The following is a 72089-nucleotide window of genomic DNA, read 5'->3' as shown; positions in this document are numbered from 1 at the left end:
TCAATTATCTAAATACTTCACAATAATTTTTTATCATTAAATAATAGTCGAATTTTCTGATTGTTGAAAGATTTGGGGTTATTCGTAAATATTCAATTTTTTTAAATATTCTTAAATACTTCTTAATAACTTAATAATAATTGAATTACTTATATAGAGGTTTAGAAGAATTTTAAAATATTATAATTTTCAAATACTTTCAAATTTTTTGTAATCACTAAATAATCGTGAAATTTCGATTCATGGAGTGATTTAGAATGATTCGAGAGTACTCTAATTTCTTGAATGCTTCCAAATACTTTTCAATCATTGAAAAATTTTTTAGTCGCTTTGAATAGTTTTTAATTTTTATTAAGAATTTAGAAAGATTAAAAAACATTAAAATTTTTTCAAAATCTTTTCTAATCTCTTCTCTTAATCACGGATAGTGGCCATATTTTTTGAAACTGAAATTCCCAAACTTTTCCAAGTATTGCAGTGAAATAATTAAAAAATTCCCTGACCATATGCAGTAATATTAAATCATTGAAAATATTTATTTCATTCAAAATGAAATGGTAGAAGGCACTTTAATAAATAATTAATCATTGCACGGAAAAAAATAATATGTGAAAATGGCAGAAATAGGAATTTAAAAATGACATGGATAGATTTTGTTAGATTTACAAAGAAAAACTGTTAAATTTACAGATATAATATGTGAAATTAACATAACTATACTATCTCAGATTTACAGATAAAAACTGTCAAATTTATAAAAATAATCTGTAATAAGTTGATTATCAAGTTATATAAAATTTACAAACCAAATTTCTATAGTTTGCAGATTTGAAAAATTAATTTACGTGAATATACCTAATTTTTTTAGTTAAAACTTCAATTTTTAGAATATTTTTTTGTGTATTGTTTACATTTTACGAAATGCAAAATTCTTACTCATAAATAATAATTTTAATTGTTATTCTAATATAAATTTCACATTTTTTTTTTAAGTGAATTTTGCATTTTTTAAATGTAATTTTTACATAGAAAAACTGTCGAATTAACAGTTTCAGATTTACAGTTTTCACAATGTGAAATTAACATTTTTAACTTTGTAAAATTGACATTTTTGGGTTGACAGCAGTAAATCTGTAAATTTGACCGTTATTCCTGTAATTTTGACAGAGTCGTTTTTTCCGTGTGTCGTTAAACAAACTTATTATTTTATTGTTTGTCAATGTTCATACGTTCTTTTATTTATTAAATCAATAATTTTGTATTTTTGACTTTAAATCTGTTTTTATATAACTTACTCTATAATAAAATATAAATAAATTTTTCATTTTCACTAGAATAAATTTCATAAATAAGAATGTATTATAGAATATTAATAAAAAATTAATGAAATACGCGAATAATGAATATAGTGAAAACTTATCAGTTCGATACTTATGTATACTTTTAATGTTTTTGGTTTTTTAACTTGTCAATATGTATGTTAATAGCTCGAAGATCCGGACGATTCGTTTCTACTAAGACTTTTTTTTTAACAGTTTTTTTAAATCTAACTGTTTTATTTTTTCGCTATTGGAATCAATTTCTACTAATTTTTTTTCAAGATGGTATTACAATCACATTCGCGCCGTGCCACTTTTTGAACAGTTTTGACAGAAAAAAAATTTGTCGGATTTTTTCAGTCAAAAAAAAAAAAGAAAGTAAAAATTTTTCCAGTTTTGTGACGAAATTCTCTGACTTTTCCCTGATTTTTCCAGTATATTTATAGTTCCCTGACATTTCCAGGTTTTCCAAAAATGTGACCACCATGATTACAGATTATCCAAGCGAAATTTAAATATTTTTTTTTCAATATATACTATGAACGAGCTTAATTTCGTCTCAAAATTTTGACATTAGAAAAATAATTTTTTTCAATAAAGAAAAATGAACCACGATTAAAAATAAAAGTACCTTTCTTCGTGAAAAACTGCATGCTCACCACAACATCTGTTTACTCTGGGTCTTATTATGGAAGTGGCTCTGTCAGCCTCGACCTTCCTTGGTGTGCAAACAAGAAGAGCCTTTGAGTCCGCGCAGTATTCACTAGGCGTAAAGTTTGTGTTGCTTCCGGCGTTAAGAATCGCATGACCTATGTCGAATATGATGCAATGCGAAATACTACTGCAAGAAACTAATGTTAAAATACGGTCTTTGGCACATACAGGTTTTTGTGCTTCTTGAACTATCCACTCAGGTGGCAATGTTGATAAAATTTTTTGTTTCGATGGTGAATATATAGTTGGAATCCACGCTGTGGCACTTTTTACACAAGTAAATTCTGAATCAGAATCATTCAGTATTGTCAACTCTTCGCCATGCTTACAGCACTTAAGCACAACTATCGACGATGTAGACGTAAAACCAGACAAACCGAGGATAATAAGGATTAACAAAAACATCAACAATGCTAACGCCATTTTTTTTACTGACAACACAAAATCGTATTCTTTACCCCGTTTCAATGCAATGTTCCTATATTTAGAAAACTAAAGTTTAAACTCTGGTTATTCATTTAGTAAACTATGAAATAATATAACATTATTTAATTTTACAAATTGCTATTATTATTATCACATATACATTATTAGGTATTTATTTTAAACGTATAAAATTAGTTCTTCTATTACAAAGACAGAATAATTAAAAAAAGGCGAGATTACACACACTTTACGACAGTTAGAGAGTTACTGAACTGTACTGAACTAACGGTAGTAACGATCATAAGATAGAAAGCCACGAGGATCAAAGCAGCGTGGTTGAAGTAACTGCGTGCGCACATCCACTCTACATCTCAACAGCCCCTCTTCTTAATCCATCCAGCTTCTTCGTTACTTTTATATTTTGTTCAACTAAACTATCTTTAACATTGTACGTTACTATTACCCCTACTCAAAAATTCCTGAACGGAATATTCTACTATAGTACATATAGAATTTCAGGCATATATTAATATTATCAATTTTTTTAGCAGTACGAAATATTATTTAGTAATTTTTTTTCTAAACTCTTCCGAGCTTAAATATAAAATTGAGAAAAATGTAATTAATAAAATACATGGAAAAAATTCAAATAGAAATGAATTAATATTACTGTCGTAAATGAAAAAAAAAAGCAATTCAGCATCGAAATGGAAGTCGATTTCTTATTATTTATTTATTTATTTTCAAGTCTTAAAATAAGATTGAATTGAAAAGATATTTTTTTTGACATTTTTTTTTATATATTTTGAGGTCAAAAACTTTTAAAGACATAAAAAATGAAACGAAATTAGTTATAAGTTCTTGAATTGAAATTTTAAGGTTTAAAAAATGCAATCAAGTGCAAACACGTCAATAAACTTCATTAAAGTAGTCCTACAAATTTAGGAAAATTTAGGAGAACAAATGCAACAACTAATTTAAATAAATAAATAGCTAGATAATTTTTGTATGAGAAAAGGCTCTTATAAAAGTATAGTCGTAAAAATACACAATCGTTTGATAAGCTACAACATAAAATTAACAAGACTATTATGTATTACTCGAAAGTTATTGAACGCTAAAGAAAAAAAAAATCTGTAAATCGGTTGACCCTGTGGGCCAGCCCAGGTACTTTCCGCTAATTTCGAGCTCAAAAAGCTCGAAAACGTTGTTTTCAATATTTTTAACTTGACAATGATTACCTTGAAGTTTCCAAACTTGAAAACGATACGTTTCATATTGAACTTGAAAAATTCAAGACATCGAAAATACTTAATAAACAAGCGTTCTTAAAATTTTTACTCACGATTATATTAAAAAAATCAATGTAATCAGGCAAAAATCAATGTCAGTGAACATAAGGATTTCTATGAGTTTCGACTAATATTAAAGCATCAACCCAAGCCGGAGCTACCAGAGTTGAACAAAGAAGCCATCCTTGTCTCAGCACGGGGGAACCTACACAGAAAAAAAGGATATCTTGGCGCAAGAAGTTTTTTCTTGCCACAAGAATATTTTTTGCAATTTTGAATGAAAACGAAAATTTTCTTGGTTCAAGAACAAAATTTTCTTAAATTTAGTCATCTTGGCATAAGATTTTTTTTTATTCAACCGATATAAAATATATTTCTTGAAGTAAGAAATATTTTCTTAAAGTGAGAAAAATAAATATTTTGCCCCGATATATAATCAATTGTCCGAAAAGTAAAATATTCTTTCTTGAAGAATAATTTATTTTTAATCGAGATGATTTGTGACTTGAGTCAAGAATTAAAAGTACTCGACTCAATGGTAAGAAATATCTTGGCTTAAGCATTTGTTGTGTTGCGGCAAGTAAGCGTAGACGTTTGAACCAATAGCAACTGCGCTCACGGCTCAACGCAAAAATTCTCGTGGGAAAGCTAACTGTACTATACCAAAGTGACGGTAGTGTAGATATACTCTACATTGTACAGTGTGCTTACTGGATATCGGTAAAGTGAACGATTGTTCAGGAAATGGTCGGGTAGCATAACTGGTAAAGCTCTCGCGTGATGCCGAATCAGTCTGGGTTTGATTCCTACCATAAGCAAACAATTTATTTTTCTCAATTTGTTCATAAGCCATTTAATCGAGAGAGTTTATTCCTTATGCTCTCTACTGCTGTATTGTAATATTCTGAATATACGCATACACTTTCCTGCTTGACAACACTTAATATTTATATCAGGTTAAATTCACTGAAAAATATAGGTCAATTTATTTTTTTAAGTAGAGTTATTTATTTTCTTGAATCGAGACTACGTTTTTTTAAGTCAAGAAAAAAAATCATTAATGGGAGAATTTTATGTTTTCCGTTAAGTAAGTATTTGCATGATTCAAGAAAAGTTATTTTATTAAGTTAAGATTATAATTTATTTAAATCAAAATTAAAATTTTCTCATTCCAGTAAACCGTTGTCTTGAGTCGATAATGTAGTTTTCTCAAACTGAGAGTAAAAGTTCTTCTGTCACGCAAAAAAAGTTCTTGGTTTGAGATGTTGATATATATTGTGACAATTTACTATACTCACCAACCAAGATAGAAAAGTATCTTGTTTTGAGAGTTTTTTTTACTTGATTGAAATCAAAATAAATTGGACTTAAAATAAATATTCTTAAACCAAGATTATTTAACTTGAATTAAAATTTAATTATTCTTGATACAATATTTTTATAATATTAGTCGAAGAAAATGTTCTCGGATTCAAAAAACCCAATTACTCAGCCCAAAAATAAAAAAATGAAGGCAAAAATTATCTTGGGCCAAGTCAACCATTTTTCTGCCCTCGCAACTTTGAGCTCACCGTGGAAATACCGTGGAAACACTGTGTTTGTGGAAACACCTCGCAACCTATGCAGTTTCCACGGTTGATTTGTTCCATTTTTCCACGGTAGTTTTTCGCTGGGTCCACGGTGTTTCCACACCAAATCTACGGTAAAAACACAATGAATAATCACCGTGATTTCTCGCTAGATCCACGTTCGTTACACTTTGAACCCATAGTTAATCCACAATGGTTTCATTGTGCTTATGTCATTGATTCACAGTGGAAACACGATGTATTTACGATCGGTATGCAATTAGTTTTCTCAATGATTAAACGAAGAATCCACGGTGAATTCGCGGTGATTATGTAATAGCTATACGGTAATAACATCGAGAATTCACGATGAAAACTCGATAATCTAACAGTAACAACATTTTGTCTACGAGAAATTAACTTATAAAAAATCAATTGTGTGGCATCTACTTAACTGGGAAACTCTTATCAATATTATCTAATTGAATAATTAAAAAAAAAGCGCTTATGAGAGCTTACCTATAACAGTTAAATGAACAGCTTATTTATATTTATGTTCAACAATTTCTATTAAAATAAATAAAAATGTCTTTAAATATTTTTCCAATAATTTGATTTTTTTCCACTCAATATCAAAATTATTAGGATTTTTTTATTTTTTAACTGGTTATAATTTTAAATTATATTTCAAAATTATAAAACGATTAAGTATAAACTATTAATAATTAAATAATTCTATATAGTTACAATTGAGTGATGTATATATAAGGGTTGGCCAAAAAAAAAATAATTTTTTGAAGTTGACTTCTTTTGGCGCGTTTAGTAGAGAGTAAAATTGAGAGCTGCACGCGCAAGCGAAACGACATGATGAAGTTGGCCACCAAATATAATTAAAAGTGTATATTTATTTTACTGACTGTTAGGTTAACTCGTATACAGAATAATCGCAAGGTATCCAACAAAACATGTGGTTATATTTGGAATCGATAGAAAAGCCAATGTACGAAAAACATTTCATGTACATTAATTATAAATTGTGAATTATTTATATAAATATAAATATATTATCTATAAATGTTTCCTAAATTATGGTGTAAAAAACGTATCAGTGATAAAAAATTTGTTAGAACTTTGAGTGTTTTAAAAGTTTGAAGTTTATTTTTTCAAATTGTGTAAAACCTTTGAAAGTTTTGAGTATTTGAAGTTGATTTTATGTAAGTATTATTTTTAATAAATAATTAAAAACAATTTTCATTATTCTTAATGAGTAATTTAAAAAAATTTCAACACATTGTAACAAAAAATAATCTATGCATATATATATTGAAAAAAAGTAATAATAAATAAATGAATTTTATTGTTTTGAGAAGAAAAAAACATATGACAACAAATTTTATTTAAAAAAAAAAAGAAATAATTAATTTTTTTGCGAAAATAAAGAATTTCATTCAATATTAAAAGATTTTAGTAAATACATTAATTTTAGAGTTACGTTACAATTATTTACAATTAAAAACTGTAAATAAATAAATTACACTCAATAATTTTATAATATTGAACCCATTTTGTAATGAAAGAAAAAAAAATATAAATTAAAAACAAAAAGTAAATAAATGAATTTTATTTTAAAAGAAAGGGAAATAATTTATTTTTGCAAAAAAATTAATTATTTCTCTTTCTTGTCAAATTAAATTTGTTATTATATATTTTTTTTTGTTAAAATTTGTTAAAATTGTCTTAAATTTCCGTAAAAAATGAATCATGCATGGCCATGCATAGCCGTATATGGCTCATACATGGAGCATGTATGGCCATACATGAAGAATATATGGCCATACATGAAGCATGTATAGCCATACATAGACATACAAACTTTTTTAATCCAGTCATGCATGGCTATATAGTCATACAAAACCATGTATGACCATACATGGCCTTGTATGGTTCATATATGGCCATGTATGGCTGTATTAAAAAGTTGTCTATGTATGGTCATATATGTTCCATGTATGACCATATATGCTCTATGTATGGCCATATATGCTTCATATATGAGCCATATACGGCCATGAATGATTCATTTTTCACCGAAATGCACGCCTCGAACGCTCGTCCTGTGATGAATGAATCACACTTGACCATGCATAGCCGTATATGGTTCATATATGTCCATACGTGGGCATACAAACTTTTTCAATACAGCCATACATGGCCTTCTATGGTTCATATATGTCCATGTATGGCCATATATGCTCCACGTATGGTCATGCATGGCCATGTATGATTAATCTTTCGACTATTACAATTACTTATAAACAGGATGTTGCAGTGTTAAAAAAATAGGAAATTTTTTTGATATCACTAACAGCACATTGATGATTATATTTGCTTTTTCGAAAGTGATTATATTCTTTGAACCTTACGTAGCACAACTAAACGTTGTTGTAACTGTCGGTCGCATAGGCTAGTCGTCAAAGCGTCGGTCTCTCGTACGGAAGATCCCGGGTTCGAATCCTACTAAAGCGGGTGCGGTTATTAATAAGTCTAGCGTTTTTTCTCTGAATTAAAAATTTCCATTTCGATTATGAATTCAATTATTCGCATATCTGATAATCTCTGCGTCACCAAAATAATTAAAAAATTGCTAATTTTCTTTTCTAATTTAGTTAAAATTTCTATACATAGTCATATATGGCCGTATTAAGCCATGTATAGCCATACATGGCAATGTATGGTCATATATGGCCATGCCTGGCCAATTTCCATACATGGTCATGCATGGAGCATTCATACATGGCCATATATGATTCATTTTTCACGGGTTACTCATTAAAAATAATAAAAATTGTTTTTAATTATTTATTAAAAAAAAATATGTCTTATGAAATATTCAATGACTTATTACTTAAATTAGTAATTATTTTATTAACTTATTAAGAATAATACTTACATAAAATAAACTTCAAATACTTAAAACATTTAAGTTTTAACACAATTTTTAAAATTAACTTCAAATTTTTAAAAGATTTTTAAAGTTTTGACACAATTTTTACCACTGATAAATTTTTCACACCATAATCTAGGAAAAATTCATAAATAATATTTTTATATTTATATATAAAATTTACAATTTATAATTAATATACATGAAATGTTTTTCATAAACTGGCTTTTCAGTCGATTTCAAAAATAACCACGTGTTTTGTAATAAATATGATAGTTTATAGTGATAAGTATGACAGTTTCGCCGGACAAGTAAAAAGATTTTGGAATTTACTACAACTTGACTTCAAGCTCCAATAACTTTTGAACAGATGGATTTATCAAAAAATGATAAGAAACTTTTTGTAGAACGTTTAATTTTCTACGAAATAATATCTCATAGTTCTAAATGAAAATTATGAAAATCTAACTTATTATAGACGTTACTCAGACGTAAATAATGAAAAAAAAAATATGTGGTGTTAAATCTAATAAAATATGTTTTAATTATAGAATGTAATAATAAGAATAACGATTACTGATATTAGTATGTTGACTACTGCTTAAGTTATTTAATGAGTTAAATTTAATCTAAATATTGTAATCTTTAGCATTATCAATATAATTAATATTATTATAAAGGCTGTTTTGTAATGTTTTTAGGTTTTGAAAAAAAAAATTATTCTTTGAATGAAAGCGTATTTGTAATTAAATAATGATATTAGCGTGGATATCGTAAAAAAATTGGAATTTAGCTACACAGCGGTGTATGGCTGCCTGAATTTAATTGAATGTTTCTACGGTGATTTATCGCATAATAATTGCGAAACTGTTGAATTATCATTGACAAACTTCTACTAAACCGTGGTACATTTAGCGTATTTTCAGCATTACTACACCATGTGTTTGTCGTAGAATGACTGTGGGAACACCGCGGAAACACATCAGGAATATTGGGGGAACCTAGTCAAATTGTTATGGAACTACTGTGGTTTCATCGTGGAAAAATGGAACAAATCCACGGTGTTCCCACTGAGCATTTACGGTGACTCTGTAGAGTTTCCACGGTGTTTCCACGGTGAGCTCAAGGTTGCGAGGGTGTGTAGCTTTGGCACATCCATATTGACCCATGCTTGGGTCAAGAATGGTTGCTCAATCCTGACCACTCCAATCCTTACCCGAGTCTGGAAACTGGGTTCCCCTTTCTTGGCCATTCAATAGCGATCCAGGCTTGGGCTAGGACTGAGTAACCTAGCCGTGGCCGACCCAATGATTACACGAGCTTAGGCCAAAACTAGGCTCCCCTGCCTTGGCCATACAATGGCAACCCAGATTTGGGCCAAGGTAGGATTATCCAAGTTGGTGTATACCAGGTTTTTTTTATTAACTATTCAATTAACTTATTATTATAGTTTTTTTTTTTAATTAATTATTTATTATTGAATTAAAATAAATTTTAATTAATAAATATTTTAGCATTCCGATTAAAATTATTTACAACTAATGATTAAAAAATTTTTTAGTTCGTTAGTATTGGCAATCAACAACCGTAATTTTATAATTTTACTTACAAAGATTAATTTAAGTAAGCAATAACTCATGAATTTTAATAATAAATGTTATTTTTAATAATAGTGGTAGAGCAAGATAATTGAACTGAGTTCTTGATAAATAATCAATTAAACTTAGTAAATTTTATTTTTTAAAACTATGTAATTATAATAAAAGTAATACGAAATTACTTTTTTTTTTTTTAATCGAAAATATTATTTAAATTGCTCTGTATATTTTATAAAACCGAGGGGCTGTAGTAAAATGAATGAGTAAAACATATAAAAGTTTCAGTTTAACCCAGGTGAAAATATTTGGCCGAAAAAAGGCTGAAACAGCTTAATTTAGCCGAAATCACGCCGAAACTATAAAGTTGTATTGAAAGAGGCCGAAAAATTTTTATTCTTTTTCGGTCAGTTTTCGACCAGAGTATATTTTTTTTTTTTTCAATGAAATCATCGCAAGTAATGATCTTTGGCCAAAAACAGGCTGAAATTTGGCCGACAGTTGAATCGGCCTGTTTTCGGCTAGAGTATTTTTTATTAAATAAAATTATGGTACTTAAAAAAATTTCATGCAACTCAAAATAGAACCTAAAAAATTTTCAAGTTGTGGTACTTAAAAATGTATTTCAAAATTTTGAGAAAAATTACGTTTTCAATTTATACAATATTTTAGTAACTCACTAAGTTATAATTTTATACAAGACATGGTGAAAACATTTAATTATTTAATAGTTAGAGTGGCATAATTTTTATGGTAATAGTTTATATTTTGGTTCAATATAAAATTTTCTTTCGTGGTATGATTGATGTAAGTTATATGACAGTTTGTGGCTGACTGAAAATATATTAATGAGCAAAAATGAAAAATCGATTTCTTTGACTTTATACGAGCAAAATTTTTCATTATTGACAGATTATAATTTTAAACAGTTATTTCTTATGAATATATGTAAAAAGAGCTCGTAATTATTCCGTAGTCAATATAAATGTCAAAATATCCTCCATGAAAAAAATTTATAAAAAAATACATAAAAAATATATAAATATACATAAAATTTCTCTATTTTTTAAATAGAGAATTTAATAAGGATTAATTTTATTACTCATAAAAACCAATTTGATACATTAAATAACTAACAAAACATCAAAATGTAAAAAAAAGATTTCCCGTCAAGCAATAGAAAATGTATCCGTAACCCCTAAACACAAAAACTCGAGAAATAAGCCATTATTTGGATCCCTTTTTTTTTTAAAAAGATTATTTTAGGATCGAAGAAGAAGTGTGTCATAAATAGCCATCAAATTTGGCTCCGTTTATTTATAATTAATCAAAAGAATTTAATTAATTTTGTATATCTATATAAATTTTTTACACATACTTTCGGCATACCAGTCGCGCCTGCGCGAAAAAATACATCTAACTATTTTTCGGAGCGAAATTTAAATTTCTAGTGTAATAGAAATAAAAAAAAACTGTCCGTAAAACTTTGATCGTACATTTTTCCTTTTTTTTGCAAATGAGTATAAAAAGGCGTGCACTATTGGATTTATTAAACTATTTCTGCTTTCATAATGCTCAAAAAAAATTTTTTAGGTGTAATAACTCAGATAGCAAAATGACGTCTTGATGAGTTCTGAATTAGTTCCTATTTATGATTTGGACGTCTCATCAACATCTTAAAGAAGTCTTTAAGAAGTTCTCAAGATGTCGAAAGAGCCACCTAGCGAGCTTAGTAGGACGTCTTTAAAAAGAGTTCTCAAAGAATTCTTTTTTCTGACTTCGCAAAAAAGACTTCAGTATGAATTTACCATGACGTCTTTAAGGAGCTCCTAATTTTGACTTCATAGAGAAGTTTAAAAATAATACATTTAGACGTCACAAAACTGACGTCTTATTTATGGAGTCTTCAAGAACTCTTAATTAAGAGTTCTTAAAAATGACACCTTAAGAAGTCGTTATAAGACTTCTTGAGGACGTTTTCAAGAAGACGTCGTAAGCAGTCATTCCGACTTGAATGGAAAATCTGTCTGAGAAGTCGTTCGCCCTAGATGGACTTAATTACTAATTGTTATTTAACAAAAAAAAAAAAAAAACAATTCTATATTTCTTGTTTGTCATTATTTTAGATAAAAAAAACGTGTTTTTTGATTTTTCAGATTACAAATTATTTTGCATTATTTAAAAAATTTTATCAATTAAAATATAAAATATTATTTTAGAATATTTTTAGTGGCCAACTTTGTCCCAGTTATAGAAAATCAGCCAAAAAATGGATTGATTTATCAAATTTTTTTTTAATTTGACGATAAAAATATAAAAGAATCATTGTTTCAGAATTCTCGGCTGGTTCATTTTGCCCCAGGTGTCATGAATAGAGCTAAAGATGCGCAGATATTTCGAATTTATAGTAATTAGACAAAAAAAATTTTTTTTTATAAAATTTTAGGGGTACCCCATTTTGCCCCCCCCCCCACCCCGCCATATTGAACATAATATATATATGTATAAATATTATATATGCATATATATATATATATATATATATATATATATATATATATATATATATATATATATATATATATATATAAATATATATTAGACTGTTCCGAATGAAATGGATTTTTTTTTCGGTCCCATACGAAAATTAGGTCGTGTCATACAAAAAAAAATCGTGTTGAAATTTCAGCTCAATATGTCCATTTTTCAGTTAGCGCTCGCGTAACTAAGAATTTTCTGAAAAAAAAATTTTTTTGTCTCAACTTAATGTTCTATAACTTATTACATATAACTGTTTAAAAAATGTCCAAGGTGCCATTTTGTAGGGAATGAAATTCTCTACAAAAGTATCTTTTAATCGAATGAAAAAAATCAACCACTTTTTTACTGCAGTCATTTGAACCTTATTTTTTTTGAAGAATTTACATATATATTCATTATAAAACGATGTTACTATGAATGAAACCCATTGAATTAAATTTTTCTAGGAACCTTTATGATCTAAAAAAAAAGTTTTCATACTTGATGTGATAAAACTAACATTAAACTATTGGTATTAACGATTTTTCTAATAATACTTTTCTTTCGTTTCGACGTATTTTGCATTTAATCTTTCTATTAATTTTGATCTGCATTAGAATATCGTTCATAATTGTGATTTTGAGATTTTCACACCGTTTATCAAAAATTATTACTTTATTGATAAAAATATACATTGTTTATGATAATACAATACCCATAAAAATTCAATTAAAGGAAAAAGTAATCTTCGAGTGTGCAAAAAATTTTCTTCCAGTTCTGTTACTAGTATTTAAGAGCTAATGATTTGCCAGAAAAACCTATTGCAAAGATCAACTGTACCTGCTACAAGCTAATTAATTAATTTATTAATAAACAAATAAATTAATTAAATAATTCCTTCTACAAGTTGTTGCTGCTCATTGTAAGCAAGTTCCAGATTGTTTGCAATAGGTTCTCCCGACAAATCATAAGCTCTTATCACGACTCGAAGTTTTTTCTTATTTGCCTGAAGCGACATAAGGACCTTGTCAGGTTAATATAAGGTTTGTCTTATTAGGGCAAACCTGACAAGTTCCTTGTCAGGACCTCATCAGGATATCTTTATTCAAAAAAAATTATCCAATCCCTTTAAATATTTTCTTTACAGGCTAAAAAGTAATTAAAGTACGAATGAATATTATATAAAAATCACGTCAACTATTGTAGCACGGATTTTTTACTTCTTCATCAGTTATTCTTCGACATCATAGTCAATATAATATCTATCCTTCCAAGATCACATATGTACATCAGCGCAGTGGATAGCATCAAGGACTTCGAATCGGAAGGACGCAGGTTCGAGCCCAGCAGTCATCGGGATTTTTTCGTCAATAAAAAAAATGTTTACTTCCTCTGACTAATGCCCTCAATACAATAGGTAATATTCCCGATCGAATTAACATTCTATTATTTTTTTTCGCAATTTAATATTTTTTTTAAATTAATAACTAATAAGGCAACCCTGATAAGGATTACTTTAAGTATGAAAACTATTTTTTAGATCATAAAGGTTCCTAGAAAAATTTAATTCAATGGGTTTCATACATAGTAACATCTTTTTATAAGCATTTTATAATGAATATAAATGTAAATTCTTCAAAAATATTAGGTTCGAATGACTGCAGTAAAAAATTGGTTGATTTTTTTCATTCGATCAAAAGTTATATTTGTAGAGAATTTCATTCCCTACAAAATGGCGCATTGGACATTTTTTGAAAAGTTATATTTAATAAGTTATAGAACATTAAGTTGGGACAAAAATTTTTTTTTTCGGAAAATTCTTATTGACGCGAGCGCTAACTGGAAAATGGACGTATTGAGCTAAAATTTTAATACGATTTTTTTTTTGTAAGACACAACCAAATTTTCGTATGGGTCCGAAAAAAAAATATCGGTTTCATTTGACACAGTCTAATATATATTTAGCGATTAAGGGTTACAATTAAATATAATAAATAAATAATTCAAACCAACTAATAATGTTAAACAAATGTTTTATTCAACCAACGTAATTAACGCAGTAAAAGGAGAGTATACAAAATGAAAATGCTTGACTGCATGTTCGCAGCTCCGCGGTGTATCTTGTAATATCTAATGTCTCTACGAATGAGGTAGAGACGGAATATGTAAAAATCGATGTTCGGCGTAAATTGCGGAAATTCATCGATCGTAATTATTGTAGCAACGCTGCATATATATATATATATATATATTTTTTTTTTTTTTTTTGTAACCCCGTCATTTTAATGTATATATATATATATTAGGGTGTTACAAAAAAACCAACAATTTTTTTTTTTTTATGGTGTACAAAAATTGAAAATACAACTAAAAATAAAAATTTTTGCACCCATCCGGGCTCTTAATAATGATATTAAGGTTTGCCTTAATCCATTTTTCTACTTTCCATTTAAATAACACGGGAAAAACTTTTTTTTCTTTTATCATTTTCTAGCTCCCAAACTAATTAACGGATTTTTATGCATAATAAATTTTTTTGTAGGAAATTAAACGCTTCACAAAAAAAGTCTCTTATCATTTTTTGATAAATCCCACTGTTCAAAAGTTATTCAAGCCTTAATTCAAATTTATAGTAAATTTTGAGATTTTTTTACTTTTCCGGCGAAACTATCAGTCTTATCAAAAAATGTGAGTAAACTTTTTGTAGATAATTTTATTCTGTACAAATTATTATAAATAAAATTTTTCAAAATTCCACATTGTTGACGAGTTATTTTTATTTCAATGTCAAGCTCTTGAAATCAATCAGAAATCTATTTTTTTAAGAGCTTAACTTTGAAATGAGAATAACTTGTGAACAATATGGAATTTCGAAAAACTTTATCCATAATAATTTGTAAGGAATAAAATTATCTATATAAAGTTCTCAGGACATTTTTGATAAGACTGATAGTTTCGCCGGAAAAGTAAAAAAATCTCAAAATTTACTATAAATTTGAATTAAGGCTTGAATAACTTTTGAACAGTGGGATTTATCAAAAAATGATAAGAGACTTTTTTTGTGAAGCGTTTAATTTCCTACAAAAAAATTTATTGTGCATAAAAATCCGTTAATTAGTTTGGGAACTAGAAAATTATAAAAAAAAAAAAAATTTTTTTCCCGTGTTATTTAAATGGAAAGTAGAAAAATGGATTGAGGCAAACCTTAATATCGTTATTAAAAGCCCGGATTGGGGCAAAAATTTTTATTTTTAGTTGTACTTTTAGTTTTTGTACACCATAAAAAAAAATCGTTGGTTTTTTTGAAACACCCTAATATATATATATATATATATATATATGTGTGTGTGTGTGTGTATGTGTATTTATGCACACTTTGCTTGCTTATGTAATTCCTTAGTAGCAATGAAATACAGAAGTGATTCATTCGATTGCAATGACTTCCTCATCGCGATAATCAAAACTAGAGATGAGTCATTATGTGCGCAAACCTGAAGAAATATTTATAATTAATCAATGGTCATTCAATCGTAAACATCGGCATTGAAAATTTCAATTCTTGAATTAGTAGTAAAATTTTCCTTGATATATAAGAATTGTTTTTATAATATTTTTCGGTTTCTCAAGAAAAAAAAACAGTTAATGTTTAAATTCGGATGATACATTAGTATTCCAAATTGAAGATTAATCACATGTGTTGAAAGTATCTTCAAATTCTAAAAACGATCCACCCTATTGGCCTGCTCGATAACTAATAGGGTGTCCGTTATTTACCAACTTGAATTTTTTTTACCAACGCCCCCTAAATTTTTCGTTTATGAGCTAACAAAAATTATCAGATCCATATTAACCCTCAATATTAATATTAAACCGTGCCGCAAAGACAATTCATTTTCCACTTGAATAACATGGGGTATTGCGCATTTGGCATTTAATTTTTTTTTCTCCTAAGCAAGTTAATATACAAAGATGAGAGATACATATTTTTGAAGGAAATTAAACGCTTTACAAAAAAGGTCTCATACTCCCTTAATCTGAATCAGTGAATATTCACTGATTATCAATGGATATTCACTGATGTAAATAGTCCCAAGTATATCATTGCAAACCAGTAAAATGTTACTGATTCAATCAGTAGAAATCGCTTCACTAATGTAATTAGTAAAGCTCCTGAAAAAAAAGTTCATATCTGCCTATATATAATAAGATATGCCCATATAAGATCATATATGAATCATATAAGATCATATATGATTCATATAAGACCACATATGAATCATATAAGATCATATATGATTCATGTTTTTTTATATATGAGTCATACATGTTCATGTATGACCATATATAAAGACAAAGAAATTTCTTCTAACTTATACCCAAATCATATAAGATCATATATGGTCACGTATGATCACATATGATACAACACTAAGCATTTTTACTCGATGGTCAGTCCACATAAGATCATAAATGATAATATACGGACATATATGAACATACATACTTACGCAAAAATTTAAAGGAACAGAAAAATTTTATAAATTTTTTTGTGATTTTTGGAAGGCTGTAACTGTGAAAAATAATCATTTTTATCAAAATTTTCTAAGAGCCCAGGCTATCGTACAAACATGAAAAATACCGCAAGACAAAAATATTTTACATGCAAGGAAATGATAAAAGAAAAAAAATTTCCAAAAAATTTCAAAAAATAAATTTCGAACACAATAAAAAAGTTTCAATTTTTTTGAAATTCCCTTGCATTTTCTGAGTAACCAACGCAAAAATTTGAAAAAGTCGAAAAAAAATTATTTTTTTATTTTGATTATGATTACACCATTAAAAGAACAAAACTTGTTCCTTTAATTGTTTAGCAAAAATTTGATCGATCATTCACCCAAAAAATGGTTAGATAGGACAATCTAACAATTGACAGGGGGGTACATTAAGCTAAAAAAATTCCTGGCAACATTAATCTTTTCATCAATATTTACAGAGTAGTGTTTGATGTCTTTTTTTGAAAGTCTTTTTTTTTTGTACTTACTTTTAATGGATGTTTAAAATGAAAAAAAATTTGTTTTTAGAAAAATAACGAAAGGGTCTTGTTAGGAATTTATTCAAGTTTTTAACGCCGCCCTTAAATTAACTGTGCGATTATTAGTACCTGAAATATAGATGATCAAAGCCAAAAGGACCATTTTTTGTTTGAAGACTGATATATCTGGTAAATTGTCCTACGAGGTTAAAAAAAGAGCCAAATTGAAGCTGAATAAATTTTCCAAATGATCTATACATTAGTTTAGTTAACAAAGTTTTTCCACGGTCCGTGGGCTCTTTGGAAAAAAATAAAATTTAGAAATTTTTGTCTTGCGGTATTTCTCATGTTAGCGTAATAACCAGACCTTTTAAAAAATTTTGATAAAAATGCACCGAAACTAGAGATTTCAAGCTATAAAATGCTTCTTTTAAAATCTCGATACGATTATTTTTCACAAAGTTACAGCCTTCCAAAAATTACTAAAAAATTTATAACATTTTTCTGTTCCTTTAATTTTTTGGGTTAGTGTATTACGCCGTTGATGAAAATAGAATCACTATATATACAAGTTTTTTGATCAAATACGTTCTCCATTCTGTAACCAAGTGTTGTTTCTTCAGGCTCTACATATTCAATAAATTCTTTTGATACATTGATTTGTTGATTCAAATTTTTCAATCCATCAAATGGGTTTTGAAAGTTAAATGTATTTAATAAGTCTTCCATTTTAATATCATCAAGTAATTGTCTGTTAAATTATAGTAATTTTCCATTGAAAATGATTATAAACATTTATCTGAAAACAATAATGATATTTATTTATAAACATAAAGTTATTAATAAGATAATTTCAGGTTATGCAATACCTAACATGTAATTAACTACATACACGAAAAAAAATTTCAGAATTATTCTATTCATATATAATTGAGACAAATTAATAAGTTTCATTACAGTATATAAATTATAAATGAACTTTTGTTTGTTATAACATATAAATAATAATCTTTGATTGTGACTTGCAAACAACCTCTGTCTAACAAACAAGTGAAATGGCAAAGTCGATTCCGATTCTAATCGAGAATCGACTTTTCTTTCAAAAAAATCGATTTTTAACATTCGACTTTGAGATAAATACGTCCGAGACAAATTGGTCCGAGAGGTGGTGAAATATTTTAATAAAGTGCTTGCTGCACTTTGAAATTTTGCACGGTAACACTTTTAGAATAAATAAATAATAAATCGTACTCTCTAAAACTAAATAAGTGAAAATATCACTAATTGAAATAGTGATTTTGTAATTCACTACAAAATTAGTGATTTTGAATTAGATTCACTAATTCATTAGTGATTCCCCGGGTTCTATACAGTGATTACTAGTGGCGCCTCGCTTGAGGACTTTTTTTTTTATCCCACCATTGAATTATCGAATTCAGATCAAAATTAATTACGTTGATATTAAAATACACCTGAACAGTATTAATTCAGGTAAGTTAATTAAAAATAAGCTTATTCAATCGCAAAATAAAATATCTTGTTATTTCTTAATAGCTTCATATATTCACTTGAACTTTTTTTTTTTAACCGAATCTTGATCAAAACTGCAATTGACAACGTATTCAGGTTATGCATTATAAATATGGTATAAATATTTATCATACAGTAGTGATTTTAACTGTTAATTTAGTTGATCAAGTTGCTAAAAAATTTTTATTATTAATTACAAATAATAATCACACTAGTAATAATAATCATTAAATAATGTATATCAAGTAGATGATCAGTTTTTTTTTTTTTTTTTTTTTAATTAGTTCGTAAACAAAGTAACAATCAAAAGTAAATTGTATATAGGAATAAATTGAAAATATTGAATTGTTATTAATCATATTAATACTAAGCATAGTCTTTTTTACAGATTTCTAAAATAAAATTATTTTCATGAATAAATAAAATATATGTGATGGACTTTTCATTATTGAGTGTAAATGAACTCATTACACAATTACAGTCCGTAATTGACGATCAAGAAATTATCGAAACTTTCCAAGGTATGACCATGGTCATTTAAATTCTAATATATAAATAATTTATTATTTACTTTTAATTGTCAAAGTATTTGATAAAAGTGTGTGTGTTTTATATTTGCAACGTTTTTAAAAGTTAACAAACTTTGATTAAATTATAAATATACCTGTAAAAACACTAAAAAAAAAAATTTAATTCACATAAAAATAGGTGTTTGGAAAATATTTCATACAGATACCAAGAATTTCAAAGTATATATATATATATATATATATATATATATATATATATATATATATATATATATATATATATATATATATATATATATATTGAACCGATTTAAACAAATTGACTATTTTTATTTTTAAGGACACATTTCAATAACATGGGAAATAAAAAAAATTGAACTTTGGAATTTTATACCTCGGTAATGGTTTATTATATAGATAATCTTAGGTGATAATTTCGTAGGGAATTAAACGATCTACAAAAACAAGTCTCATATTATTTTATAATAAATCAATCTTTTCAAAAGTTATTGGAGCTTAAAGTCAAATTTATTGTAAATATCAAGATCTTTTTACTTTTCCGGTTAAACTATCAGACTTATCACACAATATTATAAGATCTTTTTTGTAGGCAATTTTATTTTTTACAAATTATGTCTGATGAAGTTTTTCAAATTAGTCATAACTTTTTAGTTATTTCCATTTTAATGTCAAGCTTATAAAAACATAGTGTTATGATCGATTTCAAGAACTTGACATTAAAATGAAAATAACTAGAAAACAATGCGAAATTTTAAAAAACCTTGTCGGAGATAATTTGTAAAGAATAAAATTTTCTAAAAAAAGAAAGCGTATGAAATTTTGTGATAAGTCTGATAGTTTCGCCGGAAAAGTAAAAAGACTTCGAAATTTACTGTAAATTTGACTTCATCTCCAATAACGTTCGAACAGATGAATTTATCAAAAAATGTTAGGATTTTTTTTGTAGAGCGTTTGATTTCCTAAGAAATTATATCTTCAGTTCATCTGTACAATGAGCCATTGCGAAGGTATGAAATTCCAAACTTCAAATATTTTTTCCCCATGTTATTCAAATGGGAAATAGAAAATCGTAATGGGCCACTTGTTCATATTATTTTTAATTAATTATGATTTTTTTACAAACTTCTGTCAAAAATAATTAATTTGTCTAAATTTTCGGCCTTCTCAATTGATTTGTTTCAAATTTATACATTTTTAAATGATAAAATAATGTATTTTAAGATCGAGAAAACTTAATTGTTAGATATTTAGATATTTAATGTCCCCTATTGAAATAAAAAATTGTACGTTTTCAGGCTTTTTTTTTTTCATAGATTTTAATTTTAATATTAAACATGCAGTCATTGAATTGTTCACTGTGTAACGAGAAAATCCCAGGAGCATTGAACGGCTTGAGCCGGCATCTTGTAAATGATCATGGGCTATCACTTAAACGCGGAATGGGTAATTCTGGTTTTCGATGTGGTCAAAATGGTTGTCAGAGTCGATTTTGTCATTTTTACACTCTGAGAGACCATATAAATAAACATCATTTAAACGATAATTATGATGAAGTTTTACAAGAAAACAATGAAATTAATATTAATATTCAGGATCAGAGAATTGACGATGTTGGTATTGGCAATCAAGATAATCATTATATCGATAACGATTATCAAGATGACGAAGAGCCTTTGATTCCCGATAATAATGAAATGAACTTTGATTTACGAAAATATGTTGTTCAAATGGTTGCTAAGTTTCAATGCAAACCTTCAATGACAACAAGTTTATTAGTTGAACTTCTGGATGAATGTGAGCAACTTTTGTTTCATACTCGTGATTACTTGAAACAGAAGGTGGAACGATTTTTGAATACGCGACAACTACACGATGATGAAGCTATGAATCTGCTCAAAGCATTTGCATTTGATAGCCCTTTTACCGGACTTAAAACTTTAAATGGCCAAATCGAATTATTAAAACAGCATTGTCACTACATTGAGCCAATTGAGATCCCTCTTGGATATAGGATGGACAGTATTCTTGATAAAAGTACTGGAACTTATATGCCTAAACAGGTCCTGGAAACTTGTCAATATGTACCTGTTATTCCGACTTTGACTCTAGTTATGTCCAGTCCAGAGATACGAAAAGCTGTCGAGTCTGAAAAAAAAATCTCCTGACGATGTTTTAGCTTCATTTTTGGACGGAGAATACATTAAGATTCATCTATTGTTTTCACGATACCCGCGTGCTTTGAGATTGCAATTATACTATGATGAGTTGGAAATTGTCAATCCTCTAGGCTCAAAAACTGGTGTCCATAAACTTGGTATATTTTACTATACCATTCAAAATTTACCACCTCAAATAAATTCCGAATTAAGTGCCATACATGTCCTTGCAATGTGCTCTGATGCAGATGAAAAGAAATATGGATTTCACAAAATACTTGCTCCATTTATAGAAGAATTACGTCACTTAGAGAGTGATGATGGTATATCCATTGAAACAACTGAAGGAGAATTCGTTCTTCGTGCTTCTATCGCAGAATTTTGTGGGGATGGATTAGCCGTTCATGATGTCTTTAATTTTTTTGCGCCATCAGCAAATTATTTTTGTCGGATGTGTATGTATAGCAGAAATGATTTACATTCTGGAAGTTTAGAACTTGGTCAGAAACGCAGTAGAGAACTCTATGATCAACATATAACATTCCTTAGACAAAATAATTTTTCAGCTGAATCAAAAACACAAACTGGACTTCGAGGAGAATGCTGCTTACATGAATCCCGATATTTTCATGTCTCTGATAATAAAGTTTTCGACGTGATGCATGATTTGTTGTGCGGTATATGTCCTATGATAATCAAACTGGTGTTAAATGAGTATATTTTAAATCAGAAAAAATTTAACTGTGCATATTTTAATGGAAAAATAATGTCTTTTCAATATGGATTTATTGAAATGACAAATAAACCTTCTGCGAATTTTACTGATGGAATGCTTCGTAAAAGTGAACATACATTAAGTCAAAAAGCAATGCAAATCTGGTGTCTGATTCGAGCTTTTTCATTTTTGATTGCCGATAAAATTCCTCCAGGAGATAAACATATGGCACTTATATTAAATTTGTTAAAAATAATGGAGATCGTCTTTGCTCCCAAAATTAATAGTCGTTACCTGAGAAGCTTACAGAATCTAATTACTAATTTTCATACTAACTTCCTCATATTGTTTCCAAATGTAAATCCTATAAATAAGTTTCATCATCTTGCTCATTATGTAGAATGTATCCGATGGATGGGACCTTTGATAAACCGTTGGTGCATGAGGTATGAGGCAAAGCATGGCGACATTAGACTTCGTGCTCAAAATGTTCACAACTTTAAAAATTTACCTAAAACGCTAATAAGACTATGTCAGTGTAGCCAGAGCGCTAAGTGGGGTGCAGCAGATGTGAAAATTAATCGATTTATGGCGTCTAACGGAGATATTGTTGCAGTTGAAGATACAGCAAGTAGAGAAGCTCTCCATTCTTTAGATTATATTGATACTGATGAAGTGATTCGTTATAACTCTGTAAAAGTCAATGGGGTTGAATTTCGAGTTGGCTTATATATATGCTTTGAAACATCACATATTCGAGAAGATAATTTATGTCTGTTTGGATGTGTTCAAGAAATTATTGTTTTAAGAAATAGTGATGTACATTTCTTATTTCAGTTTATACAACAACTGAATTTGATACGAATTTAAATGCTTATCACATTGAGCCTAATGACAATGACGATGATCCAGGTCTTTTTATTGAAACGTATAAACTTCCGTACTTCAAACCATTCTGTTGTTGGACGAAACCAGAATCAAATGACTTATATATTAGTCTTCGTCATATATTGTTATGATTTATCATTCCCAATACTTTGTCATCACTTTGTGGTGAGACTTGATAATTTTTTTTTTTTTCTGATTTTTATTTCCACATCACCTCTCGACTAAGCTCTTTTTACCAAGCTTTCTACTTGGTATTTTTTTTTAAATATTCATTTTCATTTAAAAAATGCATAATATACATATAACTATCAATTTTTAATATAATTTACTTCAATTATAATTGTGAACTAATAAAATGATTAATGTAATTCACAAATATATCCATTTTCGCTTGTTGCTTTACTATTTTTTATTATTTTAATCTGTTATGTTTAAACGTCATACTGATATTGATATTTTTTAGATGAAGGTATTGATGGGGCAGTATTTTTGGATCTATCCGAAAAAGATCTTATCGCCTTAAATATAAAAATGGGACCAAGGAAACGTATTCTAAAATTTATTGAATCAGTAAATCTAAAAAAAAATATTGACGGATCATATATTATTGAAGATGATGGATCGTTGACAAAATCTACAGGCAATAATTTTGAAAAATCTACTACTTTTATTCAAGGGCATCCATTGAATATACCTTCTTGCTCTAAACAAACTCCTGATTCGTCTTTTATAAATGTAAAATCTTCATCGGATTCCTCCAATCTTAGCTCAGTTGTGGTTCAAAAATCACCACATACATTCTCAGTAATACTTTTTACTTCATTTCAGTTACTTGTAAAAATACCAATTGTGACGATCTATGTAATTATTTATTGATTAAATTTCATGTTCACAGCGGTACGGCACAGTCAAAAATACTTTGCTCAATCATCCCCAGGGTAAATCAATATTAGAATTAATTCAAGATTCATGGAGCGAAGAAAATCGTAAATCATTAGTACGGATAGTAGTCGCGGAGTTAATTAAAGCTCAAGATAGTCTGTAAGTGATTAACATTATTTTTGTGTCACAAGTTTTAATACTTTTTTTACTATAAACACTTAAACATATTTCAAGTTACCCGCCAAAAGAAGCCAAAGTCGCCCTCGCTAAGGCAATAACAAGCGAATTTCCTCGGCTGAAAGATACAAAACTTAACGTAGGATATGTAAGTATATTTTTACATTATTTAATAAAGTGCATAAATTCTTACTTATAGGTATATTATTTTCAGGAGCACTATTATAATGAGACATCAGCCAATAATCGAGGTTTTATAGAAAACCGCTTGATAACAATCAGAAAAACTTTGAGTCCTTCAAAAAAAACAATATAAAATAAGTCAACAAAATAAAAATACACATGTACCTACAAGCAATTCTGATAACCAATTACCTGAAGAAATAATCAGATAAATAGTGAATAATCTAACAATTTTTAAATGCTTCTTTCGCAAATTTCTATTGCATAATTATTTCACATTCTTTGTTTTATCCTTCTTAGATTTCATCAATGAAACTAAAAATGCCCACAGAGTGCAATAAAAAACAAATAATATCGTACATAAAAGACACCAGAAATTTTCGACGAGACTGGATACGTTCTACTAATCCCAGTATAACCGAAATCTTTGAAATGTATCCAAGGCTGATAGATTACAATGGTGACATGGTAAGATCATACTTAAAAACGACAATTCGGGAAAAATCAATTTAGATTCTACATAGGATAATTACAATGTAATATAAATTCCATTTTTATACTTTAATTTTAAATTGATATCATTACATCTTTTTAGATCATCTCAGATTCATTCAGACTTCAAATTTTTTTTTAAATTTGTTTTTCATTGTTTCGCAGTCTCGTTCAAACTTAAATTTTTTAATTTTTACAATTTGATGATCTGCTATATATAAAGTTAAATCTACGTAGATGAAGTCAGATCTTCATAGATTTATAAATATCCAGCTTAAGAAAAAATTAGATCTATGCAGATGTAATTAAAATATCAAAGTTATATTTATGTAGAGACCATTTTTTTCCTGTGATTTTAAGACGATTATCATTATTATTTTTTTTTTTTTAGATTAATTTGGAATTTGAAGCATTATTTCCAAAAAATGCAGATAATTTTTTATCGAAATTCCCAACTCTTTATACTCCAAAAATCCTGGCCTATACCAAAAAATATCGACCAGCACTGTACAAAGCATCTTCGAATATTGGAAACAGTAAGCAAATGATGATTTATAATTTTCTTCTCATGTATTAACTTGTGGTTTTATTATTATTATTATTATTATTATTATTATTATTATTATTATTATTATTATTATTATTATTATTATTATTATTATTATTATTATTATTATTATTATTATTATTATTATTATTATTATTATTATTATTATTATTATTATTATTATTATTATTATTATTATTATTATTATTATTATTATTATTATTATTATTATTATTATTATTATTATTATTATTATTATTATTATTATTATTATTATTATTATTATTATTATTATTATTATTATTATTATTATTATTATTATTATTATTATTATTATTATTATTATTATTATTATTATTATTATTATTATTATTATTATTATTATTATTATTATTATTATTATTATTATTATTATTATTATTATTATTATTATTATTATTATCATCATCATCATTATTATCATTATTATCATTATTATCATTATTATCATTATTATTATTATTATTTTTATTATTATTATTATTATTATTATTTTTTTTTTTATTTATTTTTTTTTATTTTTTTTTTTTTTTTTTTTTTTTTATTTTGACTCCTTAATTATCAAATGATTAATGGGTTTTTTTTACTCGTATACAAATATTTTCCTCAAAAAATCATAGCACTGTCTTCATTTTTTTATTTTGTTGTATTGCTATAGATGATCTACGGGTCTATTAGTCCTTGTTGAGTTGCTTCCTGTATGCAACTCTGTGAAAACGCCAAAAGGGAAAGGAAAAGGAAAGGGAAAAAAGAGGCAAATCAATGAGGACAATGAAAAAGAGGAACCGTTAAAACTAGATTTTCCGAATCAGTATTTACTTAGGCATGAACCAGTGTGTATTTTTTTTTAAGATTATTAATCTTTCTAATACTTTGCGATGATAATAATTAAAATGACTTTTTATTGATTTTCGTTTCTAGGAAGGTACTAATTTAGACCAGTTAGTCAACAGTGTTACTACTAAAAGCAAAGTAAGTGTTCAACCTTATTTAGTTGCTGTAAGTGGACAGTCTCGTGACTGCATGTTTATAAACGGAGATGGATGGTTTATCAGTGTAAACGATAAAGGCAATCGAGTCATAAGTTTTGACCAATTACATAAAATATTTTATGTTTTAAATGTCGAGTACCCTTATAGTCTTCGTAATTTTTATAATTCTATGGACTTCTGCGTATATGGAATGAACGTGAAACCTTACAGTCTGGTATCTTCTGTCCACGTAAATATAACATATATTAACATAAATGATGATTCTGAAGATGATGACGATGGCAGCTGTATTTCAGCGATTTAATTTAGTTTTTTAATTATTTATTTTTAAATTCTCATTTCATTGCATTCTTTATGTTTTATTACTATTTTTAATTTTTTATTAAACCAAAGTGTATTATTTAATTTAACTTATATGTATGTTTTTACTCAAGTAATTATCAAAATAAATATTTTAATACAATATTTTTAGCCAATATTCAATATTTTTTCAAATAAATCCTTGTCAACAAGTGAATTAGTACATTTACGACTAATTCAATTAGTGAAATTTTCACTAATTGTATATGTGGTTATTTTTGACTAATTCAAAAAGTGAAATTTTCACTAATTGTATATGTGGTTATTTTTGACTAATTCAAAAAATGAATAATCACTAATTTATAGTCGTATGTTTTGGACAATTTAGATTAGTGAATATTCACAAGTAATTAGTGGTTTTTCAGTAATTAAGTTTTAGAGAGTATATTTGGCTGATCTTTTTTGTAAAGGAGATACAGCGTATAGCGCTAATTTGCAAAAAAATATGTCAGATAATCTGTTTGATTCATGATCAGCATAAAATTAAATGAAATTTATGAAAATTTTCAAGACAGAAATGAATAATCCAGTTACTTTTAGAAGTGAAAGTATAGAACCAAACAACCCAAAATTTATATTTTTATATAATAAAAACGAAGTGGTTGATTCAAGCTGAAATTTTAATAGCATCTAAATTATATTTATATAAAAATACTTAAAAAAAACCATACACTTTTGTTAATGTTAAATAACAACTAAACATTAAATAATGGGTATAGCTGGGTTAATATGGGAATTCTGCCCCCACGACTTTTTTGACTGATACTTAGGGAGACGATTTGATGTCGAACGAAAATAATTCACCTCAATTTTTAGCTCTTTAACAAACGGTATTTGAGAATTTCAAAAAAACCTGTTTTTTCAAATTACGTTTATTTTTATAGTAAAATTTGGAATTAATCACTGATAATTTTTTTCCCGGTTGTTGCCAGGCCAAAACATAAAAAAATCATATGGTCATGATTCTCAAACGGAAAGCCGATTTTTAACGAGGAAACGAAAATTATATTCTTTTTTTTTTACCTTTTTGAAATATGTCACTCACCAAAATTTGTCAGAAAATATCTTTTATACTCCTCTATACTCAGGAATTTTTTTGAATTTTTCGAAGAGGTAGAACAATTGAAAAAAAAATTAAAAACTTATTTTTTTCTGAAAATTTTACGTTTTAACAACTTTTTTTTTTTTTTTTTTTGCAAACAAATGTAATTGAGAATTTTAAGTAGAAAAAAAAGTTTCTACGTATTTTCCGACTAGAAATGGTTAATTGAGACCTATTGGGTCCTTATTGGGTTGCCCTATAGGGACCCCGCATAGGGATGTCACGCACCTATACCAGAAGATCCCACTAGGAAATCTCTGTCAAAAAAAAATACCAAAATAAGATAATTTTTATTAAATCCGAAATGTACTAGGAACCTTACTTAGAAGAAGTACACATGATTTATATTGATAAAACAATCCTGGTACTGCTGGGCTTGAACTTGCATCCTTTCGATTCAAAGTCTTCGATGCTATCCTTTGCGCTGATCCATGTATGTGAGAATTCGTTAGTAAATAGTATATTTATTATGATACCAAAATAACAGATGAAGAAACGAAAAATGATATTCGGAGTGTATAGAAAAATAAAAAAAGCTATCGTTAAAAAAAAAATTCTTATTTTTGCGGCCAAAATGGGATAACTCCTAAAAAAGGTGAAAAACATTTTTTATTTTAACAACGGGTTTTCTCACTTACGTCTCACTCAGAACCTAATTGAGAAAAATGACAATAATTTTGTTATTTTCACGTTAGGATTTCTTACGTAGTCCTCACTTAGGACCCGATTGGGAAATTCAATATAAATTATTTTATTTTTGTTTGGAATTTCCCGATTAGGTTCTGTTTGGGTCCTCATAAGGATTCCCCTTCTGGGAATGCCTCATTAGGACCCAATGAGTTCCGGATATATACACTGGACGATCCCAAAATAATTTATAGTCAGGTTATTAGTACTAAAAAAAATATAAGTTTGTTACAACGCAAAATTTTAAGAAAAAAATAAGTTTTTAATTTTTTTGGAATTGTTCTACCTATTTGAAAAATTCAAAAAAAATCCTGAGTATAGAGGAGTATAAAAGATATTTTCTGACGAATTTTGGTGAGTGACATATATCAAAAAGGCTAAAAAAAAAAGATTATAATTTTCGTTTCCTCGTTAAAAATCGGCTTTCCGTTTGAGAATCATGACCATATGATTTTTTTATGTTTTGGCCTGGCAACAACCGGGAAAAAAATTATCAGTGATTAATTCCAAATTTTACTATAAAAATAAACGTAATTTGAAAAAACAGGTTTTTTTGAAATTCTCAAATACCGTTTGTTAAAGAGCTAAAAATTGAGGTGAATTATTTTTATTCGACATCAAATCGTCTCCCTAAGTATCAGTCAAAAAAGTCGTGGGGGCAGAATTCCCATATTAACCCGGCTATACCCTTTCACATTAGCTGAAGTAAAAATCGCTATGAACAGTAATATATGGGGCATTTCACACCAATCATCGAGATCGTGGACCTGATCATTATTTGTTGACTCAATTACTTTAGATGTTATACTCTTTGTTGAAAGACATATCCACGATTTATTTGAAATTTTTATATCGCTTTTTCAAAAAGTTATGGATTTTTTAAAATTTTGGATAAAAAATATTTGAATGTGGCTGCGTATTAATTTACATTAAAAAATCGATCAAAATCTACTTTTTGTATAGAATAATCGATTCCAAGAATCGAAATGAACAGACTCGACGTGGGAATCGAAAATCGATTCTTTGATAGATCTTTTCATCCTTACGAACAAGCTTCCGAGTGTAGATGGCACTCTTTACTATCGTGAAGCTAAATTCACTGATTAGTCAGTAAATCGATTCAAAGCTACTGATCTATCAGTAAATTTTGTAACTACTGGAAAAATTAGTAACATTTTTATTGATTCAGTTTAAGACAGTACGATTTTTTTGATAAATTTACTGGTTTAAAAGTTATTCATAGTTGAAGTTAAACTTATAGTAAATTTATTTGAGTTTTTTTTACTTTGATCGCAAAATTATCATTATTTGAATAAACGTAAATTCTTTATTGCAAAAAATATTCAATTTTAACTGTGCTATCGAAAAAATTACTGTCAAAAATTCAGATAACTGAATAATAATGTGACTGTCGAGTTAACCGAGTCGAAATTTAAAACGTATCTGAGGCGTCTTAGCCGTTTAAAACGAATCTCAAGCGTCTCAGGCGTTTGAAGCGTATATTGAGCGTCTATGGCTTTTAAAGCTTGTCAAGCGACTCAGACGTTGTAAGCGTGATTAAAACGTTTCAGGCATTACAAAACAGATAAAACAAAATTCTTTTGTCAGAATTGCAGATTTCTTCCTGATACATGCAAAAATTAATAAATCTGGAAAGGTTGACCTTGCAGGCTTTTTTTAAAACTTCCCGCTATGTACGAGCTCAAAATACTCGAAAAATTATCTATTGAAAGTTTTGAACTCTTCATTGCGAAAAGTTAAAAAAGAATCAGACTGTCAGTTGACCCTCTTCGAGCTCGAAATTACTGTAGTGTGCCTTTGTCTTCGAAAAATAACGTTTTTTACCATTTTTTCTACAACGATATCTCTCGAACGAATTTACCGATTGAGACGTTTGAGGTGGCAATCAGCGCGTTTTATTGAGTTCTAGAGCTGATTGAATTTTAAAATCGATTTCTCAAGAAGTTTCTGAGAAATTTAAAAAAAACTGAGAAAAATTTTTTTTTTAGTTCTTTCGATAACGGCTTCTCTCGAACAAATGAACCGATTTTGATTTTTTTGGTGGCATTCGACGCGGCTTATAAAGTTTCAGAGCTGATTAGATTTTGGAATCAATCCATCGAGAAAATTAAAAGTTATCAAAAAAAAACATTTTTGAAAAAATTTTATTTCTGAAATATCTCCGAACGCACCCTACCGATTACGCTCATCTTGAAATTAGTCAAAATAGTTTCCTAGAGCCTTAAAACGTCAAGATTTGATAGAAATTCGATTTTCGAAAATCGAACCGAAACCAATAACTTCCCAAATTCTTGAATATTTACAATTTTCTTAGCGGGAAGTTAAGAAAAAAATAAAAATTCAATTTTTCTTGGTACGAAAAAAAATAAAATTTTAAAATAAATATTTTTTTTTACGCCCTTATTCCTTGTTATCGGTACCTTTTTCCAATATATGACCTAATGTCATCTTCCGCGCGATATTTGTGTAGAATTTTAATTGCTCTTAATAAAAAAAAGTAGTCTGTAATCTTGAAACGCTTGATTGAAATCAGAAATTCATTTCTGTCTGCAACCTTAAAATCTTAGGCAAATTGCAAAATACTATTTTCTTAAAAACGAGAAGATTTGTTTTTTTTTTTTTACAAAAAATCATCAAATTCATAAAATAAAGTGAATAATTGATTCAGAATAAAAAAAAAATTTTTTTGAAAATAGTTCAAATTTTAAAAAATTAATGTGGATCATCCCAACGTAAAATTGAGATGAAATATATGTGACGCCTATTTGTTCGTACTGTGATTGGTCAAATATATTATAAGTATGAAAATATATATAATTTCATACCAACATTCAGACGCACGCTTGCGTTTGCACGTTAAGTCTAGTACTCTATAAAACAAGCTGAGATTTAATGACATTACGGCTAATTTTTTTTTTTTAATCTCGAAAGTTTGTGTTGTATAGTTTTTTCGCTTTCATACTTCTTATAGTTAGGACTCATTGTTTGTATGAAAATTAGGGTGTTTCAAAAAAACCAACAATGTTTTTTTATGGTGTACAAAAATTAAAAGTATAACTAAAAATAAAAATTTTTGCATTAATCCGGGCTTTTTATAATGATATTAAGGTTTGCCTCAATCCATTTTTCTACTTTCCATTTAAATAACACGGGAAAAACTTTTTTTTTTTTTTATTATTTTCTAGCTCCCAAACTAATTAACGGATTTTTATGCATAATAAATTTTTTTGTAGGAAATTAAACGCTTCACAAAAAAAGTCTCTTATCATTTTTTGATAAATCCCACTGTTCAAAAGCGATTCAAGCCTTAATTCAAATTTATAGTAAATTTTTAGATTTTTTTACTTTTCCGGCGAAACTATCAGTCTTATCACAAAATGTGAGTAAACTTTTTGTAGATAATTTTATTCTTTACGAATTATTATAAATAAAATTTTTCAAAATTCCACATTGTTGACAAGTTATTTTTATTTCAATGTCTCTTTATTTCAAGCTCTTAAAAAAATAGATTTCTGATTGATTTTAAGAGCTTGACATTGAAATAAAAATAACTTGTCAACAATGTGAAATTTTGAAAAATTTTATTTATAATAATTCGTAAAGAATAAAATTATCTACAAAAAGTTTACTCACATTTTTTGATAAGACTGATAGTTTCGCCGGAAAAGTAAAAAAATCTCAAAATGTACTATAAATTTGAATTAAGGCTTAAATAACTTTTGAACAGTGGGATTTATCAAAAAATGATAAGTGACTTTTTTTGTAAAGCGTTCAATTTCCTACAAATAAATGTATCGTGCATAAAAATCCATTAATTAGTTTGGGAGCTAGAAAATTAAAAAAAAAAAAATTTTTCCCGTGTTATTTAAATGGAAAATAAAAAAATGGATTGAGGCACACCTTAATATCATTATTAAGAACCCGGATTGGTGCCAAAATTTCAATTCTTAGTTATACTTTCAATTTTTGTGCACCATAAAAAAAAAAAAAGTTGTTTGTTTTTTTGAAACACCTTAATTAACATGCATATATAAAGGTACGGAGGGTTGATAAGGTTAATGTTATATAAATAAACACGAGTCACAATACCTTACATAGGAAAGAGGACGGCAAAATAGGCCCCCTTTTATTTTAGCTTTTAGCAGATTTCTTATAGAGCCCATTGTACCCCAAATTTTAATTTTTCATTTTTGAAGAATAAATTGATTACAAACACATGGTAGAAAACCAGAAAAAGTAAAGGGGTAAAAAAAATCAAATATTAAATCGTTTTTACGGAAGGCTCATTTTGCCCCAAATTTCAAGATTTTTAATTTTCAAAAGACGCGTCAAATTAAAACAAAAAACATGGTACGGGACTAGAAAGAAGTAAAACAAGTAAGAACCAATGAGGACATAAGCCATTTTTTCTTAAGGGGCCCATTTTACCGATCGATTCCAAAAACTAATCAGCTCTTAACATCAAAAAACCACGTCGATCGCCGCTAGCCCGGTCGAAATCGATTGATTCGTTTGTGAGTTATCGTTGTCGAAAGAAAATTAATAAAAGTGTTTTTTTGGAATTACTTCGAAATTTCTCATTTGACCAATCTAAACTTAAAAATCCTTCATAAGGCTTCAAAAACTGCGTCGAATGCCGCTAACCGCGTGAAAATCGGTTCATTTATTCGATGGTTATTGCGGTTTGAAGATTCAAAAAATAGTGTTTTATTAAACCTCTATCAGACTATTGAGTTCAGAGAGCTGAAAATGACACGAAAATTATATTTTTGAGCTCGAAGAGCTCAAAAACGTAATAAGTGTAATTTTGAGTGTTTAAGTATGGAATAAGCAGGAAGTTGCAGGGATGGCCTCTCGGGTTAACCATTTTCCTAATTTTTTTTCGAATGGTCCATTATGCCCCATACGAGGGTGGCGCAAAAAAACCGACTATTTTTTTTTTTTCGATCTCGCATGAAAATTTGTTGGTTTACGATATTTTAAGAAGCCTCTCCAAAAATCAGCTCGATAAAAAATTTTCAAAAGATCGCTCACGAATTTTAAAAATATCAAAAATGATTTAAATTCGGATTTTTTATTTCCAAATTTTTTTTTTCTCGTGGCAACAATAGTTTATACTTGTAAAATCATGACTATGCTGAAAATTTCAGCCCATAATTTAAATATTTAAACAGCGCTCAGGAATGTTGAATATTACCTGATAATATGTAACTAATACTTTGAATTAATTTTTGTATTTCTTATAACTTAAGTATTGTGATGTCACCAAAATATAAATTTTGCATAACCAAAAATATACAGGACAGTCTTAAACAATAAAATTTGGTAAGTTTTGAATAAGCGAAAAAACCTACAAATTGAATTAAAAAATAAAAAAGTATGTAAATAACTTATTATTTCTATTTCTCGGGTTATGCTGTCATTCATTGTCATGCAAATTGATGGTAAAAAAATCGAGAAGCTTTATTATCAATATTCAAGGGTCGCTCGAAAACGTCCAAAAGACAGCACTCGAAAGCATTCAAAATTTTTGAGCGAGGTATAAGTACTTAAATTTTGGGCTTAAATTTTTAGCGTATTCATGACTTTACCAATATAAACTATTGCTGCCACGAGAAAGAAAAAAATTTGAAATAAAAATTCAAATTTTGAGTAATTTTGATATTTTCAAAATTCGTGAGCGACCTCTTGAAAATTTTTTATCGAGCTGATTTTTGGAGAGACTTCTTGAAACATCGTAAACTAACAAATTTTCATGCGAGATCGAAAAAAAAAAAAATGGTTGGTTTTTTCGTGCCACCCTAGCCCCATATATCACATACTGACCCGAAATATCATAAAAACATCATAGAGGTCATAACTTGGCGGAAAATGGAAAAAAAAATTTACCTAATACCCAGTACATGGCCTTTTTAATTTTAATCAGAATTAAAAAATTATTGAAAAGTTTTAAACACGCTCTTAACACCTGAGACATCTTAAACGCGCTTTCAACGTCTGAGACGCTTGAGATACGTTTTAAATTTCGACTCGGGTAAGTTCAAAATTTTGAAATTTATCGAGAAAAATATAACAGATTAAATAAACTTTTTAACATACTGATTAACTCTTTGTTTTATTGAACATTCTTTGGTGGCATTTGGAAATTATTTTTTATACTCACTCTTTGAAACTGAATTAATGAGATTCACTGCGAAATAGTGGATATGCACTGGAAACCAGCTATAAATATATCACTGATTGAATTAGTGGTATATTTATAGCATAGTAAATAGTAGCTATCCACTAATTATTTTAGTGAATAACATATTATTTTTTATTTTCGTCCTTAAGGTAGAGTATTAATATATTCTTCAGTCGATTGGACAGCTCTCTCCGCAGCATCATTCTCTCTAAATATGAAATAGTGGAAGCCACTGAAAAATAGTGTATAAACACTATTTTACAGCTGTAAGTATAAGGTAAAAGCCCCCATCATTGACAGGGCCCCTACTATTGCCAGCTTGTTTAATTTTAATAGTCATGTAAATTATTTAATTTATAATAACAATTTTGAATATTTTTTCAAAAATCTTTGATATCTGGAAAATCAATATAAAATTTGCTTTTAATGTAAAGTATAAAAAATTAGCCGAAAAAAATTTTCGTTTTCTCAAATAGGCCGAAACAGCTTGGATACTTGAAATTCCTTAACGTTTTTGTTACGAGTGTCCGTATTTTGAGTAGCGGATTTCTCGCTTTTTTTCTTATAAAATTCGAATAATTAAAATTATTATAAGTTTTACATAGACTAAATAAATATATAGCGATTAATTTATACCACATTGATTAAATATCCTTTAAAAAATTATAACGTTCTCTTCTATTTCACGCGTCCCACGGCAGAGTGTGGTTGGCGCTCAATAGCCGTTATGGCTCTCCGTTGGTTGAAAAACTGAAAAATAAAATAAAACCAGAAAACAAATGTCCCACCTGGAGATATCCTGAATCACCCTGGACTAGCTGCTCTGCTTAGGCTGGGTTAGACAACCTAGTTGGGCGCCAGTTCGTGTGCCCCACGAACAAATTAACTCGAAATAACACAACGGAGAAAAATGAAAATGAAAATAAAATGAATAACAGGATAGCGATTTCAGATTTTAGGAATTAGGATAGCAAGAAAAGATAGCAGTAATTAAAATAATAAAATTAAATAAATACCGGGTTGATGACTATTTGTTTTTTTAATTCTCAATTAATTAATTAGTTAAGCACGTATATCACATATTCACATAAAGAATAATTGAAAAATAATAATAGCTCACTGACAAAACAATAATAATAATAATAATAATAATAATAATAATAATAATAATAATAATAATAATAATAATAATAATAATAATAATAATATGCGTATATAAAATTAATTCAAACAATAATAATAATGCATAAACAATAAATGTCTTGGAAAACCAACGCACATATGGTAATAATTAATATTTCAATTGCACGTGAATATACGTAAATTCATTTAAATTATTTCCAGTAACACTTCCCAGTACATTCCACTGGTGAATTTACGGTATTTCAAAATAATAGTATTTGGACGCAAATAATAAAATAGATACCACCTATTGGGTATAATAATTATGACTGGTATTTATACCTTGATCACTCTCACGTGATAATTAAATAATAACTTGATGAGTCAAACTCAAATTAAATATAATAATAATTCACATTAACAATAATTAATAACTCAAATTAATAATACTCAATACGCAAATTAATAATAATTCACAATCAATATCCAGTTAAATAATAATTAATAACTCAAATTATTAATATTCAATACGCAAATTAATAATAATTCATAACTCAAAATGATAACCATTCATAATTCAAATTAATAATAAATGCTGAATGATTTCACTGACTGTATTTGTATTCACTGAGTATAATATTCATGCATTGCATCATATGCTTATGACCAGTTACTAATACTCAGAATTCCCTATCTCTCTCACTCTTATGCTATATACAAATGATCACCAACTCGGGAACCAAAATTACACGCCAATGTATTAGCCAAAAAGTACTTACAGTTTACGTATTATTCAACTCCCTTGGTTGCACGCTAATACGGTAAATGTATTTTCCTTTATGCGTTTTACCAAAATACTCAAATAATGCCAATGGGTTTATATTATCTACTCAAAATACCAAATGGCGACAAAATTATAATTATTTTAATGCAACAGAGCACACACGCTACTCTTACAGAGACTTTCCCACGTCTGACCATGGCAGCACGTGAATCTCACGCCGGCACCTAGGCCGACGCCATTTTGTCGTATATCTCACTTTACCCAAAATGGAGATATATAACTGTCGCATAGTATTTCTTTACAGTACCACCAACGTACTACATAACTGTGGCCGTGTAATTTATCAAGTTCCCGACGCTAAATGTCCAATTGTATTTTCATAATCAATTCTTAATATTATTTACCGGTAAATCAACCAATGATTTATTCATAAACTAGTAAATTTGTTTATAATAAATAAATCTACGGATGCCAACTGTTGCGTTGACGCGCATGCGCCAACCAATTCAAAATAATCATAAGCACATAAATGAAATGCGCAACCATTTCCCCCAGCGCTACAAAATCCAAATATATGCTCAAATTCATCAGTGAAATCTCCTGCTTCAAATACAATTTATACCTAAGAAATCAATAACTTATTATTAATACAATAATTAAATAAAATCTTACATGTAAACAAACAATAATTATAATACAATGTCATATGAGACGTGTGAGCAGCGTGTGCTGCCCTCTGTTGCTCACCGACCTGATGCGAGACTGCCGCGATATTAAAATATCGTGACAAAATAGTAGGTGTAAATAGTTGGTACATAAAAATTCAGTTGCGTTAACTAGCGACAAGCCAAAATGGAAGGTGCCTTAAGCTCCTTAACGCAAGTAATAACGTATTGTTGCCCGATGAAAAAAGTTTTCGTCTAATGATATGTGATTATATATGTTCATATATATGATCATGTACGATTATATTTAATCATGCATAATTATATATGGGGTCATATATGATTATATATAATTATATATGAGCCCATACATAATTAGATCTGATCATACCTGGCTGTTATAAGTCCATATATATGTCTATATATGATCAGATCTAATCATATATACACGTATATATGGGCTTATAACAGCCAGGTATGATCAGATCTAATTATGTATGGGGTCATATATAATTATATATATGAGCTTATATAATCATATATTATTAGACAAAAACTTTTTTCATTGGGAATATTTATAGGTTTATAGATAAATAGATTTGATTATATGTATCGAATGAATTCTATTCAGTGCAGCCAGATCGCGGACGAAAAGTTCCCCTTCCCAAGCACCGTTTAAGCTGTGAGTGATGCTAAAATGGTGCGAAGGAAAGGGAACTTTTCGTCCGCGATCTGGCTGCACTGATTCTATTTTAATTTATGTACAAAATCAAATTCATTATTAGGTGCATTATTTACGTTGGATGTATCGATTTGATTATTTGAGTTAAGTAATACCATAAACTTTTTTTTATTGTAAGTTCATAACAGACTAGAGGATCAGACTACAATCAGGCGATCACCAAAGTTAAGCAGCATCGGCGTAAGACATTGATTGGACGGGTGCCCTCGTAGTAACGTAGTGGTCAACGGATAGTAATTTTTTTTTTTATTTAAATTCAACCCATATTTAAATTGATGAAGACATTAAATTCTAATTAAATTACTTAATTAATAATTTAAAGATATTCTAAATGAGATTCTAAAAATAACTATATTCGTTCATGCATGATTATATATAATCAGATCTGGCCAATTTTTGGATCTGATCATATATGGGTGATTATACATGGTCAGACCTGGCCAATTTTTGGATCTGATCATATATAGACAATTATGCATGATCATATAAGAGTAAACAAAATCTTCTTTCATCGGGTGTTTATAGACTTTCCGATGAAGTGACAGCAAATAGTATTTTAAAAACGAATAAATTTAATAAAAATCACCAATTATTTTATTAGTAATAAGTTAAATATTTCTATTCTAATTCAACTGTAGTAATTCAAGGCAAGTAATAAAACATTGTAAATTTTTAAGCATTGGATACAAAATAACCTCACCTAAAAAATTTCAATTTACCATTTAATTACAACATAAAAGAATATTATTTATTAAAAATAGTTAACTATATTTAATAAAAATAACTTTAACTAATAAATAACATACGAACTAGATTTGACATTAAATGTGTATGTATATATATTTAGCGGTTAAAGGTAAAAATTAAATATAATAAAATAAATTCTTGAAACCAACTAATTATGTTAAATAAATGTTTTATTTAACCAATGTATTTAACACAGTAAAATTTAAGATTACAAAAGAAGAATGTTTGGATGCGTGTACGCAGTCCAGCGGTATAACTTATTGTGTCTCTACGAATGAGGTAGAGACGGAATATAGAAAAATCGATGTTCGGCGTAGATTACCGAAATTAATCGATCATAATTATTGTAGCAACACTACAGGACTCCTTTTGTTTCTTTTTTTTTTTTTTTTAAATTTAATACACGATAATTAAAGTAATGGAATATTTACAAATGATATGAATGAATAAATAAGTGAATGAATGAGTATAATACAGTGATGAATAGTTACTTTGCAAAAAAAAAACTTTTATGTAAAAAAAAAAAAATTAAATCGCGTAAATTTTTAAATATTAAACCAGACTCGTCGTTTTTGAGTATCGGTTGCTGCGTTATTCGGCTGGGAGTTTGTTATCGTCATCGTCGTGTCGATTGGATTCGCCTCGTAAATCGGCTTCAATCTGTCCACGGAAATAGCGATTTGTCGTCCACGAAATGTGACGATGAAGTATTTATCGTGTCGAGTTATTACACGATATGGACCTTCGTACGGCGCTAAGAAAGATGGTCCAACCTGGTCGTTTCGCTTCAGTACGTGACTGCAAGTACTAAGGTTACTGAAACAGAAAACAGAATGGTTGCCGTGACGCGAAATTCGGCAGGTGCCAATGAATTAAAATGACGTTTTAAGGTGTTGACAATGTGATGAAGTGTAGTTTTATTACTGGGAGTGAGTAACTCACTAGGTAAATGCATCGGCTCCCCGTACACTAATTCAGCCGGGGTCGTCTGGATGTCGTCTTTCCAAGCAGCACGTAAGCCAAGCAAAACGGCTTGTAATACGTCATACCATGATTCTTGATAATAGAAAAGTATTGCTTTTAGCTGACGATGTAAACGTTCGACGAGACTGTTGGCTTGCAGGTGATATGGTGTATACACCATACATTAAATTTCAAATCTAGTTCGTATGTTATTTATTAGTTAAAGTTATTTTTATTAAATATAGTTAACTATTTTTAATAAATAATATTCTTTTATGTATAGTATGTAGGTATTTTATTTTATACATTTTTAATAACGACTAGAATAACGACGATTCAAATTGCGGGCCTTGGTCCGAAGTTATGCGTTTCGGTACTCCGTGGCGTGAAATCCAGAGCAGCGATAGTGCATGTGCTATCGTCTCTGCAGTTCCACTGGATAACGGGACAGCCTCAGGAAACCTCGTGAATCGGTCGATGATCGTTGGGCATTGATTGAAGCCTCTTGACGTTTTTAAAGACACTAAGTCGATATGAATGTGCTCGAATCGTTCAGTTAGAGGTTCAAAGCTGGCAATTGGCGATGACACGTGTCTTTGAATTTTATTCTTCTGGCAATCAATGCAAGATTTCACCCATTCTCGGCAATCTTTATTAATCGACGGCCAGACGTATCGTTTAGAGATCAACTTAAGTGATCCCTTAATTCCGGGATGAGCTAGCGAGTGCAGTGAATTAAACACCTTCTTTCTTAACGGCTCTGGAACGTAAGGTCGCACCGTACCTAACGCAATGTCACAGTACAATGCTAAACCGTTGTCGAAATTGATTCGTCGAAGCTGCAACGCGGTTGTCTGTTGCAGCAGTTGTTAAAGCCCGAGATCTTGCTTCTGAACATCGGCGAGTTCTTCCTATTTAATGGTAGTAGACACTGCTTTGACTCGTGACAATGTGTCAGCGGCAATATTGTCGTTACCCGACACATGTCTAATGTCAGTCGTAAATGGACCGATGAAATCGAGTCGACGAAATTGCCAAGGCGATGCTCTTTCGGTGCACTGCTCATAAGCATGCCGAAGCGGCTTGTGATCAGTGTAGATCGAAACATGCCAGCCTTCGAATATGTGCCGAAAGTATTTTACAACCTCGTAGATGGCGTTCAACTCGCAATCGTACGTCGACAATTTTTGAATCAACGGGGACACTTTTCGACTGAAAAATGCCAGTGATTGCCAGTTGTTATCCACTTTTTGTTGCAATACGGCTCCAATACCGATTTCGGATGCATCGGTAAATATTGTCCAGTCAGCATCGATTTTAGGGTGTACCAATAAAGTAGCATCCGCTAGAGCTCGTTTAGCTGACTTAAAAGACTCTTGAAATTCTGTTGTCCAGTTGACTGGATGAGAGCCTTTGACTTTGGGTCCTTCCAAAATTTTGTTTAACGGTGCTAGAATTTCTGCAGCGTTATTGATGAACTTTTTGTAGAAATTCACTGTGCCGAGAAATCGACGAAGAGCTTTTACGGTGGTAGGAGGCTCGAAATTGACGATAGCCTCGACTTTTTCCGGTAACGGCTTAATTCCATCTTTGGTGATGACATGGCAAGAAATTTTACTTCTGGTAGACCAAACTGGCATTTCGGTACGCTAATTACCAATCCGTATTCACGGAGACGCTCGAACAATATTATTAGAGGGTCTATATGTTGCTTTTCGTCTGTTGATGCGATTAAGATATCGTCAACATATGGAAAAACGAAGTCAAGATCGCGAGTGATCTCATCAATAAATTGTTGAAACGTTTGAGCCGCATTTTTAAGCCCAAACGTCAGAAACCGGAACTCGAATAGTCCGAACGGTGAAATGATCGCCGTTTTCGACACGTCCTCCGGTGCGACAGGTATTTGTAAAAATGCCTTTGCAAAATCGACGACTGAAAATATATTTTTACCGTGTGAAAATGCAGCAAAGTCGTCAAGATAACGCAACGAGTATTTGTCGATCAGCATTCGATCGTTAAGCGGGCGATAATCACCGTACGGCCTCCATTCTCCGGACTTCTTCTGTGCCGAATGAAATGATGAAGCCTAGGCGCTGTTGGACGGTCTGCAAATACCTTCCTCAATTATTTTTCGGAACTCGGCTTGTGCAATTTTTAATTTAACTGGAGCCAGACGTCTTGCTTTGTACGAAACTGGCGGTCCAGGTGACGTTCGAACGTGATGCACCGTTGAATGTATTTTCAACGGCATCAGATCGTGTAATATAGGCAAATTCTCGTAATAATTCCATATACGCAGAATTACCATCGACTGCTTTCATATTTGTTTCTGCCGATGCTGTGTGAGAATTTCCGGGTGTCAATAAACCAGTGATGCCATCACAAAGGCACTTTACTAGTGTATGCAGATCCCGAAAATATTGCGAAGAATTCCGATCGCCAAGTCTCTCTCTGAGGAGGAGCTGAGTCATTCGCGCTTCTTTGGATCTCGTGAAGCATTTTATCAGTGCGATCTTGAGATCGTTGTAAGGAGTTGTCGTAGGAGATCGAAGAATTAACTGCTCGACTTCTGCGGCGACGCGAGTGTCAAGCAAGGGAATCACCAGGTCAAATTTGGCACGCTCTATTGTTACCTGGTGCGTTGAAACTTGCGCTTTGACCTGTGCAAACCATAATTTCGGGTTTTCCATACTAAAATGTGGTGCTTGAATATTCACGGCCATATTTGTTTTTATCGACTCAAACGACGACGATCCCGATAATTGAGATTTGAATGTGTCTTCGTCTGATGACTCGGATTTTATTTTCTTGTCGCTGTCGATTTCAGAGTCCGACTTCACCCGTCAACAATGTCTGTAATTCAGTACTGTGCTACGGAAAGATTTTCGATGACGCACGGCTCAGGAATGTGCAGCTGGTGTATCGCCTTAATCCTCTATGATATTTCTGGCAACGGAACGAAAATTATACGCGACACTGCACGAAAAATTAATTACAATTTTTTTATCACAGCGCGCGAAAAATTTTGTAACTATTTGATTCGCACTAAAGGTCCCTCGAATTAACACTGATGAGGCATAACGTCTATAAGATGCCCAGCAATGCATCAGCGGTGATAAAAGATAAAAAAAACTGCACAATGATAGAAAAATCACTGCACAAATTAACTCACAATCAAATTCACACAAAATTAACTATGAATATAAAAAAAAATCACGGCCTCGCCGATTAATTTTATAAATCACGGCCTCGCCGATTAATTTTATAAACTATGTAACGCACGTGTTCGACGCTTGCCTTAATAAGAGATCACGTCGGGGTCACCAATTTAGCGGTTAAAGGTAAAAATTAAATATAATAAAATAAAATATTTAAACCAACTAATTATGTTAAATAAACGTTTTATTTAACCAACGTATTTAACACAGTAAAATTTAAGATTACAAAAGAAGAATGTTTGGATGCGTGTACGCAGTCCAGCGGTATAACTTATTGTGTCTCTACGAATGAGGTAGAGACGGAATAAAGAAAAATCGATGTTCGGCGTAAATTGCCGAAATTAATCGATCGTAGTTACTGTAGCAACGCCACATATATATATATATATATATATATATATATATATATATATATATATATATATATATATATATATGAGACTGTTTAAAATTAGGGGACTACTTTTATTTTTTTGATGAACATTGAAAAATTGAAAGGGTATCTTAAAATATGGTGACAGTTAAAATTTGAGCTCTTAATATTAATATTTAGAGGTGGTTATTAATAATTTTCGATTTTTCATTTAGTAACATGGTAAAAAATACATAACTTCCGAAAAAATCAAGATACAAAAAACCTCTCCTCAAACATTTTGTAGCAAATTTACTGATCTACAAAAAAGGTCTTATATGATTTTTACATAAATTCAACCATTCACAAGATATCCGACGTCAAAGTTTAATAAAATTCGAAAAACTTGTTTTTGCTCGTTCTGAATTTTATACCATATCAACTAATGAGAATTCAGAAATTTTCGACATAGTTTTTTTATAGAAAATTGAATGCTCTACAAAAAAAGTCTCCTATCATTTTTTGATAAATCCATCTGTTCGAAAGTTATTAGAGCTCGAAGTAAAGTTGGAGATCTTTTTACTTTTACGGTGAAACTATCGGATTAATCATAAAATGGTAGAATCTTTTTTGTAGGCAATTTTATTTCTTACAAATTACCTCTGATAATTTTTTTTTAAATTCTGCATTCTCTTCTAGTTATTTCCATTTTAATGCCAAGCTCCTAAAAAAAGTGTTCAGATCGATTTTAAGAGATCGACATTAAAATGGAAATAACTAGAAGAGAATGCCGAATTCAAAAAAAATTTATCAGAGATAATTTGTAGGAAATAAAATTGCCTTCAAAAAAGATTCAATGATATTTTATGATTAGTCCGATAGTTTCACCGGAAGAGTGAAAAGATCTCTAAATTTACTCTAACTTGACTTCAAGCTCCAATAACTTTTGAACAGATGGATTTATAAAAAAATGATAAGAGACTTTTTTTGTAGAACATTCAATTTCTTATAAAAAAACAATATTGAGAATTTCTGAATTCTCATTAGTTGACGTGATATAAAATTCAGAACGAGCAAAAACAAGTTCTTTGAATTCTATCAAACTTTGACATCGGATATCTTGTGAATGGTGTGATGGTGGACCCGTTTATGCGGACCAAGTTTTGTTTTGTTTCTACTCTTATTACTAGTGACTTATACTACTATGATTTTCTTATTACTATTTGACTAATTACTATTGTGATTTTCTTTTTGACTATTATTAATTACTGATTTTTACTTATGACTATGATTTATAACTAGTATTACTATTATTATTATTACTTATGACTAAACCTAAACTATGGTATCCTACTTACTACTTGTACTTAAAAAAAACTATATCTCTTATTAACTATGACTAAATAACTACGTTACTTAATTACTACTTGTTTATTGTAATCTACTTAAATATTGGTATTATAACTATTATTTACTATTATTTCTATTAATATACTTAAACTATTGCTATAACTATAGTGGATTTATTTACTATGGCTGTGTCATATTATTACTAAGATTTTGTGTCATATTACATTGGTACGAGTGTATAGAATGGTAATATAAATACGCGCCGAGTGAAAATATTCTAAGTCCCGAGCCAGTAAATTTAAAGGAGAAGGAAAAAAATGTGAAAAATAATTCCATATGAATCTTTTAAAAGATTCAAGAGATTGAAAGGAATATAAAATAAGACAAAATATGAAAAATAATGTGAGAGAGTTTAATTTAACTTAGTATTTTAATCGCGTATTCTTTCATTCTCTCTCCGTTCGCTCGCGAGTGCGTAAGCCGTAAGGCTAACTTCTCCGTATTAGATGTTTACTCAAAGTCTTAAACACATTCCTTTTCCTTTCAAACCATTTTTATATTTCGTTAAATTATATTTTTTCAATTCTCACTGATATTAAATCACAAAAATTAGAAGAAATTCAATCTCTTGAATAATATTTCATCGTTGTTTTCTGCTTCCTTTGATTTTTGACGGTTGGACTTAGAATATTTTCTCGATCGCTACGCTTTAGAAAGCAACGCTAGAGGGCGATGAAATTTATCCTTTTCCGTATGTGTGACGGATGGCTCAAGTAATAAAAGCGCTCGTTAAAGCCCGTATTGGGCAACTTAGTCTCCCGAGACGTTCTCTAGAGGAAGACCATTCCCTGGACAACATCTGGAACTTCGACTACCCCGAGTCCGTCCGGACCAAGGTAAGCGAATTTTTTTTATTCTCGGGGAGATTTAAGGGTCCCCACTCTGAGGCCTTCTGCCAAGGGGTGGTAAAGCTAGCCGTGTAGGTGGGGGTTAGACGGAGACCATCCGCTTACCCTCAGAGAAGGGGAACTCGGGCAGGGCCGACGGGGAAGTCGACCAGACACCCCTGAAGCATCCGGGAGGGGGTAGACCCGCATTACTAGTCCGCGTAAGTTGGTGTGTGTGTGTGGGAATTGACCGCGTAACCGTGTGTACATATTTAAAATTTATAATAAACCGTGATTTAAACCGTGCGTAAATAATTGGTAGTAGAATAAGGGCTCGAAGCCTATGTAAAGGTGGTGATTTGAATAAAATTTAAAGTGTTATATTTAATAATGTCTGTCTTTTGAAACCCCTTTTGTTTTAACCCTGGACTCCGGCGAGCTAAACTGAACAAAAAGGGGTAGTTTTGTAAATTTTTCTAATTTTGTTTTCTGGAATTATATTGGCTATTCCCTTGCATTCAGATATTGTTTATCTATTTACTGATTTATCTTTTCTGGTTCTTGATGGTTCATTTTTTTCAAATTATTAAGTAATTAATAACTCTTAATTGACAAGCGAAATTTACCCAAGTTTTACCCGTTACAATGGTTGAATTTATGCAAAAATCATAAAAGACCTTTTTTGTAGATCAGTAAATTTGCTAAAAAATGTTTGGAGAGAGGTTTTTTGCATCTTGATTTTTTCGGAAGTTATGTATTTTTTACCGTGTTACTAAATGAAAAATCGAAAATTATCGAAAGCCACCTGTAAATATCAATTTTAAGAGCTCAAATTTTAACTGTCACCATAATTTAAGATACCCTTTCGATTTTTTAATGTTCATCAAAAAAATAAAAATAGACCCCTAATTTGAAACAGTCTAGTATATATATATATATATATATATATATATATATATATATATAGAAATTTTTTTTGTAAATGGTATTTTTGAACTCTACACAACCAATTATGATAGGTTATGACAAATTCCTTGAAAAATCGACCATGAGGAAAAATACAGTACCTAGATTTTTTAAAAAATCCTAAAAAGAGCACAAAACCACTCTGAAAACAATATGGTTCCATACTCTGATTAAAAGAAACGATTCGAAATGATTTGCAATGTTAAATGTCCATAAGAAGGGTGATTCAAAAGTATTCAAAGTATCCAAAAGCATTAAAAAGTATTGAAAGTTTTTTTTTTTTCAAATCGTTTTTTTTTAATGAGGGTTCTAACTCTGATTCCAGAGTGGTTTCAGAGTAGTTTTGAGATCACAAGGCATTAAATTACTTACTAATTTTAACTTGATTCTTTTTTCGCAGAGTCCTCTGAATTTTTCGTTTATGACCTAAAAAGAATTATCAGATCCATATAAGCCCTTAATATTCATATAAAACCGTGTCGCAAAGACAATACATTTCCCATTTGAATAACATGGGGTTTTGCGCATTTGGGATTCAATTTTTTTTCTCCTAAGCAAGTTAATATACAAAGATGAAATGCAAAGGTACGTATTTTTGTAGGAATTTAAACGCTCTATAAAAAAAGTCGCTAATGATTTTTTGATAAATTTACTGGTTTAATAGTTATTAAAGGTTGAAGTTAAACTTATAGTAATTTATTTGATTTTTTTACTTTGATCGCAAAATTATCATTATTTAAATAAACGTGAATTGCGTATTGCAAAAAATATTTAATTTTAACTGTGCTATCGAAAAAATTACTGTCAAAAATTCAGATAACTGAATAATAATGTGACTGTCGAGTTAAGTTCACAATTTTGAAATTTATCGAGAAAAATATAACAGATTAAATAAACTTCTTGCATACTGATTAACAGTTCGTTATATTGAATATCCTTTAGTAGTATTTGGAAACTTTTTCTTTTTTAATTTTCAAATAGCTAGAAGGAGTCAACTCCCTAAATCTTAAACAGAAACTATTCACTTTTTCACAGCTATAAATATACCAGGTGGTAAGGTAAAAGCCCCCATTATTGACACTATATGAGAGTCGACGAGCAATTAATTATTTTTATAATATTTCGAAGTAATAAAATTTATTCATTTTGCGTGTGATACTTCAATCGATGATTTTTATTACATGTTCCAATTAATTAACTAAATTATTATCATATATAATAGTAAATATATCAGTATGAAACTAATATGTGCGGGTATTATTGACGGGGCATAAAAATCGTAAACCCGATTATTGACATTCCATTGACCCCATTATTAACAGGCCTAATACGCAAGCGCAAATATATATATGCATTAATTAATTAATATAACGGGACTTAAGTCCACCTCCGCCGACCGGAGGCCGTTTTCTCGCCCTTTCGGGCATACACGCGTTGCGGAGTGTCCCCATTTACCACCCATACGACACTCTTCGTTGAAAATCGACCAAGAGTGGACGTTAACCGGAGGTATAATCAAAAACCCTCATGGCGCGTGGTATCTAACCACAGCCACCAGGAGTCCAACCTCTTTTGAGCCAAACACTGCTCCCATATCAGGAAATAGAGAGATTCTGGTCACAGTAGGCTTGGAAAAGCCCCCGTGGTACCAAACTCCCAGCTTTGGTCAAAATGCTTGCGTAGGATTAGTGGTGGGGTGCAAGTTCTTCCCATACTCTATGTAAAGGGCTTCCTGCACTTGTTTCTTTCGGGCTTCCAACAAGCAATTATCCGCTTGTTCATCCCCTGATAGCTGTTCTAGTATCCCCAAGCTATGCAACTCTAATTATTCAAGCCAAATCACAGTGGGTGAGGTGCTCGGGGGAAATATATATATATATATATATATATATATATATATTTATTATAAAACAGAAATTCAAGCATACGTTAATACGCCAAGATCTTTGCGCTACAAACTTCGTTCTCTATCTTTAAACTCCAGTCTCAATACTAACAGGGCGCCAGGTAATTTTTATCACTGGAATCACCAAACCAGTGAATCTTAAGAAATAGATAAATTTTTGATCTGTGGAACTATCTCAAAACCACGCATAAATAAAACTGGATAATTTGTGATCTGTGAAATTATCACCAAAACCACGCAACTAAATAAAAAAAACTATAACTAAAACTTAACAAAGTGCTCAGGACTTATAAGCAAAAACAAAAACAGAGACTGGAAAAAACAACAACAGAGTTACGGTATGCCATGGTGTCGCTCAGTGTGTAGGTTTATGGAGAGAGGGAGTGGTCCGGGTTACATCATTCCAAATTCATGTATATTATCAGTGAATTTGCAATTTTTATTAAACAACAAATAATCTCAGATCTCCATTTAACAATTAACAAAATACTGTAGCTTCGTACAAACAATTCTTCTTTATAACAAAATACTGAATCTAATAATAATGAAGTTAATCTTAACAAAAAGGTAAATTGACATCTAAAGGATATGTATCGATACATTAAAAATCAATTAATTAATTACTAGAGCTAATTAACAATCAACTAATATTCAGTAACCTAGAACAATAAATTATAAAAACTGATATTCTAGAACATTCTCTTTAACAAAACCAGTAAAACTAACGTACATGGGTCTAATATTGACGTCAATTAAACGACAATTGGTTTAGTAATTAAACATATTTCTTATAATTATTTTATAAAATAATATTAACAATAAATCGGGAACACGACTCTAACTGTAACAATATTCTCATAATTCTCTCAGTTCTTAAATATTTTCTTTAATCAAAACAGCATAATATCTCAAGACTCTGACTCGAACTCAATTAATTATTGATAATTATAATAATTATTTCATACCTGATTACGGCTGAATAAAATATCAAGTAACATCTCACACTGTTGTAAATAATACTTCTGTAACAATAATCTTAATCTGTAGCTTTCCGCAATGCCATGAACTGTAACGCCATTTCTGGACACGTCTGCTCGCTTCGAGCGACCAGAGCTGAATGCTCACGTCCGTCCTCTTCGAAGGTCTCTCTTCGACTTCTTTTTTCTCAATCACCACTATCCAAAACCTCAAACTAAATCTTATCAATATCAATAACTGACCTCTATATTCTAAATCCATAAATCAATTTCCAAACTCTACTATGTCGGTAACTGGAGGCTTATCCCTCACCAAACGTACTCACTAAACCTGACTTTGAGTATAGATATCCCTGGTAGTTGCTCTCCTGGAACAGACTTCAGCTGGGATTGTAAAACTTAAACTAAGTGACCTATGACTTCCTCAGCGGTACAAGTGGTCATGGCTTGTCCTCTGAGGCCTGTCAGACAAAAACAATTAAAAATGACCAAACGGCTTCCACAACAGCAACGGTCACAATATTACTGTTGAGGCCTGCCAAACCAAAACTCAAAAACTGATCCCAATCTGCATCCATCAGATTTATTATATACTGGAGCACTAGCATTTCAGCTAGACCTCTGCAATCTACCAAGAAGTCTCATAGGGATAGAACTAGGTTCTTTCATCAAATGATACCGGGTACTAATTCAAGTCCTGCTCCCCGGTAACACTGACTTCTCCACATACTCAAAATTTCAAAACAGTAAACTAAAACTCAAACTTTATCATTATCTCAAGCTTTAAATCTCAAACCATATTCCATATTCAATTTCCATGATTCTGATTCTAAATCTTTACTATAATTTTTCTTAACAAAAGCCATAACTGTAGCTAAACGTAACTCCATATTTAATTCTTAAACTATAACTTAAATCAAAAATCTGTATCAAAATCGTTAATATCTGTACGCTAAATTCTAAGTCTTGAATTACCGTGCTCATAAATACAGTAAAATCAGTTGGTGTTTGTGACGTTCACTTTGATTTGACCCCCATACGAAAAATAACGTCACAATATATATATATATATATATATATTATAACGCTAAAATCTAAGGTATATTAATACGCTAAACTTTGCGCTACAACTTCGTTCTCTGCCTTTAGCCTCCAGTCTCAATAATAACAGGGCGCCAGGTAATTTTTATTACTGGAATCACCAAACCAGTAAATGTTAATAATTAGATAAATTTGTGATCTGTGGAACTATCTCAAAACAACGCATAAATAAAACTGGATAATTTTTGATCTGTGGAATTATCACCAAAAAACCACGCATAAAAAACTAAAACGAAAACAAAATGCTCAGAACTTGTAAGCAAAACCAAAAACAAAGACTGGAAAACTAAAAACAGAGTTACAGTATGCCATGGTGTTGCTCAGTGTGTAGGTTTATGGAGAGAGGGAGTGGTCCAGGTTACATCATTCCAAATTCATGTAGATTATTAGTGAATTTGCAATTTTTATTAAACAATCAATAATCTCAAATCTCTATTTAACAATTAGCAAAATACTGTAGCATCGTACATATAATTCTTCTCTATAACAAAATACTAAAATCTACTGATAATAAAATTAATCTTAACAAAAAGTATGTAACGGGGTAAAATTAATAAATTCAAATTTAAATTTTCATTGAATTTCCCGCGGTTGATTAATTACTAAAAATCGATTAACCCCAAAATCTCGATTATCGACTGGTTCCCGGAAGCGCCAATTTTGGAGCTCGTCCTCCTACCCCAATTAAAAGTTAATGAGAGTGGGAAAACTCACGAAAATTGCCAAAGGGTCGCGGAAGAAGATATATTAGTGAGTGTTCGGGGTGATTCGGGATACAGCCGTACCTATGGAGGGTAGAGGTAAGGAGCACTCTCTCATATGGGGCTTCACTTTCAAAAGTGTCCATGATAAGCTGTTAGATTATAGTTCCAAAACCAACTAAAAAGGCGCTGATGATCACTGATGATTCTATGTGAATTTGGCGATTATTGCTGAAGTGAAGTATGCCAAAGGGAAATAGTAAAGTACAGAAGTAGTTGTACTGAATAGAGTATTATATAAAAATAATGTATATGAGTATGCAATTGAAAACAGAGTCAAGTGAGAATAAACACGGTGAAATATAACCTGAAAAATTGTGATTTTTTTTTAAAGTACTGTTTCTAAATATTTTCAAGAACAATTTAAATTATTTATAAAACATATTTTTATTAAAGACTTATATTCTTAAACACTATGGTGAGAGCTTGTACTGTGAAAAGTTGCCCAAGTGGCCGGAAAAATAAAAAAGTAGTGAAAGAAACATCGTGTTCTATGTCTTTTTTTCAAGCAAAAGTATGTATATATGAAATTATAGTTCACATTAGAATTTTTTATTAAAAAAGATACTAGTAATATAGGTTTTGCATGAATGTATATAATTAATGAATTCAAATATATTAATCATTACTAATATTTTTGCATTAATGTTTAGACCTCAGCAAGGTTACAACATTGGACCAAATCTTTGGGTATAGCGTTGAAAGCATCCGATTACATTTGTCAATTTCACTTCAAGGAAAAAGATATAAAAATGTATTCCAAGATTGTCATCGAAAATGATGTTCACTTACATCATTTAAGCAGAAAAGATCTTACAGAAGACGCAGTACCAACGATCGAACATCAGTTGCAGCTCAATCCTCAACTGCAGCAACAAGATCAGCAACAACTAAATCAAGAGCAACAGCAGTCGGAACAAGAGCAATTGCAACCCGAACAAGAGCAACTGCAATCCGAGCAACAGCAACCAGAACAAATACCGCAAATTGAAAAACCAATTTCGTATTTCAGAAAAAATTTAACATTACTACCCCAGCATTGGACTTACGCTGAAAAATCTGACGATATGGAGTTTGTTCGAATTGATCCTGTGCGAATGTAGATCCAAAATCATATAGCTTTAAATGAGGATTTCTCTATTTCGGTAAATATACATGCTTTTTTCATTACATTGAATTATTTCACTCAATTAATTATTCAAATTAATTAATATTTTACAGGTTATTTTTACAAATTTTGAAAAAGTCAATTTAAATGATAAATTATCTTCACCTGATGAAATATTTGATTATTTAAAATCTGTGGAAAAATGGCCATTGTGCGTTGGCACGCAAATAGAGAAACAAAGGTAACGTAGATGTATAATTTGGAAATACTATAATAATTTGAGAAAACAAATGCGAAATGTCATTTGATTGTTTTTTTATTTTTAACTTAATATTTCAAGTACTCTAATGAATGCAAACGTGTAGTCATCGGTGATGAAGCTTATCGAAGGAACCAAATAAATCCAAGATGTAAATCTTGCAGAGTTCTCCGAAGCCGATTGCAGAGCTGCGATAGTACGGGTATTAAGTTGCAAAAATCGGTTGCACGTAAACGACGCACTGTAAATGTTATCAAGCAATGTAAACGTTTGAAGACAACGGTGAGTTTTAATTTCAACTTACTATTTTCATTAATATTTATTCAGATTTCATTATATGCATTTATTCTATTTTCTTTTCTTTTATTTTTTATCAAACGTTGCTTGAGGTATACTTTATACAGCACTTTTCCGTCTGGTTAAAAGAATCGGAAAATATGACGATGGAATTACCAAATAATTAAGATGAATTAGTAAATTAAGATTTTATATAGAACTATCTAATTTTTCCAGCAAGTAAATTGTCGTATAAATAGTATTAACTGCCACGAAACTATACCGGAATTTTCGATCAGGAGTGCATAAGAAAATGAAATTAAACATATACAATGAAAACTGGGGACCCAATTGTACAAAACAGCATTAAATTGTATGCCACAAGATCACCTTATACATAGATTTACAGTATTACTTTTTAAGTTATATTATCGATCAACAAATTGTACAAAAATTTTTCATTTAACGAAATCAAGGAATAAATTTAGTAGTACCATGACGGGAGAAAATATATCAGATTTAATTTAATCTGATTTTAGGTTTTTGCCTCCATGGAAACAATATTTTATTTGTTAATTTATCTTTAAGTTTATTTAAACTAATACAAAATATTTATTTTTGAAAATTATCTGTTTTATTTTAATGTTTAATTGTTTCAATCATGTTTTAACTATCGAAACTACGAAGACTGAGCAATTAAGTTTTAAATGTATTTATTACTTTTGTAAGACTCATTATATAAGCAGTATTTAATAATTGTTGAGAATTAATTATTATGTTAAAATGTTCTATTTTTTTAAATATATTTATTTACTCAATTTTTAATTTAATTATTCGTTATTATACAACCCTTCACTAAAAAAATTTTTATTTTTATCATTTATTGGTTATATTATTAATGGTATTTTATATTTCATTATTCAAAAGAATTCTGAAATTTTTTAAATTATTGTTATAAATTTACTCAATGTAAGAAATTATTTTATTATCTCGGCATTTCAAAATTTTATAACTAAGTTTTTGAAAGTCGCGCGTTTACGGACCGGATATATATCTTTCTTCGTTTCATTCTGTCCTACTCTAACAGTTTTAAGCGCTTTCGTTCAAATACCGTCATCAGCTTACAGCAGCGCCACCATAATTTCACATGACTTTATGGACACTTCTAATATACAGAGAGAGTGCTCCTTACCTCTACCCTCCATAAGCCGAACGGACCGACGATCTAACTGGTTGAAGGACAGCGTGTTGGAAAACAGGTAAATATACTAGGACTGGAGAGGTTAAAGTGGAACCTTCCAGCAGCTACAGCACTGAGAAAGATAATTAATTGTGTATCCGGCCGGATGCCGATACACTAATTTACATATCGCTAATTTGTATTAAATTTTCGCAGATTGGATCGTTAAATAAATTTGGAGAGTTGGGAGAAAAGTAATAACCTGGGACAGGAAATCGGCGGGAGGACGGAGAGAGAGAGAGAGAACACCACGAGATATTGAGAACAACAGCGAGTGTATCGAGGTAAATAAATTGTCAGCAGTCGCCATAATTTATAAATAATTAACGTTAATTAAAATTTAAGTTATTATTCGTGGGCAGTCGCCATTTCCGAGGTTATTTATAAGGAATAAGAGAAGTCTCGACAGAAGCCAGAATTCTTTTATTAATTAGTTACGCGGTCCGTCGGATAAAATTCTCGGCAAAGAGGCCAGAATTTTGAATTATCATTTACTAAGATTGGGGAAAAATTTCTCGGCGTGGAACCAGAAATTAGAATAGTTTTAAGTCATTGTTATATCATAATCTAATCGATATTAATCAATAAGAAAATTAATATAAAATTATACATAAGAATTAATGAAACTGAAAATTTTACTCTGTAATTAAGTGCTGTGAAAAATGATAAGAAATTTTATAATTAATTATTTAATTTTTAGTAAATCATGATGTCAGTAAATTAGTAAAATTGTGAAAGAAAATTTGAAATTGAACGCGAAGAAAGGAAGACACGAATTAGAGAGAGATAGATAGAGGCGCGCGAAGTTGAGAGAGATAGCGTCAGTCGTTGGCGTCAGTTTTCACGTGCCCGAACTTCTATTTTTACTTGATACTGGAAAACTGGATTTTCAAAACTTTCTCGTGGCAATAAAATCTTCCGGGTTAAAACATAGAAAGTAAAACAAAATTGGTATAATCAGTAAATGATAAATTAAAAATTACGAATATAAATTCAGTCCAATGGACAAATAAGTAAATTGATTAAATAAAACGTGTGTGTGTGTGCGATATAAAATGATTCCAGGGGAATTTTTAATTAATTATTTTGAAATAAATAGATCCAGGGGATCAGGCCGGTGGCCATTATAAATAAAGTCCAGGGGACAAAATTTATTAAGATCCAGGGGATCAGGCATTTTGCCAAAATTGTATAAGCCCAAGGGACTCACTTTTAAATAGATCCAGGGGATCAGGCCAGTGGCCAATCAAATATTTTAATTCATAAAGGCCAGGGGACAAATTAATCAATGTAATAAAGTCCGGTGGACGCCGTTAGTCAATAAAATAATTATAAGTGAAGTAAAACCCGGTGGGTAAAATTGTTTTGTGATAAATAAAATTGTTAATTATATTAATAAAAATATTGTGTAATAAATTTAATTCCTCATCCTTTCTCACTCTTGTAAAATTCAACGACCCTGAATTTTCTAAATTTAACATCTCCGGTTCTGGAAGGCCGAGTCTTATCTTCCAGTGGCGCCCTTATTAAGATCAATTAACAAAGGGGCCAAATTTGGCAAGGTTGAAAATTACCCTGTTACAAGTAAATTGACATCTAAATGATGAGTATCGATACATTATAAATAAATTAATTAATAACTAGAGCTAAATAACAATCAACTAATATTCAGTAAACCAGAACAATAAATTATAAAACCGATATTCGAGAACATTTTCTTTAATAAAACTAGTAAAACTGACGTACATGGGTCTCTTATTGACGTCAATTAATCGACAATTCGTTCAATAACGAAACATATTTCTTATAATTATTTTATAAAATAATATTAACAATAAATCGTGAACATGTCTCTAAACTGTAATAATATTTTCATAATTCTCTCAGTTCTTAAATCATTTCTTTAATTGAAACTAATATATATATATATATATATATATATATATATATATATATATATATATTATAACAGGGCTATGCTGTTACTCTGGTCGTCCTTAAATTACCTTTTTAAGGGCGCCACTGGAAGTGATAACGGCCTCCCAGAACCGGATCTTAGATCATCAGGGTCGGTGTAATTTTATTTAATTGTAAGAGAAGGATGAGGAAGGATAACTCATAAATAATTTACTATTTCAATTCACCAATTAAACCTTTTTATTTTCTCATGACCTAATTGACCTTTAAAATTTTTAACTTCACTTATAACCTTTTTATAAACCTTATTTTATACCTTTTTAAACCTTATAACTTCTTATATAAACCTTATAACATTAAACCTTATAAATCTTAGAACCTTATGACCTTATAACATTAAACCTTATGACATTAATTGACCTTAACATAAAACCTTATAACCTTTATAACTTCATTAAACCTTATAACCTTTTATTCATTTACCCGCAATAATTTTTATTAATAAAACCAGCCAACTACCTTTGGCGTTACCACACACTCCCACTTTGGTTAAAAATCGCTTTACCTTCGCGACACTTAATTACTAAATTAGCCAACTACCTTTGGCATTTCCACACACTCACACACACAATGATTAAAAATCGCTTAACCTTCGCGATACTTAATTACTAAATTAGCCAACTACCTTTGGCATTTCCACACACTCACACACACAATAATTAAAAATCGCTTAACCTTCGCGATACTTAATTACTAATGTTTTTCCTTAACTTCTTATTTATTTCACTCACTCGGTCCCCTGAACTTATTTTACACACACTTCTTAAATTAATTTTCCGCAATTAATAACTTAATTAATTTAGAGAATTATATAATTTTTAATTAATTTATTAATTGAATTTCCTTTTTCTATTTTATTGAGTATTATTTCCTTTCAATTTCTTATCACTTATTTTAATATCACAACCTTCACTCATTAATTTAATAACGCGTTACTTCATGTACTTTTATCACCACGATAATCATTCTTATTTTATTTACGCCTTTTTCTTAATTAATTATAATTTCTTTAATTACGTAAATTCTCCTAATTAATTTTACGACGCCTTCGACTACGGACTTCTCTTATTTTCCCGAGACAATTTTAATTGATTTTCTTAATTTATTATTTTTATTAAATTTTATTTATAAGTAATTAATAATTGACTAGCGTCTCTGACTAGATTCGACTGTTCCGGTGCGCGCGTCACTCGACCCACCTGGAAACTTCTAGAACAATTCCGGCTACCTGCCTGGAATTATTTTATACACGCAATGGCTCCGGCTACCTGCCTGGAGTTAATTAATTACTAAATCTTATAATTATCCGAATTTAATTTATTAATTTACTTTTGCAATTAATTTAATTCGCGAGGATTTTCTTTAGGCGCGACGATATTAACGTATGCCAAGTATTTAATAAAATTTTCCGGCTTCCCGCCTGGAATAAATTTTATAAATACCTCAACAATTAATTCTCCAGCTCTCTCGTCGTCGTCTCTGTCCGGGTTCTGTCTAGTTAATTGTCCTTGTTCTCGTTGGTCTCACTGGGTTCCGTCTCTCTTTCTCTCTTTACTCTCCTTTCTTTCCTTCTCTTTACTCTCCTTTAACCTGGTTAATTAATTTAACGGCGTCTGTATGGCGTCGGTTGTCTGGTTACTTCGTCTCTCCACCTCTCTACTCGGACGTCCCGGTGGTTAATGCCCGATTCTTGTTCCGGTCCCCGTTTTTAATTGCTCGCTCACTCTTGACTATAGTTGTCCTTTTTCCACTCCTACTTAACTCTAGGTGGGGTCGACGGTCGAGCAAGTGAAATTTCCATTTCCGGACGACTAGTCGCTACCTACCCGGAATACCCGAAGTGGTAATGTCACATGACCGACAGTGCGCATAATAGATTTTATTTTAAACTTAATTGAACGCGGTAAATACAAATTTACCCCGTTACACTCCCCCCTGCCAGACTGTCGCCCGGGTTGGAAATTGCAGATGCTCGTCGTCCAAGGATATAGGAACAGCAAGTTAAAACGAATGATCGGTACACGAAAATAGCAAAATTTGATGAATTTATTTTAGATAAGGACACGATAATTATAATTCCATATTATCATCCGGATCGTTGATAACTAGGTCATCATCGGAGTTGACCTCCAGTTCCAGGACTTCTTCACGGTCATCAAATGCCGGAATCTCTTCTTCACAGCCTGAGTCATCGGAGATGAAGCCTCTTCCGTAATGCAGGCGGTCTAAATCATCTGGTACCACCCAGTCCATTTGGGCCATATGTGGACCATTTGGACCCTTCTTCTTTTTATTCTTCTTCTTCTTCTTTTTCTCAGATCCAGTCGCTTGAGCCGCAGAACCACCAACCTGGACAACGAGCCTGGTTTGGACTCGCCGTCCGGTTAAGTCCTGAGCTGCTGCTGGATTAGGCCGGCTGGTTGATGTTGTCGCTGACGATGTTGATGGAACAACTGGTGTTGTCGGTAGAGCTCTCGCCTCCTCTTGCCACGGTGTTATGGCAGACCCGACAGATGGACCTGCGACAGATGATGGGTCGACTGCTGTAGAGGCTGGATTTTCCTGGGGTCGTGACGTTGTTAGCTCGGCGGCTGGAGAGGGGGTACCTTGACTACCACCCTCGGCCTCGGGTTGACGGGACGACAACAACAACCCAGGTATATCCACCTTGTCTCTTCTCCAAGCGGCCACCTGCCAAGTTGGCTCGACTCTAAGTGAGAGCTTCTTCAGGCCCTCTCGAACAATCTTCTCCTCAGGAAGTTTCAAAATTTCAGCCAACTTCGCCTTACGCAGCTCTCGGCGCTTGATGTTTTTCAGGCGGCGTCTCTCTTCCTGACTGGCAACGGCTGGTGCTTGCGAAGCCACACTACGGGTTGGTCCTGAAGACGATGTCTTAACCTCACTCACCGCTGCTGTTGGTCGTATAGTCGCAGCACCTTGATGAGTGGGGTTACCAGCGCTTGTAGCCTCAACGGTGTGAATAGCACTACTTCCTGATGGTCTCACGGCCTCAGCGACTCCCGCGACCTCCATGGGGCGGTTGGGGACAGTTGGTCGGTCCCTCGACACCACTGGACCCAATCTTTGGAGTGCAGACTGGCGTGGCGTCACTGGTGTTGGATCCTCCGGTATCCACAACCTGGCTGGTGGATTTGACACCAACCGGCCGGTTACTCTCCTACCTGGAGGACCATAAGGCCTACCTGCCCACCTGGTTCCCTGGTAAATTCTCCGGGTTGCCTCCGTCCAATCCCGAGCTCCCTCTCGGGACCTTCGTCTTCGATGTTCCATCTCAAACATAAACGGGTTAGTCATACGTCCGGGTTGAGATCGATATTAATTTTTATGAGAAATTTTGTCAGCTAAACGACTACTACGACGCGGTATTTTTAAGTCAGGTATATAATGCGTACCGAGAGATTTTCCGGAATCATTTTTAAGTTCTACTACAAGCGGACTTATGATTTTACTAATTGTAACTGGCCCGAGATATTTCATGCCTAAACTCGCGCTATATTTTTGATTTTTACTACTTAATTTACGATTCGGATAGAAAACCTTGTCGCCTAATTTTACTTCCGGTATTTTAAGTTCTGAATTTTTATTATAACTAGATTGTCTCTCATTTTCAGCCCTCATGATACTCTCGACCTTATGTCTAAGTTCGTCTAATCGTTGGACGCGTTGTTTCCATTCTTCGTTCTCAGGGAAAAAATCCTCCATCTCCAGTTCTGTCAGTTTATCGGACAACCTGGGTTCCTGTCCGTGTACCAGGAAATATGGAGACAGTTTTAATGATGCATGGTATGAGCTGTTGTAGGCTAGTTGAAATTCACCTAGATGGTCATCCCATCTGGTCTGGTCTTTGTTGATGTAAGCTCTGATCATCGGTTTTAATGTGCGATTTATCCTTTCCACTGGATTGGCTTGTGGATGTGCGACAGCCAACGGTGTAAATTTTACTCCAACAGATTTCAGATAATCTTGTACAGTCTCATTAACAAACTCCCTGCCATTGTCTGTTACCAGGAACAGCGGGTAAGATCTCAAAGAAAATGTACGTTTGAAAGCTTCCAAGACAGCAGCTCCAGTGTGTCGACGTAACGGATAGAGTTCAATGAACCTAGTATATAAATCTTGTATGACTAGAATATATTGATGACCTTTTCTGGATCGAGTAAAAGGTCCAGTTACGTCTGCTGCCACGATAGCCCAAGGTCTTATGGGTTGTCTGGTTTGAAACGGAGCTTTTGATGACGATTGCTTGTATTTGACTTGCTTACAGATTTTACAAGCTTCCACGTAACTTTCGACGTCTTGATACATACCAGGCCAATAAAATTGGACTTTTATTCGCTCATACATTTTTTCCCTCCCTAGATGTGCAGCATCTGGGTCTTCATGATGTTTTTGGAGTACTTGTTGAACTTCAGGATCTCGTAAAACTGTCTTCCATGCGTTATCATCTCCAACGATAGATTTCAACGGGTCTGGACGATAATATTCAAGTCTGTCTTCAACAATGCGCCAATCCGGATACCTTCCTGGATTGCGACGCACATTGTTGAATTTTACTGCATACCGATTTGACACTTGTAAATGCAGGCAATTATCCGAACCCAGTTGTTCTTTGATTCCCAGCCAATCTTCCGGAACAAAATCTTCATAAATACGAGACAATGCATCGGGACCTTCATTTTCTGTTCCTTTACGGTGTTCAATAGTGATTTGGTGTGACAATAGCTCCATGGCCCAACGAGCTAATCTGCCATTCGGATCTCTTAGTGAATGCAGCCATCTTAACGCAGCATGGTCTGTGACGACAGTGAACGGGGTACCTTCAAGATAACAGCGAAGCTTGCGAACCGCCCATACGACAGCCAGGCACTCTTTTTCAGTGGTAGTATACCGAGTCTCGGCACCCTTGAGTTGACGACTGAGACATATGATCAGAAATTCTTTTTGAGTTTCTGGATCTCGTTGAACTAAAATTGCTCCCAGTCCTGTATCACAGGCATCGGTATATAAATAATACGGGAGTCCAGCCTTGGGTACTGATAACGGATGAGCGTCGATAAGAGCTCGTTTTAAACGCTGGAACGATTCTTCTTCCAGATCTCCCCACTTCCACTCGGTGTTGACTCCAGTCAATTTATTTAAAGGACCCTGAGCCTTTGCTACATTTTGAAGATGTCGATGATACCAATTGACTAGTCCTAAGAAGCTGCGTAGTTGCTTTCTGGTTGTTGGCCGTGGATAATTAATTATTGGTGCTATTTTCTCTGGATCCGTATGCAGACCATCTTTATTTACAACAAATCCAAGGAATTTAACTTCAGGTCGACAAAATTTACTTTTCTCGGGATTTATGAGTAACCCAGCATCTCTAAAAACTTCAAACACCAAACTTAAGATTCTTTTGTGTTCTTCTAATGTTTCACTGATGACTATCCAGTCATCTAAATATGCAAAGACTTGTTCGGCCCATTTCGTCGGTAATTCTCGATCAACTAGAATTTTATGGAATCTTTCTTTCAATTCATCCATAGCTTTTTGAAAAGTACTTGGAGCACCTACTAGTCCATACGGCATCCGTAACCACTCGAATTGCCCTCGTCCTTCCACAGAAAAAGCGGTGAGAGGAATCGACGCAACTGCCATGCGGATTTGATGGAAAGCTTCTTTTAAATCCATAGTACTTATATAAACTGCACCGTGTAATGCGCTCAATATGCGTAACATATTAGGTAACGGGTGAGCTGGTGGTATTGTCACTCGATTAATAGGCCGATAGTCTACACAAAATCTCCAGGTGTTGTTGGGTTTAGCTACCATGACCGGTGAACACGACCAAACACTGTAACTTGGTCTTATAAATTTCTTCTCAAGTAACTCGTCGATTTGCCGATTTAATTCCTCGTTGATCACAGGACTGCGTCTATATGGTTTAATCCTGACTGGTCTAGCGTCAGGTTTCAAGACAATTTCGTGCTCGATGATGTTAGTTAATCCTTGATTCGGCATCGCTTCAAATTTTTCCATTTCAGTTTTGATAAAATTTTTGAAATTTGATTCTTCATCAGCTGTCATTGATAAGCACCTCGACGAATTTTCTTTACATGATATAAGTTCAAATTGATGTATTTCAGGATGACCACTGAACTGCCAAGTTTTCTCTTTGCTGTTTATAATGACTCCAAATTGTAATGCAAAGTCCATTCCTAGGACCACAGAATGTCCAAGATCTTCAAGTACACTTAAGTATTGTTCACCAGCGACCGATCCTATCTGTATAATAAACGGGGCACCGCCAAGGCTTTTACACAAAGTATGATTGGCCAGTAAAACACCTCGCTTTTGTGTATCATCAGGTCTTAATTCACCTGACGCGTACTCCTTGATGTCTTCATATACTTTTGCATTGATATAGGATCTCTCACTGCCAGTGTCCAGGATACCATTGAGTTTTATACCAAAAATCCAAAGTGATACTGGTATTCTTGCTGTATATTCTGGTGGCTTTGGACCTGAACCAGGAATAAAAATTTTTCTTTCAGCTAGACGGTATTTTTGAGCAGCTGACAATGATTTATTTTGAAGAATTCCAGGAATGAAAGCTTCTCGAGATGTAGACGTTGTAAATGTATCCGCTACCTGCGAGTCTGGAGACTGGTTAAAAGAACTACCTAGTTCCAGAGGACGCGGTAACGATACATTGAAGTCGAGATCAACTGGTTCCAATCCAGGTGGAAATTCATCTTCCCATTGGGTTTCAGGTTCATCATCATCTGGTTCTTCTATAGATGTAATTGAATTCAGATTAATATTCTCGTCTGCTTGATTGAGATCTTCAACGATGCAATTTGGATCTTCTAAAAATTGAATTAATTGATTAATAATTTCTGTAGAATTACTTGACAGGTCTGCTTGAGTTAATGAAATTATATCCTCTACGTATATCGTGTTCACGGACATGTCAGACAATTGTAAGTCACTACCTGGAATGGAGTATCGCGGCGAACCTACCTGCGACATCTTATTCCGGCTATCAGGTTGAGATACACTACCTGGTTGAGAATAGTGCGGTGAAACTACCTGCACAACCTCTTGCCGGTTAATTTTATTATCTTGTTTTGGTTTATTTAACCCCTTAGTTACTCCAAAATTATCCTGAGCCGACGGGGAATTCGGTCCAGGTATTAATCGTTTTTTCGATTGTCTTCAGGTACATTATTGTTCTCCTGACGTCCTTGAGGTGGATTGTCAGGTGAGGTTGAAGCATTTGGTCTATTATCATTACTATAAACCGCTAAGTTACAATTATTGCGGGTATGACCAACTTCAAAACAAATATTACAGACTTCCTGTCTGGGGTTTTGACATACCTCGAAAACGTGACCTGGAACTCCACAGTTGAAACACGGTCTGTTGTATCTTGGAGCGACTACTGGATTCTGATTAAAGCCGGATAACCTTCCTGGCTCCTGAATCAGACGAGGTCTAACTTGTTGTTGCTGTCTGTTGTTGTATTGGTAATTTTGAGGTCGGTAATAATTAGTATTATTCCTCATTTGCACTCCATATCTGTTGTTATAAGTTGCTGGTGGTGGTGCAACCATCAGATTACATCTGGACGGTTCCAATTCATCTTCTTCATAAACTGCTTCATCAGACGGAGATTGTATCAAATTAAATCTGGTTTTATCTTGGAATTTTACAGTTTTATTCACGACAGCAGTCGGTTGTTGAGCCTCCTCTATGCACCTTGTAGCTTCATGTAACGCATTTAATAGGTCTTCATACGTATAGACTGATCTGGCGAATACCAGAGTACGTAACTCATCTGTCAGATGATTACGGATAGAGGCGACTTGTTCCGATACTGGTGGGGGTATCTGCATTGACTGATACTTCTGCTGGATTTTTAATACAAACTCAGTCACGTTATCCCCAGGTTTCATCCGCATCTTACTGATTTCCATAATAATCTGATGGTCTGTAGCTGAGCTGCCGAAAGCTTTTCTAAATTCCGTCTTAAATTGGATGTAATTTTCCCAGCGCAGATAGTTTGCGTCAAACCACCGTGCTGCAGCTCCTTGAAGTATATAACTCATCGCCTTGAGCAAATCCCACTCGGACCAACCTTCACGGTGTGCTCTGGCTTCCGCAGCATACAAGAAGTCATTTACAGTCATGTTCTCCTGAGGAAAATGTAAATTTCCCATTTTCAGACTCTGCAAAATATCCTTCCATCGTCTGTCGTCGAAATTCCTGCCTTGGTTTTGTTGGAAGACTGGATTCTGAGCGGGTCTTCCCGGTAGGTCGTAGAGATGACCATCTACCTGGGGTTGACTCCCTGCTCGACCTCCCTGGTCGTTATTTGGCACTGGAATCTGGCCTTGTTGTTCCATTTGTAGTTGACGTAATTGATCTTGCAGATAATTGATACGATCTGCCACTGATGGATCACGATGATTATTTTGCTGAGCTTGTGGCTGATGTTGGTGTTGTTGGGGACCCAAGCTCTGAGGTCTATGAGCAGCTGGGCACTCCCCCCTCGCCAAACGTTGACCCATCGGGGAAATGTTTGCACCACTAAGCTGGAACTCAGCTGCTCTCCAATCCACTGGTGAATTTGATCGCCATGAATTATCACGTGAATTTAGTCTGTTGTTAATTTCCCGTTGTTGGTCTATGAGCTCTCTCATCATTTGGGACAGTTGATTAATCGTCACAGCATTTTCTTCATTTATATTACGTTGATTATTTGACATTCGACGTATTTGCTGTGTGCTGTTGTCCATACGATTAAATATACGTCTCATATCTGATGGAATATTGTCCTGAAGATGATTGAGACTTCCAGCAAAATCCATTTGATTATCAACTACTCTCTCCTGCCTATGGAGATCACCCACCTGCGTTCTGGGTGGAAAATTCCATCCATCTGCGGTTCAGATCGTCCCGTGATTTCCTAGCAGTGTGTTTGTAAGTATTGGATATGGCGGTGGTGGATCCAATGTCAGTGAATTTGTAACCGTACTAGTTGTAGTTGTAACTGTTGGCGTTGTTCTGGTACAAGTAGTGACTGTTGTGACTGTTGTTAATCTTACTGATGCACCAGGATTTGATGTAATTGTCGAGCGGTTAATTCCCCTACCTGCTGACAACCTGCGTCCTCCAGCCATTTCTGAATCTTCTTCTTGGTTGAACATAATCACCATTTATAATTTCACTTGTATAATGTTTTATTTAATATTAATTTATCACAAACAAATTACTGGCGGATTTATTTTAAGTTTTATTCTTGACAGAAACTTAATCGTTTATTTACGGTTTTATTACCAAGTAATTTTAATCTTTCTGTTTTCGAGTTTGAGGATTATTCTAAAAATAGAATCGTGACACATCCGGTAATATTTTAAGTCGATAATTATTTTACTTATAAATTTTACTTGCGATTTTGTTTTAATTATTTATACTGAAAATTATAAGTAAATTCTATGACTAAATTATTTTATAGAATAATTATCGAAATCGGTTTACTAATTATTTCATGTATTATTTTAATTATTATTACTTTTAATTATTAAAATTATTTATCACAGTTATTTCAGTCTTAATATTTTCTGTACTTTGTGAATTTTATTTCAATATTTTTCTACCTAATTTTATCCAATACTTTTTCTATTCAAATTATTTATCACAAAATCAAAGTTTTCAAATTTTAACTTAAACTCAATTTTTCTCTTTCCAAAATTTCCATGAATTTTATCCGATGCCACGCCACACTATTTTTAATTTTTTTTTTTTTTTTTTTTTTTTCACGCCACGCTACTATGAATTTATTTTTTTCCACGTCTTTAATTTATAAATTAACTCCTCAACCTCTCTTACAATTAATTACGGGGTTTTCAAATGTTGGGCGCCAAATATAACAGGGCTATGCTGTTACTCTGGTCGTCCTTAAATTACCTTTTTAAGGGCGCCACTGGAAGTGATAACGGCCTCCCAGAACCGGATCTTAGATCATCAGGGTCGGTGTAATTTTATTTAATTGTAAGAGAAGGATGAGGAAGGATAACTCATAAATAATTTACTATTTCAATTCACCAATTAAACCTTTTTATTTTCTCATGACCTAATTGACCTTTAAAATTTTTAACTTCACTTATAACCTTTTTATAAACCTTATTTTATACCTTTTTAAACCTTATAACTTCTTATATAAACCTTATAACATTAAACCTTATAAATCTTAGAACCTTATGACCTTATAACATTAAACCTTATGACATTAATTGACCTTAACATAAAACCTTATAACCTTTATAACTTCATTAAACCTTATAACCTTTTATTCATTTACCCGCAATAATTTTTATTAATAAAACCAGCCAACTACCTTTGGCGTTACCACACACTCCCACTTTGGTTAAAAATCGCTTTACCTTCGCGACACTTAATTACTAAATTAGCCAACTACCTTTGGCATTTCCACACACTCACACACACAATGATTAAAAATCGCTTAACCTTCGCGATACTTAATTACTAAATTAGCCAACTACCTTTGGCATTTCCACACACTCACACACACAATAATTAAAAATCGCTTAACCTTCGCGATACTTAATTACTAATGTTTTTCCTTAACTTCTTATTTATTTCACTCACTCGGTCCCCTGAACTTATTTTACACACACTTCTTAAATTAATTTTCCGCAATTAATAACTTAATTAATTTAGAGAATTATATAATTTTTAATTAATTTATTAATTGAATTTCCTTTTTCTATTTTATTGAGTATTATTTCCTTTCAATTTCTTATCACTTATTTTAATATCACAACCTTCACTCATTAATTTAATAACGCGTTACTTCATGTACTTTTATCACCACGATAATCATTCTTATTTTATTTACGCCTTTTTCTTAATTAATTATAATTTCTTTAATTACGTAAATTCTCCTAATTAATTTTACGACGCCTTCGACTACGGACTTCTCTTATTTTCCCGAGACAATTTTAATTGATTTTCTTAATTTATTATTTTTATTAAATTTTATTTATAAGTAATTAATAATTGACTAGCGTCTCTGACTAGATTCGACTGTTCCGGTGCGCGCGTCACTCGACCCACCTGGAAACTTCTAGAACAATTCCGGCTACCTGCCTGGAATTATTTTATACACGCAATGGCTCCGGCTACCTGCCTGGAGTTAATTAATTACTAAATCTTATAATTATCCGAATTTAATTTATTAATTTACTTTTGCAATTAATTTAATTCGCGAGGATTTTCTTTAGGCGCGACGATATTAACGTATGCCAAGTATTTAATAAAATTTTCCGGCTTCCCGCCTGGAATAAATTTTATAAATACCTCAACAATTAATTCTCCAGCTCTCTCGTCGTCGTCTCTGTCCGGGTTCTGTCTAGTTAATTGTCCTTGTTCTCGTTGGTCTCACTGGGTTCCGTCTCTCTTTCTCTCTTTACTCTCCTTTCTTTCCTTCTCTTTACTCTCCTTTAACCTGGTTAATTAATTTAACGGCGTCTGTATGGCGTCGGTTGTCTGGTTACTTCGTCTCTCCACCTCTCTACTCGGACGTCCCGGTGGTTAATGCCCGATTCTCGTTCCGGTCCCCGTTTTTAATTGCTCGCTCACTCTTGACTATAGTTGTCCTTTTTCCACTCCTACTTAACTCTAGGTGGGGTCGACGGTCGAGCAAGTGAAATTTCCATTTCCGGACGACTAGTCGCTACCTACCCGGAATACCCGAAGTGGTAATGTCACATGACCGACAGTGCGCATAATAGATTTTATTTTAAACTTAATTGAACGCGGTAAATACAAATTTACCCCGTTACAATATATATATATATATATATATATATATATATATATATATATATATATATATATATATATATATATTAGATTGGGCCAAAAACATCAACTATTTTTTTTTCTTTCGATACTGTAAAAATAATATTCCTGATGACCAAAAAAAATTATTGTGCAAGTTTGAGCCCTTAATATTGATATTAAGAGGTGTATCGTTACGACTATTCGTTTTTTGACAGAAATTTCATCTTTTACCCAAAACTCGTAAATCATCTGTTTGAAAAATTTGAGCAATGTCTATTATTGAAGGAAATTGAATTCCCTAAAAAAAATCTCTCTTTATAAATTGACGTAAAACGAGCCGTTTTCTTGTAACCGTGCCTTAAATATTAGGTGTACAAAAAAGTTCTACCCGTTTTTTGTCAAAAAAAAATATATTTAAAAATTTTAAATAAAATACAAATTTTAATGAAAATAACCACCATCAGCATCTACTACCCTTTGCCAACGCTCGGGCAACTGATGGATCCCACGGCGATAAAAGGCTTGATCTTTTGTCGAAATGAAATCATCTATTGTTTTTTGCATTTCGTTTTCATTTTGTAAGTGTTTGTCAGCCAAGTAATTTTGAAATAAACGGAATAGGTGAAAATCACACGGTGCAAGGTCTGGTGAATACGCCGGGTGCGGTAAAACTTCCCACTGTAAATCATTTATAGTGTGGTGGACGATTGAACTTCTATGAGGCCTGGCGTTATCATGCTGCAGTATCACTGGTCGAGGTTTTTGTCCCGCAAATCGTCTTTTACTGTTGATTTCATCTGCTAATTTTTTTAATTGACAACTGTAGCGTTCTCCAGTAACGGTTTCTCCTGGTTTGAGTAACTCATAATATAGCACGCCCCACTCATCCCACCAAATACAAAGCAATATTTTTTTCCCAAAAACATTACGTTTTGGTGTTGATGTCGTTGGTTGTCCTGGGTCTACCCAATGTTTTCGACGTTTAGGATTCTCATAGTAAACCCACTTTTCGTCCCCTGTTACAAGTTTCCACAAAAAACTTTTTTTTTTATGTCGTGAAAGCAACGACAGGCAGGTGTCAACTCGTCTCTCTCGTTGTTCTGGAGTTAATTCATGAGGTACCCATTTTCCTTCTTTTTGAATCTTACCTAAAGCATGTAATCTTTCAGAAATAGCTTGTTGAGTAACGTTTAACTTTTTCGCAAGTTCTTGTTGTGTTTGTGCAGAATCTTGATTCAGTAATTCTTCCAATTTCTCGTCACTGATTGTTGAAGGTCTTCCAGAGCGTGGTTTATCATTTAAATTAAAATCTCCGTTTGTGAATTTCCGAAACCATCTTCGACAAGTACTGTCATCAATAACACTGTCACCATAAGTTGCACAGATTATTCTTTGAGCTTCAGCAGCACTTTTTCCTTGATGAAATTCATATAAAAGACAATGGCGGATATGCTCATTACTTACTTCCATTTTTAACTTAATAAAAAAATATATATATCGAAGATTAATATATTAAAAGTTTGATGAATTTAAAGAGTACAAACAGATGTGCATGTACATATACGTATTCATAGCTAACCTATAAATAGCTGTTAGATAACTCCATCTTTGAAAAACGGGTAGAACTTTTTTGTACACCTAATATTAATTTGTTTTCTAAATTCTTTGTTTCTATTTTGGATTTTTATAACTACTAGAAATATTAAAATTTTCTTTAACCAAGATACATATTCTTGAAGAAAATTTAATGGTCTACAAAAAAGGTCTCTTAACATTTTTTGCTAAATTCACTCCTTCCAAAGTTATTCAAGGTTGAAGTTGAGTCAAAACGACTTAAATAATCTGAATAACTTTTAAAGGAGTAAATTTAGCAAAAAATTTTAAGAGACCTTTTTTGTAAAGCATTAAATTTCCTTCAAAAATCTGCATCTTGACTAGGAAAAATTTTTAAATTTCTAGCAGTTAGAAAAATCCAAAATAGAAACAAAGAATTTAAAAAACAAATCAATATTTAAGGCACGGTTACAAGGAAACGGCTCGTTTTACACCAATTTACTAAGAGAGATTTTTTTTAGGGAATACAATTCCCTTTAGGAATATACATTACTCAAATTTTTCAGATAGATGATTTACGAGTTTTGAGTAAACAATGTGTAACGGATAAAATTGGTGTATTTCATTGATTAAAGTAACAACGAAAAATATTCAAATTAATTATTTAGCAAATTAGAAACAACTACTCCTTTGCTCGGATTTACTCGCTGGAGTCCTGAGTTAAAAGGGGTTTCCAAGTTAGACACAGATTTTAAACAAAGAAAACAAAACTTTATTTAAACAACTTTTTTTTTACACGGGGATTGGCTTAGAGCCTTTTTCTACTACCTTTACAAACAAATAAATGATCCGATAAGTAATAATAATAGTTACGCAGTCGCTCAGCGACTTCCTCGTCGCATACACTCATACACACACCAAAATCTCGCGGGCTAAATCGCGGTTCTACCCCTCGCCGAATGCCTTGGGGTATCTGGTCGACTTTCCCCTCGATCCTACACGAGGTCTCCCTCCCAAAGAGCAAGCGGATGGTCTCCGTCGAACCCCCACCTACTCGTCTAGTTTCACCTGCCGTACTTCCGCAGAAGGCCTCAGTACGGGGACACCAAATCTCCACGAGAGTAAAATTTCACTTACCTTGGCCTGGGTCAGACTCGAGGTAGGTGAATTTCCTTCTGTTGTCCGGAGAATGGCCTTCCTCTGGAGAACGTCTCAGAAGACTAAGTTGCCTATACAGGCTTTTGCCATCGATCTTAATACCTGGCCTTTCCGCCGTGAGTACGGAAAGAATAATTCCCGTCGCCCTCTAGCGTCGCCCGCGCAAATACAGTGGAAGAGAAATTATGTTAAGTCCCAATTCAATTTTTATAAAGGAAATAAAATGAAGATTAAATGAAAGAAATATAATGTCGAGAGAATAAAAATCTTACTAAGTCCCGATCGCTCATTTTCTCATTATCTTTCTATTCGTTCGTTCGCCATCGCTAGTACTTCTCTCGGCCGGCCAAATTCTCAGTATTTTAGTATTCACTTAACTTCTTAAATGAATTCTTTTTCTTTCATTTCACGATTTTATTCTATTAAAATGATGTTTTCCAAATTCCTTTAGATTTTATCACTCGGGACTTAGAAGAATCTTAAACTCTTGATATTATATTTCTTATTTTGACTTCTCTTACAATTCTTTCAATCTTTTAATTCTTTTAAAAGAGATTCATTCGGAAATAAATTTTGCCTTTTTTATTTCCCTTTGATTTTAGTCACTCGGGACTTAGAATAATTTCGCTCGGTCGCGCATTCATTCGTTCACATGTACTGGTAATAATAATAATAATAATAATAATAATAATAATAATAATAATAATAAAAATAATACAACCATAGGAATAATACTGATAGTATAATAATAAACGCAAATAGAATCACAATAGTTTCCAACAGTCATAGTCAAGTAAAAAGAAAAATAGATTCACAATAGTCGTAGTAATAGTTATAATAATAATAATAGTAGTAGTATTAGCAATAATAACCGCAAATAGTGATAGTAATACATAATACAACGTAATACTAATCATAGTATTAAGCATAGTATAGAATAAGTATATAATTAGTCACCAATAGTAATAGTTGCATGTGTAATAGCAAAACAATAGTTCTAGTTATAGTAATAAGAAAATAGTAGTAATCACAAGTAATATTAGTAATAGTAGTCATAGTAATCCTCATAATAAGTGAATCACAAATACTAGTAGTAACAAGACAACAATAATAAATCGAAGTAATAAGGAAACACAATAGTAATACATGGAAAGAATTTTCGTATGAATATTGCCATGTTATT

General features: G+C 31.4%; 4 protein-coding genes across 7 annotated transcripts in view; 3 read left to right on the top strand and 1 right to left on the bottom strand.

Moving 5' to 3' along the window:
* Positions 1 to 2820, bottom strand: part of LOC103579059 (probable G-protein coupled receptor Mth-like 1) — a 214261-nt gene extending 211441 nt beyond the window's left edge. Inside the window, exon 1 of the mRNA XM_014445134.2 lies at positions 1951 to 2820. Coding sequence (XP_014300620.1) covers positions 1951 to 2456 — 506 coding nt within the window. The 5' untranslated portion in view covers positions 2457 to 2820. The remainder of the gene's footprint in view (positions 1 to 1950) is intronic.
* A 15950-nt stretch (positions 2821 to 18770) lies between these two features.
* On the top strand, positions 18771 to 26949 carry LOC103578459 (uncharacterized). 4 transcript variants are annotated; one of them, XR_008403691.1, is made up of 11 exons: positions 18774 to 18901; positions 19329 to 19461; positions 20805 to 23415; positions 23714 to 24054; positions 24146 to 24291; positions 24367 to 24457; positions 24524 to 24707; positions 24793 to 24960; positions 25376 to 25520; positions 26229 to 26403; positions 26492 to 26949. XR_008403691.1 is itself a non-coding variant. In XM_053739047.1 (3 exons), exon 3 carries the CDS (start codon positions 20826 to 20828, stop codon positions 21654 to 21656), a length of 831 nt encoding a protein of 276 aa, XP_053595022.1. In that variant the 5' UTR covers positions 18771 to 18901; positions 19329 to 19461; positions 20787 to 20825; the 3' UTR covers positions 21657 to 21865. The 4 variants fall into 4 exon arrangements, 1 of the variants encoding a protein (XP_053595022.1); XR_008403690.1 differs by having other exon boundaries at positions 20787 to 23415; XR_008403692.1 differs by lacking the exon at positions 20805 to 23415 and having other exon boundaries at positions 18782 to 18901.
* A 24709-nt stretch (positions 26950 to 51658) lies between these two features.
* On the top strand, positions 51659 to 52563 carry LOC103574396 (putative uncharacterized protein DDB_G0271606). The gene is made up of 2 exons (XM_008553837.2): positions 51659 to 51974; positions 52114 to 52563. Exons 1-2 carry the CDS (start codon positions 51876 to 51878, stop codon positions 52561 to 52563), a joined length of 549 nt encoding a protein of 182 aa, XP_008552059.2. The 5' UTR covers positions 51659 to 51875.
* Positions 52530 to 53668, top strand: LOC128667802 (uncharacterized). Its single transcript, XM_053739428.1, has 4 exons — positions 52530 to 52605; positions 52682 to 52809; positions 52909 to 53109; positions 53341 to 53668. Exons 2-4 carry the CDS (start codon positions 52771 to 52773, stop codon positions 53410 to 53412), a joined length of 312 nt encoding a protein of 103 aa, XP_053595403.1. The 5' UTR covers positions 52530 to 52605; positions 52682 to 52770; the 3' UTR covers positions 53413 to 53668.
* The last annotated feature ends 18421 nt before the right edge of the window (positions 53669 to 72089 follow it).

This window comes from Microplitis demolitor, chromosome 5, assembly GCF_026212275.2.
Source record: "Microplitis demolitor isolate Queensland-Clemson2020A chromosome 5, iyMicDemo2.1a, whole genome shotgun sequence".
Lineage (NCBI taxonomy): Eukaryota > Metazoa > Arthropoda > Insecta > Hymenoptera > Braconidae > Microplitis > Microplitis demolitor.
The sequence above is the reverse complement of the archived record's forward strand: the minus strand, read 5'-3'. Positions and strand labels throughout refer to the sequence as shown.

Bases quoted from the DNA above. Each gene is read 5' to 3' on its own strand.
- LOC128667802 (XM_053739428.1), top strand. From the start codon at position 52,771: ATGGCCATTGTGCGTTGGCACGCAAATAGAGAAACAAAG. The intron at 52,810-52,908 runs GTAACGTAGATG...TAATATTTCAAG, and splicing joins ACGCAAATAGAGAAACAAAG to TACTCTAATGAATGCAAACG. The intron at 53,110-53,340 runs GTGAGTTTTAAT...TAATTTTTCCAG, and splicing joins GTAAACGTTTGAAGACAACG to CAAGTAAATTGTCGTATAAA.
- LOC103574396 (XM_008553837.2), top strand. From the start codon at position 51,876: ATGGTGAGAGCTTGTACTGTGAAAAGTTGCCCAAGTGGCCGGAAAAAT. The intron at 51,975-52,113 runs GTATGTATATAT...ATTAATGTTTAG, and splicing joins TGTCTTTTTTTCAAGCAAAA to ACCTCAGCAAGGTTACAACA.
- LOC103578459 (XM_053739047.1), top strand. From the start codon at position 20,826: ATGCAGTCATTGAATTGTTCACTGTGTAACGAGAAAATCCCAGGAGCA.